Below are 72,089 nucleotides of genomic sequence, written 5' to 3' on the forward strand. Positions count from 1 at the left end.
CAGATGTTGTTGGTAACAGGTAGGGCTGACAAACGTGCGCAGACAAGTTGAACAAGGCACTGGTTCTTCGCTCAGACAGGGTGAAGAGGCCAAACATCCTGGGCATTTCGATCCACAATGCTTGTGTTGCTCTCGATTGTTATAACCACGGTCACATTTCTCACAATAATAAACATATCCCAGTGATACAGGTAATGGTATCGAAATGTTCATCGTGATGATAAAGGTGAATGTATTTTCCATCCTTAAAATCTTGGCCTCGAAACAACAGAGGTCCGCGCACTTCTTGAGGGTGCACTTTCAAGGTGTAGCGTGGAGCTAGGACATCTTGCAATTTTTGCATTTCAGGAATGCCACAGGGTGTGTCTTTGGACAGGCCAGCTTGTTGCAACAGGAGTTCTGCTTCGTTTCGTTGTTTGGCTCGGTCGGATTGTTGAATAGTTTTCCAGGTTCTTTTCCATTCTACCGTGTCGTTCTTGTTGGCATAGGTTCGTCCCACCACGATGGCACGGGCTAAACACATCTGGTCTTGAGGGTTGTGAATTTGGACGAGGCTCTTTTTGGTACTGCGAAGTTCGTTCACCAATAACACCTTATTGCGTTGTCCAGTCCCTTGAGGAAGAGAGACGTGAGCCATTTTCAGTGTGGCTTTACCATCGGTGATGTCAAACTGGTCATTAGATTGTTGTACGTGTTGAATCTTGTCCATGATTTTGGAAGGGGTTAGTTCTGCGGGTCTGCTAAACTCGATCCAAACAGGGGATTTCAAACCGTCGTGATCTATGGATAGTGTCAAGCGATCGTCTTCTTTGGGTTGACATTGTCGCTTGAGTGAAGTGAGCAAAGAATCCCACATCTCGGTGATGAACCCTTCTGCTTTCTCCAACGGTACGTCGGACTTGAAATCTTTAAACTTCACCGTGTAGGTGTAAGCTGTGGTTCTAAATTTTCTAGAGGAGCGCTTTTCCGTCTCTCGAATGGAATAGTATTTTTCAGGGTTGAGTAAGGGTGACGAACTTGGTTTAGAGGGTTCGGATTCTGGTTCACTCATGTCCTCTTCAAAATCACTGGCATGAATTTGTGCCAAGATTTCAGCCCTGGTACGAGGCGATAGATCACGTTTCTGCCTCTTACTTTCTTTTTCTTTCCTCTCAAATGAATAGGATCGTTTCATCTTGAGTGAAAAACGTCAAATGACTCAAGTTCAAACACCATAGACTAATTTATAGTCATGGCAGACTAGCGTATATAAAAGGGTGTGTGTCTTGTTCTTTCACTATTCATTTCACTCTCAAGCCGAGCACAACGATGGAAGAGACTAACCAAATCGAACGTTTCGTCAGAGCTTTGCGAGGGGTCATTAGAAAATTCTCTTCAGACCAGCCTACGGACTACTCTCCTTCCTTTCGAGATAAAAGTCAGGATACTTGCTATATCTGTCAGAAGAAAGGGCATTGGTCTTCAGAATGTCCAGACCGTCAAAAAAGAAAAAAAAACAGGGGATAAAAAAGACAGAAGTCAAGATACCTGTTATTATTGTAAAGAAAAAGGACATTGGTCTCCAGATTGCCCAAAAAAGAAACAAGAGGAGTCAGAAGAAAAGAGGAATTCTTCAGAAGAAGAGAGGGATTCTTCGGAAGAAGAGAGGGATTCTTCAGAGGAAGAAGAGGAAGAAAAAAGACAATTCTATTTACAAGAGGCAAAGAAACAGGAGAAGAAGAAAAGAAGAAGGGAAGAAAATGAGGAAAAGACGGTGAAAAAATTCAAAAAACAGAGAGACTAAACAAGGAGACAGAAGAAGTCAATGAACTTTTTATTAAAGTATTGTTGTGAATTGTGAATTGGATTGTAAAAAAATGGAGAAAAGAATAAATGAATGATATAAGGTAAGTGTCTTTGAGTTTTGATTTTAAAATAAGAACGTACACTCACGCACTCATACACAGACACGTACTATAAGGGTAAAATGGGCTGTTGAATATTTTTTTGAGTTATTGGCAATTTGAAATTGTATATCTTTTCGAGAAATGTGGCTGGCCCTGAAAAGGGCCTTTTATTATTTCGGTGCAGGGGTGAGTTTAACCAATCAACTTTAACTGCCTTATGCCTTTGCCACGGCCAAGGCCTACTTCTGAACTGCGTAATGTTGATGATTGGGTTGAAATCACTAAGGGTGGTACGGTAGGCTTAGTCACAGGGTTGGCGTGTTTAGCTCGGGAAGGTCGTATTCTCTTCGGTCGTGATAAAGAAGTCTGATACATTTGTTTCAGACTTCTTAACTCCGCTAAAATGTCCAACAGTACCGTGACCGTTTGATTTTCACCCTCTTGTTTCTTTGCTGCTACTTCTTCTTGCTGTTGCTGCTGTTGTTTTTTTCTTACCTCTTCTTCTTGCTGCTGTTGCTGTAGGAGAAAAACTTGTTCGGCTTCCTTTTGTCGTTGTATAAATTTCTCCAATTCTTCTTTCTGTCTCTGTCTAAAATTCTCCACTTGCGGTAATGAAGAAGGTAACGAAGGTTCCGGAACAAATTCTTGCGAGGAGAGAAAATCCACAAAATCCCAATTCACCTCTTCTGAAAGTAAGTCCGGGTTCCCTTGGGCGGTCTCCCCTGTTGGTGCACCCCATTGGATCGTTTTCTGAGTTTCCGTCATGTTGAATCACTGTCGCATAGATTGACTGCACACAAGCGCTAGCGAATCTATATTGACTACGTGACGTCACAGACTGCTCTCTTCGGATTGGATGCGGGCTGACTGAATTCTGTAACGCGTGTTCGGATTGGTGAATGAACTCAATCCGTTTCAATCCTTTCTGTCCCTATAAATAAGCGCAGTTCACTGCATTGATTCACCTATTCTCGGAGCCTCAACATGTGGACCGACGTTGAATCTTCAACCCTTGTGTCAACAATGATGTTCAGGACGGACATGCTCATGTATGTCCGATCCAAGTGGACCGTTGTCCACAGGACCAGCAGCAGCCTGTGGATAAGAAGAGTCTATATAGAGAGACAAGGTTGCCTCAAGAGGACTCTGATGTATGGCCCTGCTGTAAGACGAAGTTTGAGGACAAGAAGATGTCGCAAATGCCCTTTATGTTAAGGGCATATTAACATAAACCAAAGGCCCTTTTCAGGGCCAGCCATATATCTCGAAAAGAGATAGCCTTTCAATTGCCTACCCCCATTTTTTTTAAAAAAAAAAAAAAAAATCCCATGTTCAATTTCCCTTGACGCTAATCAGACCCAAGATTTTTTCCCCCATGTTAATTTCCCTTGACGCTAATCCTACCCACGATTTTTCTCCATGTTAAATTTCCCTTGACGCTAAAGTGACCCAAGGGTGTTTTTAATGCTAATTCCCATTGACGCTAATCCTACCCCCCTTACTACTGATGACTGAGCGCTGCGACGATAAAATGCCCATCATACCCTTGGAGATTATGCGCGATCACCGGTAAGGAAGTCTGAATCTTTGAAGTGTAGATTGCAATCAGCATGAGCAACTCCTCGATGCAGACCGGTGATATGACAATGATCTCTGATATTTTTGTCATGCAGCTTAAAGTACTATTCACAGATGTGGCATCGCTATGCTGCTTTGTGTTGTCGCACTTGTTGTGTCGCGAGTGGAATCGTCGTTGATGAATTTTTTCGGAGGTCGTTGATGCATTTTCATTCAGTTACGAGTTGCTCAAAGAACCAGACGACGAAATCCTCACCTCCATGCTGACGATATAGTGAAGACAAACTTTCGTCAGCGGAACAGCATGCTTTATACGCGATCGCGCATGGGACATATTTATGTTGCACATGGGTGAAAGAATGCTCAGTATCAGGCGAGGGTCCTTCCACTTTTTAATGATCGCCTCCGATTCGAAGTCGATATGGAAGGGTTCTGCATATTTATTGTGGTGGCTTTTAAACGGTAGTGTTTCATCGCGTGGCATCTGAACGGGTTTAAGCTCCTGACTGTATCCCGATGAGACATGGTCGTGTAGGTTTTGTGGTTGAGGAAGCAGCGATAACCGAAATACCCATGATTCTTATGTTGCGTGTACTGAGATCGGCATAACCAACTGAAGTCTTTTGATGTACACGAATTGGTTTGGTAATAAAATAACTTAATGCCGTGTTGATCTTTTGGAGATCAGCATGGAATAGACCACGGACCGTTTATCGCCCGCTTTCTTTTCATCGAGTCCAAAAACGTTGATGTAGAGTCCATCGTTGAGAAATTCCAGTTTAGGGACGTCTTTGATCATCGCGGGAAAGGTAATTAAAGGGGTGTTGAGAGTATCAAAATACAGCTTGTAGTTGGAGATGCGATCGACACGATCTTCAGCGGAATGTTTTAAGAAAAGGAATGCTCACACGAGACACAAGTCGTCGCTCTGTTTTTGACGTTGGTGCACGCTATAATTTGCTTGGAAGTGCACGTGCTTGCTTCTACGAAACGGAGTAAATTTGGAAGTTTGAAACTAGACAGAAATGACTCCGGCGAAGACCCATGCTGATCCTGACTCTTGATAATCTTCGACGTAACACTGGATAAATGACCATACGACGTCGACGATGTTACTGAAATCGTCACTGAGATAAACGATTAACGATTTGGATTTTATCCACGCGTTAATCCCCTTTTGATCCGTAGCTCACATAAAAGAAACGTTGATAGCTACTCCGAGTTTGATGGCCGTGCGTGTTCGTAGTTCTGTATCTACGGTAGGTTTTAAAATGCGTTGCAGGAGTTGTTTATTGACTCCTTCCGAAGCACATGGGGATGATCGTAAATATATCAGTTGTCGGCGCCTCCATACGCTTTTTTGGTTAGTCGGGGGGGCGGCAGTGCAGTGGACAACATTGCTGACGCCCGCGTGATATTATCGCGTTTAGGTTCAGTCGCTTGTGGATCTATTTATCTCGATATCGGCTCGTAGTGATCGACTCATGATTTCGTGCTGAAGTCGAAAGAGTTTTGAGGGTTTAGCAGTTTTCCCTATGAAAGCTTTTTACTTGTCACGCAGTTGCCTCATGAACTGCTTCGACGTGATGATTCCTCGTCCCCTCCCAGCCCTTTGTACTCGCTCACGATTTTACGACGTGTAGCACTTTTTGTCAGCTCCTTTAGGGCTCCTCTGACTCGTTCGATCAATTCCTGCAGAGAGACATATGAATATATATATATATATATATATATATATATATATATATATATATATATATATATATAGTCCAGCTGAGTGTTTCTTTAACTGGTTAATTGCTTGTTATTTTTGTCTGGTCAGAGACAAATTATTCTATTATATTGTATTGTATTGTATTGTGTATATATATATATATATATATATATATATATATATATATATATATATATATATATATATATATATATATATATATATATATATATAGTTTAGCTGAGTCTCTAATTCCTTGTTAAAAAATGCCTCTGCAGTGATCAAACAGGTGCCCGTGGTTACATCAGGGCAGTACCAAAGAGTGCAACAAGGCATGCTTGAAAGAGTACGAGGCAGCATGATGCTCCAATCGCGAAGGGAATTAACCCCTGCCTGAGTTGCCAGGAAGGTGTTCGAGGTCAGCTCCAGGTGTGTCAGTGCATTGGTGATCGAAACATCAGAGTGATTAAATAATACTACGAAAAATTGAGAACCACCAGCCGAATAAAACAAATTCAGAGGTGTCTGACGAGTTTCTGGCGAAGATTAAGCATGACGCGTCTGTGCAAGGAAACTACTTGGAGAGTCATCCGGTGCTTAGTCGTTACGAAGTTGACACGAATCTAGATGTGCGTAGCGTACGCACTAAGATGACGCACGTGTTGAGATTCAGCACCACCGGATAGTCCATCGTTCAGTTGTATGTCAATGGGATCAGGGCCACGATGCAACGTCATTGTTTTGTGTTTGAAACTCATCGTGGAGTTGCTCCCACTCCACACACCGTCATACATCTCAACGGGAATAAATCCGATGATCGGTTGAACAAGGTAAGACCTAACGGATAGCAATAAAAGTTTAAGGATTTTTTAAAAGTTTAATGTGAAGGCCGCCTGTGTGACGGCAATGCTGTGGATAGTTAACTACGCATTTAAGATAGTATTCAGATCTTTTTAATAATGTTTTCGCTCATACATCGCATGCAGAGCTGTCTGATCAGATCCACATTGTAAAGGACCTTCATAATGCTGTTTCGTGAGAACGTTTCTCTCGTGTGAGTAATACCAGCTTGCGTTCTGCTCCCCGTGTTTTCTTAAGCGTCTGGATTATGCAGGATCACATCGGTGACAAACACTTCGTCGTTGATAGCATAGATGTTTCAGCTAGACTTTTTGCTGGGATATATGAACAGATTACATTCTTTCAGGCCTCATACTTTTGTCGTAGTATTGTTTCGAATCGGCTCAGCGTCGTCGATTGGTTACCTACCATGTCCAAGATGAGGTCACCGATGGTTCTCATCCCACTGATGCATGTCAAAGGGAGCCGCACGCAGATACAATCGGATCGTGTTGAGCATTTTGTGATACTAAAGCATGGCCTGCTTGTCGCTATATTTTCTTTTGGACTCCAGTTTAGGTTCGATGCGTTTCATCGGTTGTAAAGCCAGTCCAGCCCAGGACATAATCAGTATCATCGGATTGGCTAGCGCTCCCGTGGAGATCACACCAGTGGCACCTCACGTCTTCGTGTACCCCCGAGATTCGTCTTATAATCCTCTTGTATCGTCGGTGCGAGTGCTTGTACAAGTAGGCTCTTTGGTGGTAATAGCGGTAATAAAAGTCTAGCTCGAGACGTCGCTACATCGAGAAATCCTCGTCAATGTGGTTGAAGTGGATGATTGGCTTCGTCGTCTTATGTTTCTGTGTCGACCAAACTCTTCATGAGCGTTTCAAGCTGGGGTAGGTAACCTTTGAGGAATTTGATATGCGTTTGATCCACTTTGATGGTTCTATCGTAGAACTCGTTGGTGAGGTTACGGTCAATCGGCATCCTAAACGCCAGATTCCTTTTTATCTTTGTCATCTGGTTCAAGTCCGCTATCATGCCAGGAGCCACTGGCAGGTTAATGATAATATAATAATGATAATATAATAATATAATTAATAATTTGGTACCACTGCTACACGAAACCTAATAGTGTATCGACCATCACGCTCATATCTGTATAGGTCATTAAAAGAATTAGATCTTTTCTCCACGGTTCAATTTACTCTTTCGTAAGCTAATATTTCTCGAGAAAGACCCACCACATCCAGGAGAGATTCATATTTGTAAATGTCCATTTTCTCAAGTACACCCTGAGAGGCCACCGGTGGATGCGTAAAATGTCCTTTGACGATGGTGTCACCCTCCTTAAGAACATTGGTCAGCTTACTCACGAGTTCCTCCCGCTTAAAACTCTCCAGGTATTGGTACAAGGCCGCGGCCAGATTGGGATCCACCTTTCCATGGTCTCCGTACATGATCACGTACCATAAGACTTCTAAGGCCGGAGGACGTTCATCATGGGAACACGTCCTGGCGGTATTTCAGCAGGTATCTCATTGTCACAAGCAACTCCGCCAGATTTTTCGTCGAGCGCTATCACTTCCTTCATCGTGTTCACGTACTCGTACTCCAAGCTGGCGTACTGGAAAAAATTTAGTTTGTCGATAGCATCGCGCAGTGCTTGATTGCCGCAAAATCGTTTTCGTGACAAAACTTTGTCCATGCAGTCGTGATCGTTTTGTGCGATTCATCTTCTTCCGTTCGACCAAACCGTCGTCGTTTCACGTATCCTATTTTCACAATCGCGTCCACGAGGCTCGGAGGAAACTCGTTAATGATATGGTGCACGATGCCCTCCATGGTTTTGACCAGCCTCGCCGATTCATAATCGTTTCAAAGTTTGAACAAGGCAAAATACATATCGATGGCTTATCTGAGCTGCTAATGGTGCATGCTCCCCACGAAAATGTGAGACAGTTTCACCTCATCGTGCTTCCATCGTTCGTGAGCAGTTTCAAGTGATGACTTACTCGCGTTCCTCACTTGGTTGATATCGGCATGAACTCCCTTAGTATGCTTTAGAACGTGACTGGCATTTCTAGCATACAACGCATCCAGGCTATAAGTATCTCGAAGAACAACTGTTAAAGTTCGATAGGCACTCGGACCGTTTGTGCCACAGTGACTATATCAAGCCGCTGATATGAATTATATTAATTCATCCATCGTAAAAATCTGAAAATAACGTAAGCCTGGAGTGGGTGCTTCTGCTGTAGGCGCTCCAAACTTAAAAGTGGAATACTTTGTGTAAGTGCTGCCGATGTAAAATTCAAAATTGGTTGCTCCGGTCGCTGATGTACCATTGTAAATCACATCCGTGGTGCTGTCAGGTTTAATGCCATGGAGTCTTCACGTGAGAATTCTCTCTGCACCACAGGTTAGTCTACGAATTTGAAATTTCCAGATAGCATGTGCATGCGGTAACTGTATTTGTAGCCAAAACTTGGAATTGGATGTGATTGTGGCAGTCTTCCTCTCGCTTCCAGTGGTCATGGGTGCGATGTGATGAGCTAATCCATTATAAACTTCAAAAAACGTAGAAAATTCCGTTGACGCCGATATGACTACGCCACATCGATTTCCAGAATTTTCTGTTAGCTTTGGAATTATCCTACATTGTTTCTGACGTGTCGAGTGTCCACCTACATTTTCGAAGAAACTTCGCTGTTAGTTCGGCGGATAATTTGATACTGCAGTTTTAGCCCCAGTCGCCACGGTGAGATTTCCTGTGTGTGTTCATGCCGTCGTTGATAATTTTGTGCCACCAAACGAGTTCAACTGCGAGTGCGATATCGACTGGGTGTTATCGGTGATCGGCAACGTCGCTGAAAGTTCACTTAAAGTATTTTCACCCGTGTTAAAGCTGCCAGTGAGAGTTCAAGACGACACAGTCTGCGACGACATCAGAGAATGCCCTCTTGGTGCATGAATTCGTATAAAATCCTTCCACCCATGTTTATATTACCGGTGACAGTTTCGCCGGTCAATGACAATTTAGTTTGCGCGAGTCATCTCACATGAGACCATCGTGCGGCATTGTCGTCCGAGGGTGGATAAATCAGATCGTCGAGATTGATGATACCGTGACCGTTCACGTTGAGGTTACCCTGCATGGAATCTTTGACGTGGTTGATTATTTTTATCCAACTCCTCCTTACCTGTGGAAGAACTACTTCCAGATCTGATAAGGGTACAACAGGACGTGCACGACATTTCACCAGCAGAGGAATCAGAAGCGAAAAAATCACCAAGTGAATTTTATATAGAAAATAATAATTTCCACATGAGAACGAAATAAAACCGCACCAGCATCATATGTTGTTTTCGGATTGCCATTACATGATCTTAGGTCCGACCGGTCGTGTCAAAACCAATCTACTCATGAAAATGCTCCTGAAAAACATGCTGATATACGATTGAGTGATCATTTATACGCTTAATCCTCACCAGGACAAATACAGGATACTGCATGAGTTTGACGACAAGGTCTCCCGAAAATACGTTTCCATGGAAAATGGCGTCGAAGACGATGTTTTCACCATAGCAGACCCGGATCAGGTGCAACCCATAGAAGAACTGGATTCGGACATGCACAAGACCATCGTGTTCTACGATATCAAAATCGAACGCGAAACCATGAACCGGATTTGTTAGTATTTTTCGTTGTCGCGAAACAAGCACTGTAACAGTATTTATCTTACTCAGTATACTACGATGTGCGTAAACACATCCGACGTAACATGCGATGATTTATACTGTTTTCAGGACTCGACAACAAAGACACCGATATGATCGTGAGAGAACAATGCAGCGGCAACACCGCAAAACAATTCAATGACTGCTACTCCACGGCGACATCATCATCCAAACATGATTTTATGACGTTTCATCGTGATGCGGAAACCGTGCCGGAACGTTATCAAAAAGACTTCGATGAATTTTACATACCTGGTTAGTATACCCAAAGCGTGGGCATAAAGGTAGCCAGAAACATCATTTCCTGCAACAAAGCTGCAAGAAGAGAACATGCCGTTTGAAAGGATCACGAATCGTCAAAATGTTTATCGAGCAGAAATCGGCGTTACGTCAACGCGTCCTCGAAGGCAAGATAGGTCAGCAGATGTTTCAGCGCGATATCGCCAATGAATGGTTCAAGCTGATCCTAACTAGGTGAAAACGACGTACAGTGGAAAGGAAGATCAGTTTCTGTATAGGCTCAGAAAGACTCAGCTATCACACAACGAATTCTGGAGGAGTTAATGCCTGCGCCGGAAGAAGCTGCACTAGCCATTGCAGTAAAACCTAAAGCTAAAACGACTAGAAAAGGAGGGCACAGAAAAGAGACATTAAAGACATAAAAATTGTAATCAGAGTTGGAGGAAAAGAGTGAAGTCAAGATGGATCTGATAAAGCTGTATGAGAGGAAATAACTACTTGAGAATTATGAGAAAAACAAATAAGTGATGAAGCTATTCGATTCATAAGCAACATTGTTAATTCAGAACCAGATTCATCCATGAAATGGTTGTCTAAATTTTATAATCAAAAAAAACTCCAACTATTGCAAAATATTTAGGAAGAGAAACTGTACAGGCTAATGATGCTTATTCCGACATAATAGCAGCACGAAGCTTACTGAGTAAACCAAGCAATGCTAATGATAGAGTCACTAGCAGCATCAAGGATAATGCAGATCCTAAAATGACTGAATTAATTGATGATTCAAAACAATTCAACAAGTGTCTTCATGACAATACTGAATGTAGATAAAATAATTATAAAAATTTCTTGAACAAAAATCTCAACAACAACAGCCTGCACAAAAATCACAACAACAGCATCTTGCAGAAAAATCACAACAACAAACGGCAGGCTTAGCTGATAGACTTAAATTGTTGGTTTTAGGACGAAGGCAAGAGGATGAATCTGAAACAGCAACATCATCCGATGCTATAAAACTCAAGCCGAGATCGTCTCACGGTTAAAATTGCTAATCTCTTCTAAACAAGTGGGGAATATTGATGTGAAGAACGAAGAGGAGATCGTGGATTTTCCTCGATCATCTTCTGCGTCACTAGATGATGACGTCGGATCAGTATCAGTTTATGTACGAGGATTTGATCTAAAGTGCTAGCCCACTTTTGTCACATACACTTTGATAGATTTCCAAAAACGATTCCAAATAGCTCACAGCGATGCCACGCTGATGTTTAATTCGCATTTGGTCACATCGATTGTACGGTATAATCCACTGTTGAAATCAGACCAAGAGTCGTCGCTCGAGATCGTGCTGATCTCCGCCGAAAGGTTTCGTACTGGACGGCAGCACCGTCGGGAGGCGCTCTACGACAGACGAACACGATCTCACCAGGCGGGTATAACATCACGACATCGCCACGAAAATCCCCAGGCTGATCCCTGTCAATGGAGACACGTCTACTCTGCGCTCCAGAATCACCCTCTCGGGAGCATACGTGGTGCGATTTGACATCGCCACTCGATCGGATCTATCCTCGGTGTTAACGCAGGTACTGTCTCAAGCGTCAATGGAACGCATGAGAGAGATCTTCCCGTCAGTATCATCGACGTGAGTAGCCTCCATGTTTACTGCTGGATCGCTCAGGGATTTATTCCATAGCGATTGACGTCCCACCGGGATCGCTCTTGCAAATTCGTCATAATCCTTTTATACATTATTACATTTTGAACACGCGATCATGGAAATCACCATGTGGATCACCAATCAGTCCGGAAACGTCGTCGATAATAACCAGGAAATAATTACCTATTATCTGCACCCGCGGAGGAAGATGGAAACGTCGCAAACGTAAACGTATCGAAGCTGTATGACGTAAAGTCTGATAACGATGGAAGATAAAGGCATCGTTAACGTCGAGATGCAGTCACCTTTAAGCAGTATGACGCAAGACGGTTCACCATAAAATATTCTCAAATAAAATAGTAGCTATGAGACGATCATGCGTACATTGGCGTAAAATCGTGGGTGGATTTTTATCCACGCTCTTTTTATCGGTACGAGCAGTTCTTCCTGAGACTGCAGCGAAAGCAGCTTCGATTGCCTTCATCTTGGCAGAAGAGGGTGTCACTGGAATGGCCTATAGATTGGAACGGCCGTGAGACAAAAGTGGCCAGAAAAATCAGGTCTCCATTGACTACTCCGACGACATCGTTCTCGAAAGCGACTTTGCAGGAAACTCAGATGTCCGATTTTTCCAAGCAGGCAAAATGAGCTCTTAAGAAGACTACGCGGGTAGTTAGCGCCATATCATAACGAATTTTACAGGATCTTGAAAGAAAGGTGAGTGGTGCACCAACACCCTCTCGTGGTGCCATCTTGTCTGCTTCTGGATTGAAAAGATAATGGTGAGACATTTTCAAAAGCATTTCCAAGACATTTTCGGAGAAAAATAACGTAATGTGCTTTAATAATTGCGCGATTTTTTGGTAACACTATTATAAAAGAGCGACGTCATGTATTTGAGGCTTACTCCCGATTAAACTGGGCTGAACGATAACACCCCCGTCGACGACTCGACGATCGAATACGAATACGTCGAATACCAGGACACGAACATCACCAATCTCAACGCCAGCACGCATCGACAAATGAAGACGCGAGACGAAGATGTATTCCTGCATCCTCAAAAGGCCTTTCTGGAAGTCTGCAGTAAAATACAAACCTACGTCAGGCGGAAACTATGGAACAGGCACACAAGTCATGCTGAAAATAACGGGTGATCGTTATTCAAGTCGGCACAATATCAACTGAACAATCAGAGCGTGGAAGAAATCGATGGCTAATTACCCCAGGCTAGCTCGATTCTGAACCTGATCATGTTTAGCGATGACCACGTGTGAACGTGTGCCAGCAACATGTGTTAGTTCAGAGACACAGCAACGGCAGATTCCGCGAGTACTAAATTTGCTGCAAACGCAAACATGCTTAAGGTAGCTGCTGTGGTTAATGCGGATGAGGTCAACGGATGAAATTTCAGAGTCAATTTTAGGTTTGCTCGTAATGCACCTTGCAACGTGGGATTTGCAGCTCGACACGCTCTCGCCGATACTGAACATGAGAGCAGCATGATGCTTCCTCTCAACAGCATCTGCGGCGTGTTCAGAGATATCCGACCGGTGTTCAAAGGCAGCAGGTACACACTGGTGTTGGAAACAGATTCTGTCGCAGAATACATGCAAAGAGCAACTTCTGTCGCAGAATACATGCAAAGAGCAGCTTCAGCGGCTCAGTGGATAATTCAACATAACGTGGTTATCGCTGTGGATGTCCATAATCACTCTCTCGACGACTCACATGCTCGAACTGAGCCGACGCCGGTTAGATTCACCAAGAAACTTTACTTTGAGCAACACTGCATTTATAGGCAACAGTCCTCCGCTGATCATTTGACCACGTAGTGGGGAGTCTCCACCAGTACAGGCAGCGAGCTTCCCAGACACGTCTTGGTAGAGTTACATCTGGTATCATAGTGCAGAGATCAGGAGAGAAACAAGCACGTGATTAAATATTTTAATGTCTCGTATTCACGTCAGAGTCAAGTCTCAGCAGTATCCAGAAAGATTACTCTTATTCAACTTCAACGTCGAAACCAGAAAGTATTCTCGCGGAAAATGATTTGATGGAAGCCATGCAAAAGTACCAGGTCGTGGACACAGGCACGAAGGTATCGATAGGAGACTTCGCCGACCTTTATCCCATTTTCCACTTCGATGTCTTACGACATTCTGAGCGTCTTAAAGTTTCTTCGGTGGACCATTACCAATCCTCATACCGATTCATGACGCTGAATGTACTCAATGGAAAAATGAACATCCTTGTATCAAGTTGCTCAGAAAGACGTGTTCCAATAATGTACAGAGAATGCCTCAACGCAGAAGCAACAAAATGTTGTCCCCATGTAGGACAGCCGATGGCGGATCTAATGTCAACGCGATCGTTGCCTTCGTGAAGACCATGGTGCCCAAGCTTTTTGCGTCGGTTCCTGCTCCGCTGATAACTTTCAGCAGCGACTGTAACCATTACCGGAGTTACACACAAATCGGTATTGAGGAAGCTGTGTCGGAAGACATCAAAAACGTGCCATCGTGACAACGCCCATGGGTTATGGCAATCGTAGCTACCGCAAAAGAAAACCCCCAAAATAATGGAATGTAATATAACATCATGTCGTACGTCCAAGTAGATTTAACGCTGTCACCTCAGCAGAATAAACGTATCGCTTCGGCAGCCACACATTTATTCCTACCAAACGTCCGATAGTCAGAGCTGATTGATGGGTGAAAGCTTCAGTATGAAATACGGCCCGGCCTGGTTGGTCTTCTCTACCACTAATGTCGGGGGAAAAAAGCGGAGATCTAATTGTCGGTCTAGTGTATGTCTATAACTGACAAATATAGGTCTGAGCATGAACACTCAGAATTTAAAGTTATTGAATTTTCAATATCATGGTCTTTGCATAGGTTTACTACTGGAACTGAAGTAGTACCGTCAGTCCTCCACCTACGATCTATCTATCTATCTATCTATCTATCTATCTATCTATATATATATATATATATATATATATATATATATATATATATATATATATATATATATATATATATATATATATATATATATATATATATATGTGTGTGTGTGTGTGTGTGTGTGTGTGTGTGTGTGTGTGTAAACTACAGTATGAAGTATGTTCGGTATTAACGTGGGAAAGGAAACTTGTCTTTTTATTATATACCAAACTTGCTTTTGAATCGAAGTTCAAAAGATTAAACTCACTCTTCTGCACAACATGCTAACCCCCACCCCCTTTTCGTAAACTCTCCAAACATTTATTTCCTGATCATATACATATACGTGACTTAAGACAGCGTTAGAATTGGGTTGACCTAATCAATCGCAGTAAATTATATTATTGTCGGTTTTTATGCTATCTGACCTAATCCGATTTTATTCTGACCCATGCCACCCAATTTCTGTTATTTGGACATTTATGTTGTTCGTGAAATGAACCACCTGACGGAAATGGCCGAGTGATGTTCCGAGTGATTGTCAAGCAACATGAGTTATCTTTCTTGTTCTAATATAGAAAGAAGGCAAAAAACCGGTATCAGACTATAATCATACTCAGAGTGAAATCAACATTGACTTTTGAAGAAATAATCCACTTCAGTATGTGGTAAAAATAAGCAAAGATAGTGTTTTTTTTTCTGTCTTTTAAATCTATGAAGCTAAACCATTATAAAGAAATAACAGATTATATTAGCATAAGTCGCTAAGTTTGCAAAGTAAAAAAAAAAAAAAAATGTGTTTTAAAATGCCCGGATGTGAGTTACCTGTTTAACAGAACATTTTGTGTGACGTAATTATCATTCCTGATAACTATACGCCATTTTACAAAAACAGAACTTGGATTTTCTTACAACAAAAAGAGGTATATTTTTATTAGTATTTTACATGATTCATATATAGTTGCATTTGAAAAAGATATTGTTCAAAGTCTTAGTGATAGGCCTAATAACTTACTGTAAGTTATAGTGTAAGTTTTATCAGCCCATTCTCGTTTTAAATACAGTGCGACAGCTAACCTGTGATTGAAGCTAAAATGGCGGAATTACGCAAACCTGTACATGTATTTTCATTAATATATGCTGAAATTCTTTTCTGCATTGTTGTATTTTTCCGTTTTCTCAGAGGGGCTTGCATCGTTGCTTACGATTTAACTGTCAGTCATATATTAGTATAGAATAATACTATTTTCTATTATATGGTTAATTTTTTTTTCTGTCTGTAAAATGTACGTTCAAGATTCCATTTTGACGCATGCTAGTAGTTCTTTCTAAAGTTGATATGCGTGATATTGTTGATAATGGCAATCAGCCATTTCATTATGCATATTTTCATATGTATTACACACATCAGCATTCGACACTGCGTTATTGCATTAACAAGTCTACTCATTGCATTCCGTCAGTTTCTTTTTCATTACATATTAATGACTATAACAGTAAAAATGCATAACATTGTATTACAGTGAAAGCTACAACTGAGAAGTTAACATGATACACCAACACTCGCTCGATAACTTGAGCGCTGATAACTCACAAACCTGCTTATAATATGGTATCTGGCGTGGATCCCGTTTTTTCTCTCAAAGAAAATATATTTTAGAATGTGTTGAACGTGAAAAAATCGCAATAAGAATAGGTAAATGAAACCTTGATACATCGCTTGTTTTATCATTGTAAATGGTGATTAATGCCCGTAAAGATAGAATCCATATCGTGAAGTTTGGAAGATCTAATGAGATAATCATATATTATTAGGTTTTATTGGAGAAATAGTTGTCAGTAAAACTGTAAATAAACAGTCTGGTGAAAACTTCTGGCAACAGAGAATTGCAGTAAACACCAGTTAAATATGTCTTGCTTTGTGAAATTCACGTTCTAATCATTTAATTCCGTTTCATTGTTAACATTATAATTGCAACATAATTTCTCTTCTGTGAAAACATGAAGAGAGTCAATCGACTGTAACATCAAATCCCACGATAATTCATTGAGAACCTAATTGCATGACGGCTTTGTTTTGTTCTACAACTTGGGGACGTGTTTTTTGCATTATAAAATCGATTAAAAGAGACCTGTGTTGTTTTGTCACTTTGAATATATCTTTCATTTCAAATCAAGCAAGGGAGGTAAAATACAATAATTCAAAGGCATGCAGTTCCGATCATGAGTTCTTGTGGTCACTTAGACCATTCTCAGAATCAATTCATTTTATTTGACCAATTAAAAATATTATGTACTGAACATCATTAAAGTTAACATTCTAATCAGTAATGTATCCTAATCATTTGAGAGTAAATGAATCAAGCGAAAGGCGTACTCAGTGACTGAAAAGCTTTTGCATCATAGATAGGGCTTATAATGGTGCAGCAAAATCCAAAGTTTGCAGTGAACTCAAAATTGTTCAGTCGACACTTAGAGGCTGGATCAAGGATGAGCAGAAACTTTGGGATTACTAACTGATGTTGATTCAAATGATGGGTTCAAATGAAAATGAGCACAGACTGCAAACGATTCAGAATTAGATGATGCTGTGTATATGTCATTCACACAGCAATGTGATGAAGTTCATATCTCAAGAACAATTCTCAAGGTCCAAGCAGAGAAAATGGCAAGAGGCAATCAGTCCTGAAAGATACATCCCCAAAAATATGACATTAATAATCCAGCCTCTAGACCAGGGAATAATCAGCACTTTTAAACAGAATTACAGTTGGCTGCTAATACAGTCAATGCTGGATAGTGGAGAAGAATGTTACAACCTTTCTTAAGAGTGAATTTAAAAGGGGCTGCATTCATGGGTGGTCAGGCATGGAAAGCGATCACTCCTTAGATAATAGAGGGGTATGCTGGATTAAGGGTCTCGGAGCTGCTTTTGGTATAAAGCAAGTCAGTGATGATGATAGTGCCTTTGAAGATTTCAGTGAAACTGATGTTATTCATGCAGAGGCTGCACGGTTTAAGGGAGAAATTTGTACAGACTCATGGTGCTGAGATGGGTGTTTCTGACATGATGATGTGAAAGAGTGGATGTGTGCTGACAATGACTGTCCAACAGCCGAATACATGTCAGACGTACAAATTATTAATTCTGAAACAAACAGATCTGCAGCAGAAGATTATTTCAGCTAGATACCACAAGTGTTGAGAGTGGTGGAAATGCAGATGTTGCACCACCTCCCCCATCTGCACAGGAAGCATTATATAATCTTTACATATTGCTATATGGTGGCTGGAGACCCAAAATATTGACTCTGTAAGAATCATGCATTTAAGAAATCTGATGGATTTTGCTTGGCAGCAGAGAAATCAAGGAGTAACTCAAAAAAGTTAACTGGTTTTAGAAAATGCGAAGTGGTATTTTTCAGGCGTGTCACAAACTGCAAGTATTATCATGTTCAAATTTGCCTTGTTTTTAATTTGTAGACCCATTAAATTCTTGTTGGTAAAGATTAAACCTTGTGAATTTATTTTTTTCATTTTACTTTTACTGCAATTAAATCTATCTACCTATTTTTCCATCTCTCATTCGATCAACATTGTTTCTCGAAAAGAGTGTCTTTTTTTGTTTTCATTTTTGAAAAATACACATATACTTTGGAACAAAGAATGAAACTAGAATGTATCCATTTCAACACAATAATCAGTGACGTAGTATACAATGTGTGAAGTGATACATGGGTTAAGCAAACGGAAACCATGTGGAATAATGTTTTTGATGATCTTTTCAGTATACTGTAATTCATCCAGAAATTAAAGCGGCTTTATGTGGAAAAAAACTACACTGTTACAAAGAGATTTATTCACAGTTAATCTCGGGACAATTTTAAATTGAGTATTCAACATTGCAACCTGCCACCCCACCCCCCACCCCTTTTTTGCCTCTGTGTTGATCCCTTTATTTCTTTTGTTTTCTTTTTATATTTCTCTCAATAACTCCCGCTCTCGTTTATAGCGTGGTTGATGTTTTTGGACCTCATTGTGCGCGAGTTATCGAGGGAGAGGTTTACAATGTTGCACAGTGAAAATTACAACTAAGATGTTAGCATAATGCAAGATGGAGTATTGTAATTAATACCGTCTGTTGCCATAATGGAACATTAATGACCTATTATGACAAAACAGATGGAGCTGTTAGATTAATGGTTTAAGGTCAAAATGTATGCAAGCTGAAATGTTACACCCAGACCAAAATGTACCCAAGTCGAAAGTGCACTTAAGTCAAAATATACCCCAGTTGGATTGCACCTATGAATGACAAAATGTACCCAAGGCAAAATGTACTCATAAGTCAGAATGTTTAGAACTGATATTCTTCAATCTACTACAAAACAAGTGGAATATGTTTAGCAGTTAATGAAGAAGATTATAAACAAAATGAGATTATGAGAGGCACAATTAGGTAAATCATGATAATCTGGTCCAGTATCAGGTGTTGACCCAATGATCTATGCAGCTGCCTAGCTTGAATAATCAGTGATGATTTGCTTCAGCATGTGATTTTCTTTTTGTTAAATACCAATGATTGTAAGCAGTAATATAAAGTATTTAGCTGCATTAAACTGTACTTGTTCCTACAAACTCTAAGACTAACTGTAATCATCCATATTATCAAAATGAACTTTCATCAGCTTTTGATTGTGAGCAGCGATTTGATGTTGTCATTATCAAAATTTTCACCAATTTCATTGCTGTGCTCTTTGCGAGGATGTTAATTATCATAGAAATGCTCACTGGCCAACAATTTTCGTGCATTATGTTTTCTTGAATTTTTGTGTTGTAGCCCTTTAATATGCAACTTTAACACTAATCAGATTTATTGCTTACTAACAAGTTAACAAGAAATATGTGCTGACTCTTATGCTGTTGTTATCGGGTTTAACGCCATTTTTTCAGCACACGATAGGCTATATATGGCGGCCAGTATTAATGGTGGAGGAAGAACCCGGGAAAACCCCGGAAAGAACCACCGACCCACGAGAAGCTACTGGCAAGCTTTCTCACATATCCACATTGGCTGAATCTTAGACTCGAACCGCCGCAGGCTGACTCTTATGCAAAATTCCACCTAAATCTAATTATTAATTTATTGTGCTTTTCGTTTTTAGTATTATCAGCATTGTTTGACCGTGAACTCCCGTACAGAAAAATTTCACCAGTTCACATGAGCTGCTCATAAGCTGCACATGAGAACCTTGTTAGAAATGTATGCAAATTGGGTAGATTTTGCAGGCTCATGTGTGCAGTTTGTTAGATCTTGTGAGCCAAGGAAAAACTAACCTGATTCTCACGTGAGCAGATTTTGCTCACGTGAGAACCTAAATTTTCACATGAGAAAGAAGAACTTAGAAAACATTCTTTTCCATTACATACAACCATGTTTGAAAATAAGGCAGAGTTCTAATTTCTCACGTGAGTTATCACGTGAGAAACTTGGACTTTGATTCTGATTAAAGACTTATTTCAAATTTATTCAAAGTTGGATTTTCTCATGTGAGTTATCACATGAACAATTTGGACTTAAATATTCTGTGTAAATGTTGAATGTCAAGCATCTCTGTTATTGTCAAACAGACATCATTTATACTTTGCACTTTCTGTTGCTTTGTTGTATTTTTTAAATTTTAAAACATCTTCAACTTATTTTCTTACAGTGAGTTTTGATCTTATTTTGACCCAACAGGCTCCTTGTATTTGAACATATTAAGGTCCATTTCATTGTTCATAAAACGAAACAATTCAAAATTAAGGTCTCTTATAACCAGACTACCCATTAAACTTTAACAGCTGTCAAAGAATAGAGTTAATAACTTGCATACTGATCGTGGTTGATGTTTAATAAAGTAATCCGTAAAAAGGTAAAATGTTTCTCTCCCCAAAATACACTGTTTACAAAGATAAAAAGGAAATAAAACTTTTGCCCTAAAATGAATCCTATGTTCCATAAACATATGATGCAACTCATTTATTCACAAACTTCTAAAACCCCACTTTAAAATTGTAAAAAAAATAAATAGCCACATATCTGGAAAAAAATAAACACTGATGCACAGTCCTTTTGGCCTAATAAACTCTCGTCATTTTCCAGAAAAATTGGAGAATTACATAAACTACCTCGTTTTCTTCCATGCCTAACGTTCGCACAAAAGTCAATACAATCTTATACTTACTGAATTGTGTAATTCGGCTTAGGGGTCATCCATTTAGTACTTACGCAAAAATCTGGCAAAGCTTGACCCCGCCCCCCCCCCCCCGTACGCATGCATACTTTTTTTTACGCCCCCCCCCCCCCCGCGTACGTACGCTCGACGGCTACCTTCCCCATATTCTATAAAACGGCCTATGTTTAATCCACGCAGAAACCATAAAGGATTAATAATATTAACGTGTTTAATAAAACATTGTCCACCGACGTTGAATGTCTGGCATCAAAGAAATACGCGGGGTAACATTAAACATTTTGTCTAGTGTCCGCCAAAATTCAAACGCCGACTGAACAGTCGAACTGGTTACGTATTAGTCAAATTATTATCGAGGTTTCACCCCAACCCCGTTTCCTATGCATGTGTACATTATCAGTAAAAAAAAAAAAAAAAACATGTACTGTACATAAAATTTAATTAATCCGTAAGAAACTGCCTAATCCAGTCGTGTTTGGTTGTGTAGCTGTTTCGCACTGTTTTACACGTGTATATTCTTGGCAATGGAAACTTTTGCTTATTTGCAGCCTTTTAAATGTTCTAGTCATGTCATTTCAAAGTTTATAAAAGAAGTTTCCTATTGAAATAATCACAAAACAAATCACTGACGTTTCCGTTAACTTTTCTGTGACCCAGGTTATCCGAGTACACGGTGGAAGAATCGGCTTGTTAGAACCATTAGAGTGTCCTATGGGGCATGGCTTAGCACAAGCTAGTGTAAAAACATCAAAATTAACTAGGTCTATATTAATTAACTTATTAATGACATGAATTCACTTATAGCTCAGTTTTTATGAAACATCAGATTATAAAATAGCATTTATTTGATATATAAAATATGACATTAAGAAATACCCGAGTACATGTGTGCAAAGGAGTGTAAAACCAGAAGGGCTCGCATCGTTGCTTACAATTTAAATGTCAGTCATACAGTAGTATAAAATAATACAAGTATTAATTTTATACTACATGTATGACTGATTTTTATATTGTAATCAATGATACAAGCACATATGCGTACAAAAACATGTTTACTAATAATTTACCCTTTATGGCGCCTCAGATGAACTCAACAGATGCTGGATGTTGACCTACAGTGTACATGTAGAATAGCACTTTTAAACCAAACAGACAGAAATTTACGCGCGGGCCATGTTCTCTTAGCAAGGGCCACGCTGTTTATGGAGAAAGTTATTTAATATTCTCCTGCAACATATTTACTCTTAAAACATTCTGACAGCAAGAGTGTGGACATTATTAAAATATAGAAACCAACACCAACATCTAAAGATGTCCACGTCGGTACGGTTGTTAATGTCCAGTACGAAACAGAAGACGTCGACGTGCTGTTAGGCAAGATTCGAGGATTATGAAAGACTGGTTCTTTGCCGAGAAAGAGGTAAGTTACTTTTACTCATTTCTTTTTACAATTTTCGCATATAGAATGATCAAAGTGGATAGCCTGAATCATCGACATTATAAGCATAAGCATAAATTCGCATGGTCGTTTAAAATTGAGCCAAGGGTTTGTTTCAGATTTTACTTAAAGATAATAATTCAACCTCCCGTTTCTAAAAATGATATCTACACCACACTATCATCGAATATTTAAGCCTTCCGCAATTAAACTGTGCAACCATGTCTGGCTCTTACCCCCACCCCCAATAATAATGCGGGCGCCTCAGTGAGGAGCACTTGCGTTACCGATTGAAACAATTTGTACAAACATAAATGTTCTTCGTATTATTTTATTGCTGATTGGGTGGATCAAGATAAGCATACACGATTGAGAACCAAATGCAGTAGCTTAATTCATGATTTTATTCCTAAAGACATTTGGCCTGTCTGTCAAATATTTTGATTGGTAAATTTAAAATGGAGATTTAATTGGATAAGGATTACAGCTTTTCTTAATGCTTATATACACTAGGACTCTTTGTCAACCAAATCGTTTTCTCATTTCAGTGCATTCTTTCTGTTATGCATAGATAAATAAAATGATCAACTATACTAATTTTTATCTTTTTACAGATTAAACTTCATGAAGGTCACAAAATTTAATCAACACAACAAAGTTAGCAATCATTTGAAAGAAGTGCAAAACATTGACAGCAACAGGAAGAAGTCAGACAAAACCCATTGCCATGCTAGAGGAAATTCCGACTCTAGTAAAGGGTATGTATAAGACGCTTCAAATCTTTTGATGTAATACACATGATAACTTATGCATTTCAGACTCAAATTTGACCCCCAATACATTTGTTTTTTTAAATATAAAAGTTGGAAACCAGATTTTGAATATCTTTATATATTGCAAATGTACATATTTTGGAAAAATGTATCCCAAAAGTTTTGGAGAAATCTTTCAGAGGACTGTTCCAGAGGTAGAGATGTCAATCTTTTTGCAAATTTCTAATGTGTACCCATTTTTCCTAACAATTGGTTACCAGAGTATACAATCAAAAGGAAATTGTATTAAATGTGAAGCTGAACTGCTTTGTTGTAGGTTCACATGTTCCAACCCCAAAAAGAGCAGTAAGCATAATTATTACTAATAAGTGGCAAAAATCATAATCTGAGCACAACAAGAGTATAAATTACATGCCATTATTACAGAAAACTGTATGAAAAATGTATATGGAGTTATAATTTTTGTCAAAAATCAGCTGAACTCGTGTGGATTAGTAGTATAGATGAGAATAGACACAAAAGAAATTGATAAATTATTTGTGCATAACAGTCATTTTGACTAGTGTACATGTCTACAGTAACTTTCGCGAATCATCATAAAGTCCATAAATGTTGATTGTTGTATTATCCTCAACCTGCCATGGTTCATCCCTATACGACGTTCCAGTGCAACATGTTTTTAAGTTTAAGAAAATATCTTTTCTCTAACATTTTTCAGTTACGTAACATCCATCAGTTGCATTGATACATCCCGTGTTATTTTTGTTGTTTTTCCTTCTTTTTAAAAAAATGATATCTGGTGCCATTTATTTTCTATTTAAGCTGGACTGCTATGCGTGTAGTATCATAATAGAATGAATCTAGGGCAAATGGTTTTACATTCAAGAACCTGTTTTTTCAAAACTGTTATTAAGTAGCAAACTTGTTTTGATCATTATATTTCAGTCTGTATAGTTGTCTATTTCATTCATTTTTTCTCCTAACATGGTGGTATAAGAAGTGCATGTTACAGTAGCCAAGTTAAACCAGACATTCATATTGTGCTTATTTTTATTTGACCCAGATAATGTCACCAGGTTCTGAAAACAAGAGTGTTTTAAGTCATGAGAAAATTGGCACGTGAACCATGGAGAGGCATGAATTTTAGGATGGTCAGGCTTGAAATATCAGGGTTGATTCTTAAATAGGTCACTTGAGAAAGGATTGTATTGACAAGTAAATTGTAAGCAACCATATGAGCCCCTGTGAACACTTTTTTTTAACGGGTACCCAATTGTTCGTTTTATTACCCAGGTTATTATCAATGGGAGAATACCCGGGTACACATTGGCATCTTTATCCAGTAGTAGTCAAATTCGGAATATGCAATGTGACTTGCAGGTATCTCATCATCAGTGCAGTTTATATGTTTGCTACTGAACTATGGTAATTCTATTGGTAGAGCAATTTGACTCATAGTCCAAAGGTTGAATTTTCAGACTGGGTTGGCTGCGTAAGTGTGTCCTTTGGAAAACAGTTGGCTCCTATTTTCACAGTGTGATAAAGTGCCATCTAATCCAAACTACAATTATGTATTTTGCCTTTACCTTGTAAAACAAATCTTCAAAAATCCACCTTACAGAATGTCTCAAATGCTGTGATCAGAAAAAAAAAACTTCTACCAACTTTATCATTTCCATTTCAGGTTTCATTTTTCAACAGTTCAAAACTGAGCCTGCTAACTTAAATTCAGTGGTCAACAGGAAGTGCATTGATTCAGAGAGAACAATCTCCAAGTGAAAATATTGTTGCAGACTGGCAAATAATTAAATTCAGAAGCAGGAATGTCAATTACATGTTTTGTTTGCTTTGAATTTTCTGGAACAGTGAAGAATGGTCTTCATGTGAAGCAAATTTCCAGCAGTATCTTTCATTATGACCTTAAAGTTTTTAGAATAAATGTGATGTATTAATATAACAGGTACATACATACATACATACGTACATACATGCATACTCTAGTTGTCTTACCTTATTAAAAGATCACTAATCGAACTCAAATTATATGCTTATGATTACTAGATTTGAATATTGATCTTACTCTGTTTAATTCTTGTATTCAATAAAAACTAAATACTATAGTTGTTTTTTGTTGTTTTTGCTCATGTGAGCAAAATCTTGCTCATGTGAGCAAGATGTTGCTCATGTGAGCAGATCTTGCTCACGTGAGCAAGGTGTGGCTCATGTGAGCAGATCTTGCTTACATGAGCGACATGTGGCTCTTGTGAGCAAGGTGTGGCTCACGTGAGCAGATCTTGCTCTCATGAGCAAGATATTGCTCTTGTTAACAATTCCTGCACATGTGATTTTCTTATTAGAATCTGTTTGCTCATGTGAGTTCTAACCTAATTTGCATGTTAAAATGCACAGGAGACTAACCTGAGTTAGATCTCATGTGAGAATCTCATGTGCAGAAAGGTAGGCAGTTTTGGTGTGGGTAATTGTCATAGTAACAAGTTATATATACATGATGTTATCAGTTTCATAACTTCTACACATGCAATACTTTGATCTTTGTGGGGGAGCTAATTATCATAACAAAATGTGCATACTGACAATTGTCTTATTGTTGGGGCACTTGCAAGTGTTTACAAAGTAGCCAATTAGAGGATATATTAGCTAGTGCTAAGAGTCGGTGCTCTTAAAATAAGTAACAGAAAAGAGTGAAAAGCAACAAGCTTTGTAAAATTCAACAAATAATTTATTACCCTAGAATACAAACTGAGAAAGAAATTGTAGGGAAATTCCAATAACCTAGACCCAGACCAAATAAACTTGCAATGTGACCCCGCTTTAACATGATAGTTGGGAGAACCCAACCGTGTTATAGACCGAATAGTGTTATAGGCAAACAGGTCAGTTAGCTGAAGAAAATGATGCATGTACCCCAAATTATTTGCTGGGGGTGGGGATAGGTAATAAATGTGGGCAGTAAAATATGTGCTTCATCAGCACAGTTACCATCTTAAATCGATGAATATTAAATGTGAAATGTATAGCATGAATAAATTATCAACACCATGTACTCACCTGCGAATCTTATCACATACATTGAATCCACAATACAAGTGATTCCGTCAAAAATATGCACACACACACATTTAAAATATTAAATAATTTTGTCACAGGTCATATACTAGGTCTGAATTCAGTGGAAAAACAGCACAATCACGTAACGAATGATGAAGCACATTTACTTTTCAGTACGTCCCAAGTAGGTAAAAGTTAGTTTAAGTTTTAAGCTGCCGTTGGTAGTGTTCATAAGCATAAACATTTTCCCTGCAAAAAGGAAACTTTCACGGCACAGGTGATGTGTCCCAGTCACGTTGGAAAATGCAAAAATCCATCAGATTCCATTGCTATTTTTTAAGTTTGGTACTGACTTCCTTTGAAGAAAGGTTCTTTGTTTTTATTGAAGATTTTTGTCAGCTTTCTTTGATGAAGGGTGCATGCATAATATTGAAATCACCGCTAAAGGACAGCTTTGGAGAACCAAACAAAGGCCCATTTCTTATTGTGGTGGCAACATCAAATAATTGAAAATGATACAAACAGCTGCCTTGCTAGGTGTTCAGCATTAAGAGGTTAGTGTTTGGACTGGTCAGCCAGGTGTCAGCATAATGTGACTGGGTGGGACATCTTGCAACATGATGCCCCAGTGCTAGACATCACTATAAACTGCCACACTGCAGACATCGTAGCGCTATGACTGAAAAATTGTTAAAGCTACATTTAAAAATCCTAAGAAGACAACACAACACGTCAAATAATTGTATTGCATGATTGAGACTGATTTTTGTTTCCTTTTGCTAAGTAGATTTTCATAACACTGTGCTTCAAAGGTAATCTGTTTCCTTTGAAATTTTAGCAAACTATTTTATCTGGGTACATTTTTAAAAAGAAATTGGCCCTCGTTTGGTCTATATTCTAGTTACTGTTCCTCCCTGCCTATTGAACAGACCAACAAGGAAGACTATTTTTTTTTGTTTTTTGTTTTACATTTGTGGTTACGGAGTGATGCTGCCTTCCTTGCATGCATCAGAAATTAAACAAAGGGTCAGCAGAAGATAGAGACACAGTTGTTCTGGTTTGATGATGGTGAGGCTGAGCGATTATTACAGAAAATGTGAGTGTTCCGAAGGTTTTAATTCGAGTGAAGAGAAGAGGAATTTTACTTACAATCCACATACAAATGTCAATCTATATAAATACATGTATATTAATTACTACCAAGTGGCCAAAAATCAGAGGAAAGATAGATTACGCGATAATGCCTCATCCGTTGATCTCTCTTACCAGAAATGTCAACAACAAAAAAAAGCAGATATATCACAACATACAGTACTCATGCTGGCTGTCAAGATAAGTGGATTATGATAAAAGAAGGCACTGTTTGGATTGTTTGTCAATATGGACAAAGAATTTGTGTAACAATAGATAAATTTAAGTGCATTTTATATCAAGTTTGTGGCTTCCTTTCATGGGGCCTCTGAATTTCTCCACTCCAAACAAATGGTTGTATATACAAGTTTAAACAGCAACAATGTTGGCACAAGAAAAATTGCCAGATGGTATATTTGCTGCCAATAAAGGGGGGGGGGGGAAAAACAGAGTTTGGGACATTGACGAAGCCCTATGAAATCCCAGAATAAACTGTTTACACATATTTTTTTTGTTCTTTTAAGAAGAAAAAACTATTTTTTCATGTACAAGACAAATACATATAAAATTTCAGGAGCCTCACCACGATCATCTTGTATTATTCATACATCAGATCTCTTCTCCAAAATGATAATAAACATTTTACGTTTTTTTAATACTTTTAAGAAAGAAATTTTTTGTGTACGAAAAAATACATGTATATGAAATTTTTGGAGCCACACCACGACCGTGTTATATCTGAATTCGTGTGATAATGGAGCGTGCTATAGTGGGGTCACACTGTATTTACTTCTGTTAATAATGATCCTGATATTAAACCCATACACTTAGACTAGAGAATATCTTAGGTATATATTAGTTGTTTACATAATAAAAAGGTCATTAATTCAGGTGCAGTCGAAAGTAAACTTGATTTAGGACAAGGTTATGCCCAAAATACAATGTTACATATAGCATATAATATACCCCCCCCCAACCCCAAACAATGCAGATTAAATGTACCTAACACTGGATATAATTCACGAGTAATATTTTTAAAGTTATCTAATTTTTTCTTATCAATCCATGATCTTTCTATCCATCCATGATCTATCCATCCATCCATCCATCCATTTTTTTTATCCCTTTCAGATGAATTTGATTTGGAAATTTCATCTCTTCAGATACTCTCTGTTATTTCAAATTACATTATTTCAAGGGCTCTTAACATCAAGGGAAATTTCAAGGGCTAATATGTTGCAGCAATCAAGCTAGACTTTAATTTTAGGGAGAAGTGACTTCTTATGAAATTTTAGCTAACTGCAGGTCCAACTAAGTAGCAAATATAAATGTATGTTTTTCTTATGGTTTTCTGTAATTATGCATGTAATGTATAGATTGCTCTCTTTATGCTCAGATTGTGCTTTTTTGCCACTATATTAGAAATAATTACGCCTATACCTCTCTGGTGGTTGGCATGTATGAACTTACAACAAAGCAGTTCAGGTTCACATTTAACCGATCATTAGGACCAGTAGGTTGACTTTTCCTAACATTTTACAGCTTTAAACCTAAGTGCACTCAGTCAGATGTTATGCTCTTGGGTTTGCGAATGGATTGCAACAGTGGGTCCTAGCATTGCCCATTGTGGAGACTGCACAATCTCCTTGTCAACTAGAACATCTCCGACCTCATTCCCTTTCAAGATTTGGTCCACTAGGTCTGGACTGTCTCAGTGTTCAGGTAAAAAGAATGTGTCTCTGGAACGAGAATAGAGTTCATGCAGAGGTATGTTTTATGCCTATTTGGAGCAATTCATCTCAGAGAATTTCATTGCCTGCCAAGTTTTTCTCAGTGCAGTAGTGGATGTCTTATTCTTTGTTTACTTTATTGGTGGAGACAGATCCTGTGACCATTGGGCCAACTCTCACAATTTGCAACAAATGAGATTGCATCTCGAAGGCAGGGAAACCACTTTGGACTTGCATCGGCAATGCCTGTGCAGGCACAGTCATGATTGATTTGGATGTGAACACAGAGGGCTTGTGGAGCAAGCCTCCTACCATTTGGATGACCAAAGGAGTGTGACCCCATCAAGATCATTATTTACATGATTAAGATGGAAACTGTTTTTACAGCTTTCATTGGTAGCTGGAGAATCCACATGAGAGTTCTGTTTCTGCCTGATAACTTAACCATGGTGACTCAGCTCAAACAGCAAAGTGGAACAAATACTCACTTGTTTTCTTGTTTGGGATTTTTAAAGTAATGTCCAAATCGACAATCCATGCTCAAGTTCAACATTTACAAAGCTGGCAAAAATATTGGCAAACTTGTGTTTCTGCAAGAAGGAACTAATACAAATAGAATACTCTCTTCATCCCTCCATATTCACTCAGTAGACGCTTGATGTGATCGACCTATGATGGACCAATTGGTGACAAGGTGGAGTGTGAAAGCCTCTTTGTCTCAACAATCCTGGACATAAAGGCCTGAATATTCTATGCTCTTTCTCTTGATTGGAATGGCCAAATGTATACACTTCTCCAGTACCTCAGATTTGGAAAAGGGCTACAGGAATTAGCAAATCTAATTGTCTCATCTTGATTACTTTACTCAAATGAGAATATGGAAGCAACCTAATCAATTCTGACAGAATCACCAGAATTGAGCTATTTCCTCATCAGAATCAAGAAACCGCTAGGACAGGTGTTTATCCAAAATGAGATTTACTGAACCTGCACATCAGGATCATATTAAATTTGTCTTTAAGAATACACAGTTGTCAGTGGTAAGGTACTATCCACAAGTGAGATAGCAATCCACCTTTGAGGTGTATGAAGGCAATGGAATATAAAATCAGTGGAACACACAAAGCACTACATATATATTTTACCAAGGTAGGCACCCATACCTTGATAGCTAACTTTCTTTCACTCTTCAGTGAGAAACAGTTAGTACCAATCACAATTAAGCCTGCCATTGCATGTTCACTTGCATACTGTGCTATCATGGAAGAGAGGATACCGAACAAACCAAAGACCTATCTGATCATCATTTGGGTTTCACCTGGCCAATGACATTGGACCCTTGCCCAAGTAAAAGTTATTATGGGTATTAACCTGGAGGAATAAGACACAATTGAACTGCTCTCAAGAGCTTACTTAGTTCACGTATCTTATAGGCTCTGCTTCCTTTGGCGGTCAGCAGGCAAAATCAGCAATACATTTCATACTGGTGGACCCATGTACTTGCAGTTTGGTCATGATGAATGAGTATTGCTAATGAAGGCCCCTGCTTTCATTGCCAAGAACAGGCTTCCATTCATGAGGAGTTAAATATTGGACACATCATCTCAAGGTGATCGACTGGACCCTGTTTGTGAGCTCTGAAGTAGTTTTTCAGGAATATCAGACTATATTGAGGTAGATTGTGCCTCATTTTACCTTCAAGGAAGTGAAGGATACTTCAACATAGTCATTTTCATCCTGAATAAGGTGAGCTATCTGTCCTTCATATCGGACTAATATTACCTACATGAATGAATTTGCTATGCATATGGGCTCACAGAGTTAGGATAGTCATCATACTCTTTGCAGTGAAGTGTTCTCTGACTACCTTTATCCATGCTGTGGGTGGAGATCCAAATATATTTCGTCAGCTGTCATCATAAAAGGCTGAAGTTGATCTGGAGGAACTTTTACCTGTGCCACAAAGTAACCCTTCCAGATTGTTTGATAGCTTTTATTCAGATGAGGCTGCACAACTGCTTGGTTTGCTGTTGAGGAGGGAAATTTTTTCCCTTTCAAAGTCGCTCCCTGACCAATGGAGTCTTTTCCAGTTGGGTTATCTAAAAGCATTCTCTAAGGGAACCGGAGATTGTATAGGGTAAGGGTATTTCCCTCCACCAATTCTAAGGTATTATGATTAGGTAATGTATTTAAAAAAGAAACCATCACTTTTTCTCGTAAAATACGTATCTTTTGACAATGCTTACCCAGTCATAATATGGATTCACCCTCCCAATCTTCCCCCATTACATCCATAGAGAACATGCCTTATGCTCCAGTAGTAACTGAGATATTCACAGGATTTGGCTCATATCCCTATACCAAGGGGAGATCACTCTGTCACCTAAGCGGTCAGATAACTTCTAGCTTCCTTAGCTAAATGCGTTATCTGGAAGGGCAGTAGTAGTTTTCCTAACATGTTATGATTGGGTAAGTATTCATGAAGAAACATATTTTACTAGAATAAATTGATTTCTCGTAGGCTGATCAGGAATAGCAGCATTGATTCTTAAATAGGGCTTGCAAGAAAGCAGAGAAGTGCCCATTGTTATTATTTTATTTATAGTTATTTTATATATAGTATGTGAATAGTTAAATTGTAAGCAACTGTACAAGCCCCCTGTGTATACTATAAATATATATAAGAAATGCAAGTCGGACTTCATACAAGTCCAGTAATATTAATTTGTGAACTTGTTGAGGCTTCTACATTGTTGCTGATCCCATACATTCCTATGTGTCTGTCAAGTGTCGTTTGCTCACCTCGTATGTAAGGCTGTTGAATGGCGTGTTGGCTTTTCAGTCATCATGTGTTTCTGTTTCTTTTCAGGAGAAGCATTGGCATTCCTTGCATATTTTTATAGCCTAGATGCTGGTATTTTGTTTTTTCGAAACTTGTAATGTTTTTCATTTTAGGAGAAACATGAAACTTAGGGCTTAAATCAACAAGATGATGTTTTTTAGGTGATGATAACTGAAGACTGAGCCTGGATTCAAATGGCTGAGCCTCCTGACCGAGGCTTGGGAGCGAAGTTTCCCTCGTACACCATAGTTGCTACAAGATTACAAACTTTTGTTAGCTGGCCAAGCAGCAATCATCTGCAGCCCACAGAACTTGCAGAGGCGGGATTTTTCTATCAAGGTCAGTCTTATTTTAGTCTTGTCATTAATATTCAGACTTTTTTTTATAGAGTTCCTCTTATCCATTAGTCATATCTAGTCTTCTTTTCCTACTCTCATGTTCTTTCTTCCATCCATCTTGAAAATTCAGTCAAAACAGAGCTCAGTGGTGCCAGAGTTTAGAGAGTGTTGATAAATTGTCAATGCATCAGATATTCCAAATTCCAGTGGATTCCATGGAAAGTTTTTGTTTGGTACTGTGTTACCCTTTTGCAAAGAATTCATCACAGTGGCACATGAACATGTATAATAAGTAATATTTATGACCAATTAAAGTCTGAAATGCTTTTCACAGCCTCTTTTCAACATATGATAGAATCTGACAGTAGAATGTACACAGTCATACAGTTCTTAAAGAAACAAGCTGGTGGTACCTTTCTTGAAGATACAGACATAATCTATTGAGTTGGTATATTTTATGCAGATTCAGATAGACCCATTATTTGCAAATTCCTGAGGCGATTGTAAAGATGGCAGTCCTGAATTAAGGAAGAAATTGAAAGGTTCATTGCAGCTGTCATCAAAGAAGAAATTACAAAGGAAAATTCTAATTTATGTTTGTGCTATCCAAGCAGCCTAATGTGTTGATTCAGTCTGGGTCTTTGACTGTAAAGTTTATGTGCAGTTCACCAACAGTAAAAGTTGTAGGAACCAGGGATGTGCCAATTTTGTGAGTTTGAGACAAGAAGTACTAAACAGAACAAAACAAGACAATTCATAAGTAAAATGAAAAAAAATGATAACTTGATTAATTTTGTTACCATTGCTAGGGTCTTTTTAGCATGATTTATAGTTTGATATATTAATGTTACTTGAGATTTCACTTGTGAAAATGAATGATACGGTTAGAAAATAATGTTGAAGAATATTGAAGAGGACAGTTTTATTTTTATCATGAGGGTGTCATTGCTTTTAACATTGTGAAAATAATTGTTCCTTATTGTAATATAAATGTAGCAGATGATGAACTTGAGAATAATTTGATAAGTGCTGAAACATGCAATGACCAGAAGGGGTGGCACATATGCTGGTGGTGAATCTTTGGGTTTTTGAAGAGTGATAAATAGGACTTCTTGTACTTGACTTTAACATTAGGTATTTTGGATTAATCTTAAAGATTATATAGGAATGACTTTGAAGAGGTTAAAATTGCTGACAAAATACGAGAACAATGGAGCTAAAGAGTTTGTTTTATTTTTGCTTGTTTGTATGTGTTTACATTTGGGGGGGGCGTGTAATTAGTAATGTGCATATGAACATAGGGTTCAAGTTGTTATGATTCAGAAAGTTAGATTGTTGAATATTTAATTCATGCATAATGTTAATGAACTCTTTGTAGAATTGTCAATTTGATATTGGCCTTTATGAGAATAAGATAGATGTATAATTTCCCTTGATCTTTTGTAATACAGGCTGATAGCTGGTGTACTGATCTAAATCAAGATGTGTTGTCAGTGGATGGCCATATAAGAATATTTTCATGAAACTTTTAAGGGTTCAGCCAATCTTAAGAAATTGAGGGATGTTTTTTGCTATATAAAGAAAAATATGATCTGCTTACAGCATCTTCATATAATTAAGGATCAAGAGTTATATCTGAATGGGGATTAGATGCTGTTTTCAGTTCATGTAAGAATAATTGGGGGGTGTGTGTTTGTGCAGCTTTATTCAGAAATAATTCTGATTATAAAATAAGTCGATACACTAGTGGAGATAAAATTGGGAAGTTATTTCTAGGGGTGAAACAATTCATTGATATATCAATCCATTGATACTTTTGCTGTAATGACACAGATACCGATACAAGAGATGGAGAATCATACAAAATGATACTTACCGTATCTAAGTTATTTTAGTCTTCAGCAGTCATGAATAATCATTATTAGTTTGCTTTGTTATTCTTTGAATATAGAATTCATCTGAAATGGCATTTGCAGTCCTAGGCACTCAATTTTATTAGTAAAAATGAAAGTGACTATTGAGAAGACTCGCTCACTGTCTGCAAATAAAAACAAAGTGACATGGTTTGTAATCTGCCCCCTCCCCCATTCCCTGCTAATTATCTTAACCCATCAGCATGTTCAGCATATAAAGATACATTCCAAACGTGTTCCACTTGCATAATGACCACTTTTACACAAAGTTTTTACATTTAATTTTATCTTGACTACATTCTTTGGTTGATTTGGAAGCTACACTATGGGTGTCACACAGTGAAATATTTTACATTAAAATCTCATTGGTGGCTATTGCTTGTTCTGGTCCAGGCTAAATAATAACCACCAATCAGGAATTAGTGTAGCTTATTCCCTGCGTGACAAACAGGAAGTACTAGCAAAGCAACAGAGAAACTCAACACAGAAATCGCTGATATGTAGTACTTTAATAAACAGAGATGCTATCAGGGTTGCCATTGCGTGAATCGTGCAAAATTTGTACGGATTCACACATTTAGAGAACAGTGATGTGCAAGAACTCATGAAAATGTGCTTGGCTAAGTATACAATATTTATTTACTGGTAACTATTCTTGTTGCAACAAGTGTTTTTTGGGTAGGCAACTGTTGACACATCTGGGTTCTTCAAGCATGACAGGAATGGTTCTTAAACTAAATTGATAGGCACATTGTGCCCTTGAATAAGTATTATGGCATAGTTTAAACCTTCCATGTATGATGTTTTACAAATAATTTTTAAAGTTTTGAAGTATATTGGATTATTGGAGCTGGGAAATTGTTAATAGAGATACCAGTGAGAGAGTTAGAGCCCGAAATTGGTGTTAAATATGATTCAGATGTATATATTGGATGGACAAAAATAGCTTGACAGTCAATCTCCCTTTCAGTGGAATTTTGAAATTAATTTAATTAAGGGCAGAATACTGAGCATATTTAAATACAGACCTTTAAAAAGTAGAATGCAGTTTTCATTTTTTTTAATCAATCTGTTGAGCTCTGTGGATCCTCTGCTACAAAACCATATATCCTTATCAGGGTTAAGATAAACTGAATAAATAAGGATAACAAATTGAAATTAAGAAGAAAATATATTTATTTGAATACTTCTGTCTGCACAAGCAGACTATGGCATTGATGAACTAAAAGCCATAATAAAGCATTATGGAACAGATATGAAATCTGGCATGGTAGTCAGTAAATACTGTTTCAAGAAAGTAAGGTTATGTTCATGAAAAATCCTATTTTGGAACAGACGTATTCAAAAGATAATATCTGTGAGCTCTGGAAAATTGTAAATAACATCTACAAAGATCAGTTTTCCAACATCTTCAAGCTGACAGAGCTAGCTATGCATATGCCCTTTCAGAAGGAAGCAAAGAAAAATATTCATACAATGATAAGGAACAGAGTATGATCAGAAATAATCAACAGATTAATACTTGCACAATTAGAGGTGACATCTTTTAAAGATTCTGATTTCAGTAGAGCTCTAAAAAAAGTGAAGCAGGAAGAAAGACAGATATTGAAGTGTTATGTAAATATTGAAGTACGACTGTTTCCTCCTCCCCCTTCTTCTTTTATACTCCCCCTTCTGTCAGTGACAGATGGTGATGTCTCCCTTAAGATAAAATCCTGGCAGCGTCAAAATTGTACCTGGGGAACAAATTTTGGATTTCCTTTTTATGCAGAGATATTTAACCAGTGAATGAAGGTGCTGATGGAATAAATAAAATTAGCTCAGAGTTAGCAAGGGGACATTTTAAACCACTCAAATTCATAACCTTGTGTAAAATTTTTAAATAAAAATATAGGAGAGTTTGTTGTCAGTAGATTTTTTTCTTCACTAATAAATACAAGTGCCTGTGGCTGTGGTAGTCTCTTGCATCAGCAGTAAGTAAAATGTTTAGATTTTTGGGTATTCATTCTCATTCCCATGCCTGGATTTGTTCCAGATGAGATTTTCTTTGCACAGAAATTGCTTTATTTCTTAATCTTTTTTGGAGGTAACATCATAAGGTCTTCCAAGTTTAAGTGAGACTTGAAAATGGTTCAAAGTATTCATGCAGTGCAAAAACAAAGGGCCTGTTGGCTAAAGTGAGTTAAATTGAGCCACCACTAAATAGCCTAAAATGCAGAATAAAACTCACTGATGACCAACAGGTAGTCTGATTGAAAGTATTGTTTTATTGTCATTGATGAGAATTGTTATGTAAATATGATAACTGTATCTCTATCAGTAATCTGCATACTAGAAATACAACCAGTATGTAAACATACATAAAGGGGTACCACCTATCTTCTAAAGTGGGAAAGACTATCAAGTTCATATGTGTATCGATATGTATTGTATCACAGGCTCCTATCATGACTAAAATTGATACGTGTTACATGTGTATCGTTTCACCCCTAGTTATTTCATAGTAGACTTGACAATTCAAGTTAAGAGGATTATATTAATTCAATATGGGCCAAATAATGATCAGCCACAATTTTGTGAAAATTTGAAGAAAAATACAAGATTTTTAGAAATATTTTATTGTTTGCTGTGGTGATTGGGATTTAATATTGGACAAGAAAAATGATACAGAAAATTACAGGGTTCTCGATTAATTTCAAAACTGAATAATCATTTTACCCATGATAGTAGAATCTCCGGAGTCCAGTTGAAGGTCTCGGGAGTCAAAACTGAAATATCTCAGGTAATTTGTTTTGGAGGCAGGAGTTCATAGATGTTTGTTACTCATGATGCAAACCGATCCTAATGACTTTCTTTAGAAATTTATTAGATTTATTTTTCTCCATAGGATTAATACTAATTTCTGGTTTCCTTGGAGGAATGATTATCACTGGAACGTTATTTCTGAAACTTAGAGCAGAAAGGAAAATATACTTCTTTGTAGTGATGGAATCTGTCAGAATTTCATAATCAACAGCTGGTTCCACTTGACCAGATGATGATTGATTATAACTAGTTGCTAAGAGCAAATTTTACTTTTTGCTTGTTATACAGTTATATCTTTGCTATGGACTTCAAAATATTAATAAATGTACAAAAGTAATATCTTTTAATGACATGTATCCTTTAATCTCATAGAAATATTACATTATTTTCTATTGTGTTGTGTTATTTTTGAGCTACACATTTTGTTAAATGAAAGCAGCTTTCTAGGCTGATCAGTTTTATGTAACTGATAAACTGGTGCAGTCCCCAAACACCTTTTCATTCACATGTGATATGTCTATCATTTAAAGTATAGAAGGACATGTTTTATTCATTCATCATTATTTACTAATGCAACAGTCAAAGGATTTTACATTCAAAATGTAACAAATCATAGAATTTGTTTAAATTTAATAAGTTAACAATTTAACAGTAAAATCCTGTAATCATAACTGGTTTTTTTTCCAAATTATAAAAGTTTGCATCTGCGGAATATGGTATGGTTTTATATTGGTAAATTTTGAAGGTAATAAATAATTCAGCTTGACTAGTGGTTCAAAGTCCCATAGCTTACCATTAGTAACACAGGACTTTTACTAACCTTTGTATTTTGCATGCAGCTAAAAAGAAGAAACGAAATTAAGATACTGGTCTTTTGAGGGTACATAGTAGAGTACTTGTTTACCGAAAATATAAAAAATAAAATGTATCCCATCATTGATAGCTGGACCCACTGTTGTTTGCAATTTCTCCTTTCTGCAGTGATTGAATACAACCTTTGTCATGTAAATTCTGGTTCATGGGTTTTCTTGCCTTTACTTTGTATTGTACAAATTGAAAATTAAACGAGAGAACAAGCTCTTCCACCAAAATAGGATTAGAAATCAACCTATGTCCACGATTCATGATTTGTCACAAATTCGTCAGTGCTTGGATATTGTACCACATGTAATGTGATTTATCTTCTCACCTGCACTAAAATATGTAGGTGAAATCAAAAGGGAATTCCAAGTGAGAATAAATGAACACTTGAGGATATCTGTAATCATAATCTAAGCGTTTTCATTATCTAACCACAACATAGATTGTGTTAAAAGTCAGATAATATAAATTATTAAATCTGATTCAGAGCTCTCCATTAGCACTATTTTAAGGAAAGAGAGAAATTTATAGGATATACCAATTATATTTTCTACTGCCAGTAGGGATAATCATCTCTGTTTAAATGCGAGTCCAGGCATTTTTAACTATATTAGCATTGATAGTTTTAAAACATCAAAATGCACTGAAGGAGAAAGCAGCACTAAAGAAAAAGATCCCTTTTATTAGACGGTACCAAGTATAGGTTTGTCCTATTATTTTGGAGCACTAACTTTGTTGAATATTACTGCTATAGCATGAGCCTAGAGAATTTGTCTGCATACGTCGTTACAAAAGTCCCTCGCATAAATATGTCTCATGATACCATTCACTCTTAAAAGTGACATATCCTCATGGATCTCATTAAGTTTGTGAAATATTGTTTTTTTTTTTTACTCCTTAATTTAACTGATGACATTAATTATTGGTTGTTCTTAACCTGTTACAGTCACTGCAATTTCATGTCATTAAATGCAGTCTAATCCCTGTTATGTTGTAGCCACATATTGGAAAAAGCCAGATGTGAAGGTTACTATGCTATCATTTTAAATGATCCTGAATTCAGAAGTCATCTAACTTAAAGAGGCTATTTTTTTGTCATTCCAAGAGGTTTGAATGTACAATTTGACTCCATGTAATCTGAATGGGGACAAGTTTCTTGAAAGACATTTGTTACATGAAAATTTGATGAATGGAAATGAATTTCCTATTAATTTAATGGTAATAGTTGGAGATAGATGATCTGAGATAATACAAATAGTATATAAATCATGGTAAAGGAAGGTAAACATATAGTACACATATCTGTAATTATTAATTACATGTATGATGAACATTAAATTTAAATGAACAGTAATAATTAAAACATATTGCATAAAGGAACAAAGATGAAAAAATGAAATGAAACAGCCCTATTCAACATCGACAGGCATTGATTTGCTGGTATTGTGTGCGCAACAAACAATAGAGTACAATTGTTTGAAGACAGTCACTGGATGCATGAGAGATGGTGAGCTGGAGGGCAGTTTATGCGTAACCAGCTTGGCATGCTTTCATTGTCATGAAAATTCATTATGCATACTGAAAATGGGGTGATAAGTTTTCATGTGCATTAATGTGAACATTTTTTAAATGAACGTTAATAGAACGAAGAGTCTTTGTACCATATTCTGTTTGTTGGTATTTTGAGATCTTTTATGGTATGATCTTGTCTGAACATACTTGAATATAAAGTGGCTTCACTCACAGAATAAGTTACTTTAAATAACAAATGGTGTATTAACATAAATATCATTGTAGATAAGGAGCATCGTATACTTGTTCACTCATCCATCAATTATTGTATCCATTTCTTAAGGCAGTTTGATAAAAAAAAAGTTCAATTCTTGATAAAGTCAATAGTTTCATATATTATAGCTGTGAGAAAACCATGATACAATTAAAATGTGCAAAGCTAACTTGACTCGTCTATTAATCTCTCAGTCCACAGCCTCTAAGCGATCCATGAACAATATGTATTCATCCATTCACAGTGCATTATTTCATTAATCTGTGCATCCATCTGTTATCTGTTGATGCCTCTCTCATTTGTGTATCTGTTAGTCTTCCAACTGATGTTATAACACACAAATACATATATTCCAGGAACTGGTGACAGGGTGATATGTTACAGCTGTGGGGAAGAACTGTCTGGGTGGACACCTGAGGATAAGGCTTGGGCAGAGCATGAAAGGTTTCAGCCCACGTGTGAACATGTTGTGCAGCACAGAATGGGTGGCAATAGTGATGTGGATGAGGTTTGTAGAAGTTTGTGGATTAGTTGATAAAAAAAATTTCTTAGTAGTAAAACGTAACAAAATAACAGCTTTGTGCAAAAGCATTCTTGTATGAATTTTTATTCTCGGGGGAATTTTTTTTAAAAACATTTTTTATTGCATAATTAAGAAAAGCAGAAAGGTTAGGCACAAGTTCTTCGAACTTATAATAACTTTTCCTGCAGCAAATACAAAACACATATTGCATGCTTCAGGTGAAACTTTAAGAAACTTTAAATGATACTTGATTGAATGTAAAATGACCTAAATCAATTATTGTTTTGAGATACAGGATTATAAAGAAATAAAAAGGTATCACCATGGAAGAATGGGTCATACACTAATTCATATGTGTGTTTGTGTGTATATATATATATATATATATATATATACACACACCAATGTATGAACAGTTCTTGTGTTATTGAACTTCTCGTTGGCATTCTTGGCAGAATACATTTAATCATATTTGAATTGTAATATAGCTTCAAATACATATTAGCATGGATACATTCAGATATAGACACATTCACACACATTTTATATACATACATACATACATGCAGACATATTGCACTTACTTGCACACATGTATATTGAGTTGTCAGATGATGATTGGTGGATGGGGGGGGGGGATTTTTTGCAGAAAATAATGACAATAACTTTCCTGAACTCCATCCTTTTATGCACAGGCTCAGAATTGGTTAGTACATCTGAGATCAAGATGAACCTGCATGAACACTTTACTATTAATTGTATCATGCAGAGTAGACTCACCATCCAAAAGCAAGCCTAGGTTAACCTAAACTGCAAGTTTGAGTAGGCTTTTCATCAGGATATTAATTTCGGGATTATTATACAGTTTACTTTCAAAGAAACTGTGGTATCCTGTGTCATTTGATTCAGAGCAACTAAGTAAATTGGCAGCAGTTTGATTCACATATAGATCTGCCTTAGCATTGAACAGTTAGTTATTCCTTGTCTGTTTTTATTTCCTTGCTTTTTGAAGGCACGATATGGAATTTGGAGTTGTTTGTTCTATGGGGTAGATTGTTCCATAATTTGATAGTCAAGTGTAAAAGAAAGCCTCATTTCTTAGCGCTATACAACAAAGTGGTACTTCAAACTTAAACTGGTCCTTAAATAATACCTTCTGGTCCTATGTTGATCAGCTATTGGTGGAATAATTTCATTTAAAAAAAGTCTGGATCATATGATAACCATTTTACAAAATCTAATGTTTGTCAAATTTTGGGAGATCTTTTAATGGAAACCAGTGACCTTCTCAGTATAAAAATTCAGAGTTTACACTTCTGATAAGGCCTGTTAAAATTCTTGCTGATTCATTTTGTAATAGGAGCCAGTGACTCGACAGTACTTAATGTGCTGAACTTGCAATATCAAGTGTGAGGGTTAAAATCCTACCAGCCTGGATCAGCTAATTTGGTGTGGGCTTGTGTGCAAGGCACTTACTCAAATTTGCCATGGTGCTTAATAGCCTACTTGTATTGCAGTGTAGTAGAACAAGAAATCATACCAATCCCTACTTTATATTTTCAAGTTGGTTTGAATCAGTTTTGCCCAAAACATCCCACCCTACATTCACATACTCTAATATTGGTCTGATGAATGCTGTATATAGGCATCTACAGTGAACTATGACTATTTAAAAGATATTCCATTTTGAAAGACGTTCATGTGATCACTTTATTTTGCAAAATAGCAAACATATCAGTAGCATTTTTCTCCTTCATTAGTCTGTTTGCATGCTAAAATTGTATTGAATTTAAGCCAGTCATTGTGGAAATGACTTGTAAAATAGAAAATCATGCAATCACAGTGGTTGTGTTGTACGTCTTACAAAATAGTTATGGTTGAATTTTTTTCTATTATTAGTGGCATCTTTTAGAATTTGATTTACACATACATTTAAAGAGCAATTATTCACCTTATTTGGATCATCATCCATCCATATTCTTTTGGAAAGTCATTATTAACATACCCCAACAAACACATGCAGCAAAAATATGTTAAAGTATACACATGTGGACAGTTTTGGTTGAGGTTAACCTAAAGGTGTGATACAGTACTAACCAGATTGAACATCGCTTAGGTGTCACAATGAAAGCTGTATGTGTTGAAAAACTGTTGCCCTATCCTTTATTGTGATGATTAGACCCAATGTGCTCTTTTCTTGACCCAGTTTACTACCTGGCCACCATTGTAAAAGTTCATAGTCAGGGATCGTGCTGGGCTTTGCCACAGTCGCAAATTGTGATTTTTTTCCTTATTGGCGACAACATATACCATCTGGCTATCTTTTTGGCAACAACAATTTTGGCTGTTAAAAATTGTATATACAATCTTGGGTTTGGAGTTGAGAAATTCAAAGGCTCCACGACAGGAAACTGCAAACTTGGATATAAAATTGCACTGGAATCTATTGTTACATAAACAAACAATTTGTTCATATTGACTATCCACCCTAACACGGCATTAACTGTCCCTAGTTTTTTGAAAAAGGGAATCATTTGTTATGAATTAGCAATAACTAAAATCAGTCACATAATAAGCAAATGTTTTCAAAAACACTTGATGGTTGGTGAAACCTCTTGGAAAAAAATTTCAGAGGTAGGGTCTCTTGAAAATAAAGGTAATTTACAGAGAAAAGTAAACAACTTCAGTAACAAAAGCTCTTTACTGGCAATTATTCCCAATGTGATTATAAAATGAACATTTAGCCAGTAATATACATGCCAACCATTATGTTTTTGGCATAATCATTACCCTTTTTTAACCTAATTATGTCATAAGCTTGCCTGTATATGGATTACACTTCTCTTATAAATTCAAACAATAAATCCATTGTTATTATAATCTCATTGAGAATATTCTGAAAAGAAAGAGTGAGAGTAAGAATAGTATAAAAGAGTTAGTTTATAAACTACATGTTCTTTACTAACTTTCTGTTTATAGCAACTGTATATGACCAATTTCCAAGAAGACAGATGAGTGTCTTTAATATTTTTACTTTGGCCCATTGATTCATTATACAGTAGTCCCCCTCTTATAAGGCCACCCCTAATGCAGCAGGGAAGTGGCCTTATAATGCGGGTGGCCTTTCTAGAGGGGGATGACAAATGCGAATAGTAAATACATATGAAAAAAGTCACAAGCAAATTTAATTTTAAATATTTAATAGTTTAATTAAAAAATCACATGCATGATGTGAAATAAATGTAAAACAAACTTTGTCATCATTTGCAAAAGAATGCTATGAATAACCATTGATACAGTTTTAAAACTGTCTTTATAATTAGGTTACAGTTCACATCACGTCACTTTGTTGGTAACAGTCTAAAAAACAAACCAGTCTCATCACATTAAAAATATCTTTGCTGTCATATCCCCTGCATATATCGTTTAGTCTTTTGTTTCCAATCTTGGACAACTTCATTATTAACATCAGCTGATTCGCCGCTAATGACAGAACACTTGATATTGTGTTGCACTTGAAATCAGTGCAACCATCCATTACTTGCGGTAAAGTCGTCATATCCCAGTTCAACTGACAAAATTTTTGCTTTTTCTTGTCTTTCAAATCAGGATACAAACGTCTCCTGGCTCAAACAATCTTTCTTTATCCGTCCATTTCACCTTTCCACTTCTGCAGAATTGTTTCAGTATCTTTCACGATATTGTTTATCTGAGTCCTTCCCGACGTTAGTTTTCTGCAAGGATCCTCGACGACCCCCCCCCCCCAAGTCAGTTGAATTACTTTCACGTTCTCCGCTAAACTGAGAATTTTTATTTTCCTTGATGACATGCTGATCTTTTTGCAGTAAGTTATTCATGTTGCCAACTACAATACTGATAAAACAATTTTGTATGCATCTAAACAAATTGCCATGTGTTTTTAAAGGAAGTGATCTTGTCACGTGATTCGTTAGTCGCAGTTTGTTACCCTATTGTTTTTATACATTTCTTGAAACTAGGTGAGAGAAGCCAAAACGGCCTTCGATATGTACCATTAACATCACGCAGATTTGAACTCGTGGCCGCTAGGATTCGTAATTTTGACAATTATTGTCAGTAGTAATAGCCATTGATTACCAAAGTGAACAAGCTCAACATCTTACTAAGGGAAGCTGTAAAGGCAATTAAACCATTTTCCTGCTGACTTGGGTATTGTACATCGATACTGCCACTTCTCAGCTGTTACTACTGTTCGATAATTGTATTCTTAACAATTATCAGAGTGACTAAACCAGACATCTTATGATAACACAGCAGTAAGGCTAATTGGATTACATGTACGTACCCTTTTGTATGGATTAAAATTTGAGTCTTTCTCGGTTTTTATGGAATAAATTTGGCTCCTCGTGAGGCATAAATGATATAATATTAACCTTAGTGGTAAATGTACTTTACTCAACACTTCTTTCAGTAACGAAAACCTGACATCGGGAAACAGAAATCAGATTACTTAACACACATTATGAATACAATACTGGTTCTGGATACATATTCAAATAAAATGCGGCCGCTTGTGAGGGGTAAATTTTATGATTTTGCACTAATATGCTGGCACCTGGTCACGTTAGCCGGGTGGCCTTTCGCGAGGGGTACTTTTGAATACAAACTCGTCAGTGCCAAACGATTCTGGCCGTAAGGAGCGGGTGGCCGCTGGTCAGGGTGGCCGTTCAAGAGGGGGACTACTGTATTGATAATCCAGTTAGTGGTCCAGTCTATACTTTTAAAGAAAATAGCACCAGATTTTAAGCGAAAGTGGCTTTTGTGGTTTGACTTGTAGATGAAAATTCATAGAGCAGATGGGTCTCTTTGAACTTCAAAACATGTCCAATAATAAAAAAGCACAAATCAACACCACTTTATAAATTTGTACAGCCAACCAAATTGCAGAAGTTTTGGACTTAAAGATTATTTATTGAAAATTAGACTTGTAGACTAGTTAAAGGGAGTGTTGAATATAAATCAGTATGTTTTGTGTTTGTATTCTGGTTCTAGTCCATATTTCGTTTACCAAGTATTTTGACCTGCTGCTAATCAGGTTATAAGCAAAAATGTTCATTTTTCATATGATATACTGTAATTATGGCATGTAATATATATTTACACTTTTTTGCTCAGATTATGCTTTCCTTTCCACTTGTATTATTAGTAAATAGTGTGCTCATACCTCTCTTGGGCTGGTATGTATGCAGTAAATAACTTTGTGAACCCCCTTCCCTAGTGTTCTCAGTGTCCAAAAGGGATGGGATCCTCTTAACATTTTTTAGATCCCTTTGTGCATGAGTTATTGAGGTTGACACGTAAATCAGTTTCCGTTTTCAGCTCTTGGCCTCAGAATGATTGTCTCTCTTGCTATCATTATAGCCATGTAGGTGCATATATTTAAATATGGCATGACACGACAGTAAGTCATAGATTTTTACTTGTGAAAAAGTAAGATATTTTTAAGATTTTGAAAACAGAAGTGATAAAAATAAACAAATAAAATATTAAGAATATTTTACAAATTATTTTTTTTTTCACTCTCAAATATATAATGAAATGATTAACAATGTTAAACTTTACAGGTTGTTCAAGGACACCCAGTAGAGGCTAGCAGTGATGATGCTTCCCATCAGGCACTCCAGCATCAAGAAGATTCCATTCAGGAAGAACGGAATGCTTCAGCAAAAAGAGGTAAAAAAAAATGGATCAAAGAAGAACAAAATGAACAAAGAACAACAAAGAAGAACATTGATACTCACTTAAATGTCAAGTCCAACTGCAGACACCATAGTCCTAGATCTTCCATCACATAATGTGCTTGCAGATTAGGATTTGTATTCTACTGGTTAGTCTTATAAAACTGTATATACTCAGATTTGTTGGTACATTATGTGGCAGCTGAACTGCATCAGAGCTTTTTGCAGTAGGACTCGCATATATAATTATATATATACATATCCCAGTAGGACTCAACTTGTAGGTGCATAGAGGTTAATAGATTAAGTTCACTTGGAAAAGAGGTTCACAAATGTGTGCCTTTATGAGCGGACCCCATATTATCAAAACGTTTGACAAAGAAACTCTTGCTCAAATTAAAAGTCCTATAACTTTGAAAGTTTAAAACTTACATTCAGATAAAAGTAGAATCATGGAACTTTCACATTTTGACTTGGATGTAATATGATGGACTTGAATTTTGATTTTGTGCATCCTTAGTATCATACATGATTTTAGAGTTTTAAGCTTGCGCTTGAGTTTTGTGCTCAGAAAGTTTTAGGAATACAGGACCCAATGTTCTTTTTATTGAAGTGTCTGCCAAGACTGATTTTACAGTGCATTTTGAAAAAAAGCGTTTATCCAGACACTTGTTCCCACTGTTTAGATATCGGGGAATCATTATGATTACTGATATCCCTCAAACGTTCTTTTATTCTCACTTGGAATTCCCATTTAGTGTCTCCTGTGTATAGTGCAGGTGAGTAAATAGATGAAATTACGTGTGGTACAATGTCCTTGTAGTTTTGATTTTTATTTGAGGTTCATAAATGTGCTTCTAAAGATTTTAGATTTATACAGAAACTGCAAATAATGGTCTTGCAATCTAGTACTTTGTTTGCGAATGTTTATCCTGGTTAGTTTCTTTGAGGCTTCTTGAAGAATGTTGTTCTAAGAACTGACAAATTTGGGATAATTTGTGAATCTCTGGCATAGGTTGATTTTTAATCCTCAAGCAATTTTTCCTTCAAGGCCACACTTAGAGGTAGTCACCCACCTTTTTTTTTAAATTTCACAAATTTGGAAAGAAGTTTTCCTGTTTTTTTTTTTTTTTTTTTGTTTGATTGGGAATTTTGAAGCAGACAATTCGCTTTTGGGTGTCTGTAAACTGGTTCTTCCAGTTTTCTCTTTTTGCTCGAAATCTCGATTCTACTAACACTTCCAATTGAATATAAGCATAAGAATCAACCTGAATTATTCCCACTAATGATATTAACAAAACCGGTCAGGGACCGGGGGTGACTAGAACACCCCCAGAAGATGGGAGGGAACGCCTCCACATCCAACCAGTCATCGTCTTCCATAAATCAAAGAGGATCATTAGTTAAAATGCTGGATTTGCAACAAAGAGGGTGGAGGTTAAAATTAAGACAATTGATCAGTTCCAGTCTGCTGCTATAGTGTGTCCTTGGGCAAGGCATGTTATTCTGATTGCCTCAGTACCAGATAGTGGACTCGTGTTGCTGTGCCATAAAATACTAAACTAAACCATGACCATACCAGCCCTAAGAAAGGTATTATCTGATTCTTAAGTGCAGTATAGTGAGTGAGTAGTGTGCTTCTGTTCATTCCACTGCTGTCATATTCAGCCCAATTAATGTACCGCCCCAGTAGGTACATCCCAGGTGAAGTTCATTTTTGGAGTAAATCCTTGCATTTGATGTTATACTCTGATTGTGGGGACTAAAGTTAAGGCCAGGCATGTGGCATGTGCCAGATTAGGGATTTTTAAAACCATACTCTGTGCTATAATAACTGGATAAACCAGGTCACCAGTGATAAGTTTCACATGCCTGGTTTAGATCTTGACATTTATTTTCAAGGAATTTACAAGGGGATCCTGTACATGAAATTAAACATCTTCAGATTTCAGTAAAAATTGAAGAATGTATAGGAGCAGATGTGTGAACATTTAATTCCTGTACGAAAACTTCTGCCCTGACTTTAACCAGATTCCAGGTGGAATTTAAAGCGGATTTCACTTAAAGCCTAGATTCCACTTATTATAAATTTTAGGTGGGTTCAGGGTGGAATACAGCCCGAAATATGCAAATTAGTCAGTCTATTACTAGGTAGAATTTGTTTATTCCGCCTACTAGGCGGAATTAGTTTATTGTGCCTACTAGGTGGAATTTGTTTATTCCGTCTACTAGGCGGAATCTGTTTATTCCGCTTATTTAGCCTAGATTCCCCTTGTTATCACTTTTAGGCAGATTCAGGGTGGAATATTGCTTGAAATTACTGTTACTAGGCGGAATCTTTATTTCTGCCTAATTACATGGAAACACCTGCAGCAACCCCATCCAATGATGAAAATGTCAAGGCAGATTTCAGACGGGTTTTTTAAGCATTTTCTGCCTAAACCATAAAAAATATCCTTCAGATTTCTATTGTGTATTAAACTGCCTAATGATTTTTAGATATTATTGGGAATCAATGATAAATATTCACAGTAATATTTAAAATGGATCATAAATTTTATTTTAACAGACATTATCAAATAAGATTTAGGTTTTACTTGTCCTAAGGGGCAATGCCATTTTCTTTCTTGCATACAAAATTTAATCCAACATGGCATCACTTAGTAATATTCATTTCACTTTAAAGTTTGGTGAGATTTCACACATATTTTGACCAAAACTTTCAATGAAATTATGTTGAGGTCTCACTCAAATTTCTTTGAAATATTTGTGAGGTTTCACAAAAGAATTGACTAAAACTTTTGTAAGATTTCACTAAAATTTTGATCATTATATAGTATTTTACTGACGTTTTTTTTTAGTGTTTCAGACATTTCAGCAGGTTTCAAAGAAATAACGGATATGAATTAAACATGACTTTATTAATCAAGGTGATATTTAAGTGTGCATGAAAACAATTATACTGATGTTGTAATTATATGACATCCAAGGCAAGAGAAATGGGAGTTAATACTAATAATAACAATAATAATAATAATGACTTTATTTAGAGAAGGTAATTCAATTAGTTACATAACTAATCTACCTTGAGGCCTTCTATCTGTGATGTACAACATATACAGTATATACAACATGATATGAAGTGTCTGACACTAAATAATTAAGTGGTTTTAAAAGTCAAAGTATCAAGCCTGGAAGATATGCACAGGCATCTGTGAACACATTTAACATATATAAAATATAAAATATTAATCTGCATAAAAAAATTCAGCCATGAAAATAATGCAAAATTACAGAAAAGCATCCATTTGAGACAATTTGATTATGAGAAGAAGAAAAGCTAGGAGCCTGCCTTATGTCACTTGTACTGTAGACTGGATTTTTGATTGCACAAACTATGATGCTGTTGTGGTCTCTCGAATTAGTCCTTGTTCCAAAAGCAGCCGCGACAAACGTTTATCATGATATAATAACTCTTATTTTACACTGAATTCCAACTGACCAAGAATATTTTGATAATATACACAATAATGCCTCACGAGATTGAAAGTAGATTCTACTTTTCGGCTAGGAAACTTCCGCAAAGATATGACTATCTTTGATAGACATGGATATCTGGCAACAATTCCTACAAGTGATCTACACGTTGTCCCTCCTTAAATTCTGAAGTTAATCATTTTGGAGTTGTATATTACTTCGAAATCGTCCCGATTCAATTCCTTGTCCTATTTAGCACGTTAGCCGCTACTATAAAGCTCTTTATGGCACAAAAAGCAAAATGCTTGTCCTGGCGTTTAGTTTTCATACAGATTGACCAATTATGTTTCCATCAAATTTGCGTTCAGGGTTTTCTCATTGCCACACATTTTTCAAATGGTTATTCAATCTCTCGTCCCGCTCGAAAATTCAAATCGCCATGTTTAGTAAACATGCTTTTTCCCATCAGTTTATGTTACACAACGATTCATTGGGCAATTGCAAAATGTTGACCAATCAGAAAGCTTTATACAACAATCCTCTGTTAAACAATAAACGGAACAAATACTTATTTGAAAGCTCGTTGTGGAATGGGACCGGATAGAGCATTATTTAAAAAAAGAGTTTCGGAGACGATATTAAAAAATGGGTCCATATCGAGGAAATTCAGATCAGGAGTAAAGCGAAATTATGTTTTAAAACGTAAAACAAGATGCAAACTTGTTCGAGGGCAGTTAAATCCAATTGAAGTTAAATAAAAATACAACAACAACAACAAATTTGAAAAAGAAATTTAACAAGGAAAGCTGTGGAAAGAAGTTATAAATTGTGCCCAAAATAAACAATAAAAATTTACAGCAATCAGAAACAGGAAATATAAAATCATTCAAATTGTACCAGAAACAATAAATGTTATTATATCTTATTGATATTTTTATTGAACTGTCAGTGATATTACAATCACAAAATATCACTATATTTTCCGTCATTTAACTTTACAGACACACAAAAGTCCTAATTATGCCTTCTTTAACTGATGTAAATGACTAAGTTCTTCATTCCGCCTAGATGTTGGTTAGAAAATAAACTAAGTCCAGATTCCTCCTTTCATATAATAGATGCTAGTGACTAAGTTCCTAATTCCACCTAGATGGTGGGTGGAAATTCAACCAAGTCCAAAATTATGCCTAAAGATGTATTTATAGCAGGAATTTGACAAAAGTCCATCTTAGAGTTAGACGGACTCTTAGATGGATTCATCTTTGACTTTTCACATTTTCCATATCCGCCTTTGTATTAACCAGATTTTTAACATTTTAGGCAGATTCCGCCTGGAGTCTGCTTAAGTTCCAGGTGGAATCTGCCTAATTATTTCGTACGGGTAGTCACAAAAATATGAAATTATTAGATGCAGATAAAAGTTGATTTACAGTTGACAACGATGATCTTAATTATATGAAGATCACATAAAGTGAAGAAATTAAAAATTCCATAAAATTAAAATTTGGCTGATGTGAAATTTATTTGTGTGCTACTCCTTTTAAATTGAAAAAGAAGAATTTGTACGGAATCTGCTTATTTCTAAATGAAAATGACAAACCCTCAATATGGCTACCATGGTGGCTATCTTGAAAATAGTGTTATGTGTACTCCTCCCAGTTAGTTGGCTATATCATCATGGATTTTCACCGACAGACTTATTAAGATACCAGTGGGTCCTAAGCGAAAGTGGTGCCTGTCGTGTATACATTATCGTAACCACAATGAAAATATTTTGTCACTACATCCCATGAATGGATGATTATTATGACATGGAGTTTTCATCAGAAGACTTCTAATGATGTCGTGATGTCTGCTGTGTCCTAAATGATAATGGTGCCAATCTAACATCGAATATGTCCACCATAACAGCTAATTTGAAAATCTTGTCGCCAAAGAATATCAGATATGGTTTCAGCACTTGACAGGTAAAAGGAAGACAAGATCTTATCTTTGATTCCAGGAATAGGGTTCCCACGCTACCGGGAAATCGGGGGAAAAGTCAGGAGAAATGATAATTTTTTTCCTGACCGTAAAAAGTCCTTGAATTTTGCAGATATTGATGTAAGTCGGGAAAAAGCTGGAAATTTTCTGCCACCACTTGATGCCCAAAATAATTATGTAATTGAGTCGTTACTGAACTGATCGTGAGTTAAATTTAATGAGTTTTGACCAGAATATTCGGAGATTGCAGTACATATCATTTGGGTGCTTGCCATAAACACATTTGTTGAGTCAGTCCAAATGTTCAGTGGATTAGATTCGTCTAGTAGACATTTTTCCCCCCCCCCCCCCGACAGCTCGATATCCATATCTTTTCCTACAATATGAAAACCAGTCTAGCATCACAAAAGGCCAACAAGGTGGCAGCAAAGCGTAGCCGCTTATCAGATGGCCTAGCAAACTTAAACATTGTTAAATCTAGTCAAACCCGCATTAAATCGATATGAAAATTATCTATTTTCTCATAAATTGCGATCATTAAAATCATGTCTTTAATCTGCTGAAAGACAAAATAAAACTAGGATGTTGATGAAATTTGACCTGGTACTTGGTAGTCGCACAAGTACTCAAATCTCACAACCCACATGTTCATAACCTCAGAGATACCATAGTCACACGATATCAATAATATCGCATTTCAAATGTTGTAGAAAAAAATATTAAATGAAAGTTGTATGCTGGTTGTAATAAAAATACAAAATCGAAAGAACCCCAAATTATGTATATTTATTCCTAGAACAACAGCCGGAGTTTTGTTGTATCACGTGACTACCACGTTACTTTGTGCTCTCTGCTTGATGAATCTGACTGGCCAGATTACAGCGACAGCAGCAGGTTTATTGTCGCTGCTTTACAAATAAATATGTTGAGAATTATGTTTTTTCTGGTTTTTACAAAAGGTATCTGACTTTCATTTAATATAATTGAATTTTGTACAACAACATTAAAAAGGAGTGTGCTTTCGATATCATGTGACTATGGAGACTTGTGAAGTCATGTGACTAGTAATGCCAATGGCAAGTACCGGATCAGGTTTCATATATGCTGTACTTTTGTCTAGACTCTCAGCGGATTAAAGACACAGAGATTACAATACTTGCCATTTCTGAGAAAATAAATCATTTTCCTATTGATTTTGTGCAGGTATGAGTCGATATAATGTCATTTAAATTTGCTAGGCCCTCTAGTAAGTGACTACCATATGCCGCTACCACACGGTGATGGCAAATTCCAAATTTTCAGTATGCAATTTCTCTGACCCCACATCCCAACCTAAATGTCCATGGGGTTGGAATATGTGGAAGAAATCCGGATTAGAAAACGGACTGCTATTCGTTTTAAGACAAATTTGTTGTCCAAAATGTCGAATCTGAGCTGAAATTTGGTGAGAAACTATTACAGTGACATGTGGCTTGAAGCATTGGTTTCAGATCTTAAATGAAACACTGGAGAAGTGGGTAAATTGTCATCCCTTGTATTAAATTAAAAGATGATATGAACCAGTATCAATACAAGTTTGGGGACTGTTTTATCAAATTACAAGAAGACTAGTTGATTTTACAAAAGTTCAGTCCTTTTTAATACAACAGTTATAAATTTGAAGGTCTTCTGTCAAAATTTAAATCAACCCTTTGTTTTTGAAATTATGTAGTTTTGACCAAAATCATCTTAAGGAGTTGAGTTGTTTAAAAAATCTTGTTTGGGATTTTATTGGCACAGATAAATTCAGGGTTAAACTTTCTTCCTTACAAGATAAGATTCTAATATTTTGTGGGGGGGTTTTTTTCATACTGTGATAGGAAATGTTACTTTGTAAAACATGCATATACATTGTTATATAGTTATTTAGAATTAAAGGTTTGAAAGGAAACAAAACCAATTTATGTTCATTATGTTATTTCCACATAGCAACATAACACATGTCAGCAAAATTAGAATTTGTATTTTGTACATTGTAATGATGTTACATGCCAGTTGCTAGGAATATAATGAAACTTGTTTTGTGTGATACATTTTGTGGTTTTGTACATGATCATCTTTTTGACTTAGATGTTTTGGAGAGTCTTGAAATAGAAACATCTTTAGATTTAGAACATGCATATTTTATAATCTAAAATGTTCTTTAATTCCATTCAGTAATGGTCATATGTGAACCTTGAAAAACATAATTTCTTCCTGGAAAAGCCTTGAAATTGACCTGGAAATTTATCTTCAGAAAGGTGTGGGAACCATGCAGGAAATTCTCTTTGCAGTGTAGAGCATCAGTCTCTTCAGGGAGGTCTTGTTGTTATAAAACATTATATAATCAAAACTCCCTCTATTTAAAAAGAAAGTTTGTTCTAAGAACGAGATATCAGAATTTTTTCTTTGAGTTTTGTTATAAATGAATTCCTGCTGAATATAACACTGGAATTCCAAAGTCTCAAAGAATTTTTAAAGCATAGTAGGCTTTAGTATCCTTGTCGTGATGATGCACATGTGTTTTAAGTCCCCATATTAAGCTGTGAAAATTGAAAATATGGTGTTAATCATGAAGAGCAATTTTTGTTTTGCTTCTGTAAATTTCTAATACCTGATCCAATTTTACTCTCCCAGTCATTTGTATTACTAATATATTATATTATTATAAAGATTTTGTTACAGCCATTTGTGAGAAACGGGGGACACCTGTATTTCCATTTGCCTAACCATCTTTCCATCCAACCACCATTTCTCTTGTCACATTTTTGTTTCTGATCTATAACTTTAAAGACATTTGAGAGTAAGGGATAATACTTATCATACACATGCATTGTCATTAGAAAGTTTGTTGGGTATCGAATATTAGGTCCTATTTTAAGGTCATGACCTTATGTTTTATTTTTCTGTCATCTTTTCTTTCTTCTTGAGAATAAGGATTGAATACTTGTAACCCATCATTAGAAAGTGTTCATGCTTCAGGTTCATTAGAAAGTGTCCTTATTTCAGGTACATTAGAAAGTGGTCTTACTTTATGTTCCTGAAAAGGTGTCTATACTTCAACTTCATTGTCACAGACCAGTAATTTCAGATTTTCATCACACTTTTCTCCCTGCTAAAGGTATTTGAAATTAGGACACAGTTCATGGTGTACATGTACTTGTATCTCATTACTAGAAAGTATCATGTGCGGCATTTAATCAGGTGCCTGAAAATATTAACCACTTACTGGGACCTTGAAGGTTTCTTGGTCAGGGTCTGGGTTTAATATTTAAAATTTTAAATTATACTTGTCTTTCTGCTCTTTAATCTTAGAGGTCTTTGAAGTATCTCAGTGAAAATTGGTTTACTTACATGTCATCACTTGAACTGCATTGCATGGCATCTTTGTGGTCCTTAGGGTCAAGGGTCCATATCTTTCACCCTTTTGTTTTTTTTTCTCTAGAGCTATATCTCTTTTATAGTAACACATGAAACTTGGTATAGTTATATTCATCACTAGAAGGTTTGTTGGATATCAGTGTGTGAATCCTTTCTTCAGGGTCAAGGTCCCAGTTCAGTATTTTAGGCGTCAATCACGTTTCCCTTATGCCTTTCATATTAAGAGCTATGAGAGATAAATCTGTGAAATTTGGTTGACTTGTATTATAATATAAATCAAGGGCTTAAGAAATTCTTGATCCATTAGTTCCCAGATTTTAAATCACATGTATTCTTGATCTTGTCCTGTGGATCATAAAAGCCATTATTTAAGTCAAATGACACCAAGTATGTAATACAGTATACATTATTCTCTGAAGAACTTGGTTATAATGTTAAATTTATTTTCCTGTTCAATCACACAGTTTAATTTCACAGATCTGCCACAGTTTTGGGGTTAAAATTGTCTGGGTTGAAAAGTCCCAGATTTCGGAATTAAGAAATTTTCAGCCAGTGTTGAAGACTTGTCACATGCCATGAATCTTCTTATTAAGCTCAGTTTAAAAATTTTCCTGCTTTATAGCTTGAAATCTGTTTGAAATATAAGACTATAGTATGGTACACTTCATTTCTCAGTTTGAAGGCACCCCACCCACCTACCACACACACATCTGAGCTTGTACTATAAAGGCCTTTGAAACCATTATGTGAAACTGTTACTTTCGATGTCTGCATAGTAGCTTTATAATTCCAGCACTCTAAGAATGCAGATTTTTTCACTGTACACTGACTTTTTGTTTACATTGGTATGGTGTTTCAATGATTTGATTGTACATCTCTATTTTTATCTAGTTTTGAATTATCTGTCTCTTACTCTCTAATTCAGCTAGCCATTAGCTGTCACTATCCATCTATTTTATCTATCATTCTTTTCATATATAAATGAACCTTAAATTGTATGTGTTTTACATTTATGATATTTCAAAATGACAGGTTGATTAGAATGATAAAAGAGAAGAGAACAGCAAAAAATTAATGATTTTTGTTCATTTGTTTTAGATCATGAGACGATAGATGAAGAGATCCAGAGATTACGCCATCAGTTTGCATGCAAAACATGCTTCAAAGAAAAATCCTGCATGGTCATTTTACCCTGTAGTCACCTTTCTGCTTGTCCAGCATGTGTAGAACAACTAAAGAATTGCAATGTTTGCCAGCAACCTATCAAAGCCACAGTCAAGGCATATTGCGCTTGAAAAAGGACTATCCTCTGACCCTGTTTTTATTCTAACATATAGAGCGGTCAGTATGTAAGTCAATCACAGTATGCAAACATTTACTTTTATATGACCTGTTTTATAATTTACAGTAAATTTTTCATGGAAATTTACCTGGAAAATCATTGCGTCTGTACAGAACTGTTTTCACCATTACAACTGATACTTCTGTTCATCAAGTTATAATTACTATTAAGTTATAATTTGTTCAAATTATTGTAATGTGAGAAGGCAAGAAATACAAATCCTGAAACATTTAAGTACCCCAAGAATGTATTTAAAATGCATTTCAAATTCATTTGAAGTGTATTTGTTTTGAATTAGAATTTGAATTAAATGTCTCATTGTTTAAACAGAGTCTGCATATTTTACTGGTTAACTTTTCCAGTATTTTTTATGATAGATAAAAAAATATTAAATTGATCCCGTTGTCTGTCTTTTTGTAGTGCAGATTAATAAATATTGTCCTTCCACAAACCATCATTTTTAATCATAAAAATGGTGGACAGTTTTCATTGGAAATTTAGTTTGACTATAGTTTAAGGGTTTTATTTTTTGAAAAAAAATTGAGAGATAACTTGGAAACAACAAGAATACTTAACTACTTCAGACAGGCAATACATTTTTGAAGAAACTTCTCAATGTTTCAGGGCCTGTAGTAGGTTCATTACTTTGTAGTTTTATCATTGATCATCAGCGTCATTGGTGTACAAAACTGTAAAGTTTCATATGGTTTGCAGTTAATGTTTGGTTTATAACATAAAATTCTTTAATGAGTCTGGCAGATAAATTGACCCATGCATGCATCATTTAAAATCATGTGGAAAAAAAATCATAATTTATAAATGGGTTACATGTATACATTAACCCTTTACCTCATGCAAGCGTCTTTGGACGCCTCTACACCATTCACATGGAAGCGCCTTTTGATGCCTCTACTCCAGTCACATGGATGCACCTTTTGACGTCAGCTGTAAACATCAGCCATTTTAAGCCAGTTTTCGTAGCGCCACCTTTGGGGAAAACCCCCTTTTAGATACTACATTCATTTCTGCGAATGACAATTACGTCAGATCACATGGTCACTGTTTATGCACTGGTCGATATCTGCTATTTAAAGTAACTGGGTCGTAATCTCCACTCTCCAAAATGGCGGTCGCAGATTTCATTCAGTACTTAAAAAAGTTTTCACGATTAGAATTACAACTATGAAAGATTCAATAACTTGGGTAAAGGCTCTGATATTGATGTAGGCAGCAATTAGTTTTTATAAATTATCAAATTCAGATGACTTAGTGATGTAGACGCAGAAGAAAAACTTGTAAATTTCGAGTATGAGAAGTGGCAGCTATGGTTGGTTATGCGGCCTCACTAACATGACGGTGAACAAGTTCTCTCAAGATTTTAAAGCACAAAAAAATTCTTCCATGAAAAATAATTACACAGCTATAACAATCGGACTTTACTCTTAAATTTTTCCAATATAATAGATGTGTACCAAAAATGTAAAATGGTTAAAATTGCTGTTAAACATAACATACACTACATTGCTTAACAGTTCACAGGCAGGCCTATGCATATGGGGTCGAATAGGTAACAGGTGTTCTATTTATAGCTCGCTGCACTTTGTAACTATGCTGTGTGAGGTAAAGGGTTAACATCGAAGGCATGCCAGCCAGCTGCACTACTGCTGTAGACCAAAATTTACCCAGCACCACTTATTTCATTTTCTTTATGTCCTTCTTTATTGCCTCTATCACCACAGATGTGTTGTCTCTATCACCACAGTATGTAAAGTTTAAATCTTTGGTGCTACCTTGCCTTAGGAACCTACAAAAGTCCATTTTTATGTGGTACAGCTGTGGGACAACCATGTGGTTAATCAAGAAGTATCCTGAAGTGATATGGTCAGTTTTCTTTCCAATACTCAAAAATTAGTCAACCACTTTCTAAATCCAAGAATGAAAGGGATTTGATTTGACAGATTTTAACAAGCTAGCATGTTTTAAAATGAACACTTGTATGATGCTGTAATTCACAGTTTATTTTGGCAAAATATTTGTTTTTACAGAGTCAGTATTTACATTTTTTATTTTGTTGATCCAGTTATAAATAGTCATGTTTTTTTTTTGTTGTTGTTACTATTTATAAAGGAATAAATATTGTGTATATAGAGTTAATGTGGTTTGTAATATATTATTTGGCTCTTTAAGTTAGAGAGGATTCAAAATTTCAAAAGTTTTTATTGTTATTCTTTTGTTTCCATGATCTATTCTCGCTCCCAATAGAGAAATAAATAGACAAGTATTACAGTCAAATGTTGCAAATGGATCTGACACTTGGGATAATTTTGATTTGTTGTTCAGCTATAATCTGTGTCTGGATCCAGACTTGGTATATGACCATCAATAACATTCGTATACGTTAAGCAAAAAAAAAAAAAAGACATTTTTAAGTACAGGAACCTGAAAAATTAATTCCTGTATACGAGAATAATAATTCCTCTTGTATCAAATCGGACTTCAAATGTGTAGACTGTAGCCATATGGTTCAGCTTGATTAAACTCTGTTGCCACAATGACATGTGAGCCTTAATATATTTCATAATACTTTTTACAGCTTATTTCTAGTAATATTACCAAAGAGAGAATAATACTTTGATTTATAATTGATCTGGTATACTTGTATGTTGTACAGTAAATCCTGTTATGAGTGACCTCTGCTATGAGTGACCACCTGTCATTTCCAATCACAATGGTAATGCATGGAACAATTGTATTATATAAACACTCTGAGCAGCCACCTGCTGAATGTGACCAGTGACCATGATATCTTTGCAAAATATTCATTTTTAAACTTACTTTTAATCCTTGTAAGAATGACCTCTTATACCGTTCTAAAAAAAAGAAAGTAGGCTGGCTACCAATATCTGAAATTTTGTAGGTGTGATTATAATGTAAACCAGACTAAAGTACATGTAGATTATTCCAGTACTTAGCCTGGATCCTGGCCTTAGCATAGCTACCGCCCATATGTACGAGTAGGAGCCAGTAAGCAGATCTATGAATGACCATATTGCGAGAACAGAGACAGACACCACTTTCCTTGATGTAATCATTTGTAACAATGACCGCTTGAATAGTAAAAATTATTCTAATCAAAAACAAAGACAGAAAGAACCACAAAAAAATAAAACAAAAATGGTGTCTGGCTACCTGTTTGTATATAGTGACAGATGGTATAGTCTTTAATCCAGACTAATGTAGATATCATGAATTGCCATTGTAGTGCCAAAATTAAGATAGTGGCCAAGTATAATGTTTTGTCATTAGAGTTAATCTTTATTGCCTGGGGGTGAATAAGATCTTTGCCTATTAAGCCAGCAAGTGAGAATTGTTTGATGGATTTGATTGATAGTGTTAAAGGATTGTTGTGTTTGTTGGGTTTTTATTCCCCAGTGTTAAAGTGATTACATCTCAATCACCAAGCTGTCATCTATTCAAATTACATACATTACTATAGAGTTAATCCCTGTATGTCTTCTTTGAATTAAATCATTCCTTTTTGTCTCTGAGTAAATGATTTTTTTTTCTGCAAGAGATAACTCTTTCTTTTTATTTCATTGTTAGATATGTAATGCAGATGTCTGGATTTGTCATATTTTCCTGAGGCCTAGTAAAAACCATCTTTGCAGTCAATATTACAACTGAGCACTAATAATGTTAACACCTAATACCTTAATAACAGTGGAAGAGCCTCCAACTTCAAACATATTTTAATGCTGGAGAAAATAATTATTGTAACTGAAAGAAGTGAAGAAAGAGCAGATGACTAACAAAAAAGTGCTTTAAACGTTAGTAAAACAAATTTAGGGTGTTATAAAGGAAAAGGAGTAAATCGGAAATGATTTCATATGCTAATACATGTACGTGGGATCTTCAAATGTAAATATGATTTCATGTTTAATGATAAGAATTATATCTTTGCTATATAATTTTGTTTTCAGATGAATGCGTGTAATATTTTATCAATAACTATTAATAAAGAATAGAATATATGTACAGTGGTTGTGTTGTTTTTTTCTTCTTTAAAATGTTCTGAAACTGACCTTGGAAATGTCTTTGTACAAACCTGTAATGAAAGACCACCTGTCTTGAACGACCAATTTTTGTTGACAGAAAGGGCGGTCTCACAACAGGTTTTTCTGTATAGTTATATTAAGGGAGAAAAAGAGAGAGTGTTGTTGTGGATGTATAATCAACCTAGTATACTCTGAACAGAATTGTTACATGAAGCAGGGTTTGCAAAATATCATCGAAAGTCACTGAGAATTGAACACCTCAGTTCAAGGCCTTGAAAGTCATTGATATTTTGCCTAGGTCATTGACAATCATTGCATTTTATAGATTTTGCTTAAAAAATAAAGAGTGATTGAAAATTTTACTTTCAAGTCATTTGTTTTATGTTGTGTGATGATTGGAAAGTACAGTTTGATTTTCTGTCATTATGCAAGCAATTCAACTATTATCGGAACCCACACAAAGTAATCGGATAGCACCCCTTTCACACAATATCATTAACACTGTTTGACTCTACTAAGTTTAGTTGTCACATTGGGTCCTGGAAGTTTTACAAAATCCAGGTTTTAAAAAATTGCTGAATTCCAGTACGGTTAAAGTCTTAAATGACTCATTCAGCAAATACAAATTAGGTCTACTGGCTTATGATATTGATGGTAATTTATTTTAAAACTATGAATTACATCAGATTATTGGAACTAGAAAAGTGTTAAAAGTGATAATTTTGGCTGATGTGCCTTGACTGAAATTGAGCTTTGAATTGAGTGAGTCACGTGTGTGATCAGAGCTGGAACTGAGATCATTGTGAAAGCTTGAAAACGTTACACTGCAAATGAATGTCAGATTTTTGACCAAATTTGACACACCATTAAACAAATTCATAACTTTTCAAACACTAGATAATATGTAATTTTAATAAGTCTGATCATCAGCGTAAGATTAGTAAATTTCTGGACTATTCATTTGACGGTTGTTAGTACCAATCTGTGGACTTACAAACGTTGATTAACTCCTTAATCTTGAGGAGTGTTTTAAAATATTGTCTGGATATTTTATTTACTACTCAGTCTACAGGTACAAGAATGAGTGCACTTAAAACAATTGATAGTAACACAGATTTATGTTCTTTGATTCATCTGTTTTCTTTTCAGTGGAAGGTGAATTCTAATGTACAATCTGGGATGATTTATTGCCAAATTATCCTAGATAGGAAAAAAATGGGATGTATGTTTTCACTATCTTCTTAATTCACTTGAATAAATGTAGGGATATCACACATTTATTTAATTTAGGGTACTATACAAAGTGTTTATATTTTTGACATGTTTGGAAATTTCAGAAGTCCAGAAAATTGTGACTATATGCTATTGTTAGATTTCAATTTTTAATCAGCTTTTGGCGTAATATCTTAAGGTTTATGAGTGGGGGGGGAACATACCCTCCCAAAAGAAAACAAAACAAAACAAAAATATGTAATAATGAGGGTAAATCCCGAAAAGTTAACAGTTTTTCTTAAAAATAAGTTCAAAATACCTTGAGCATAGCTACATATAGCCTGATGAGGGTTCAGATAAATTTAATAAATGTTCTAAAAATAAAATTAGGAAGGTAATATATTTTTTGATCAAAATACCATGGTGTTCAGCTGAACAAGCAGACTGGCATTGATGGACGTAAAATCTTAATGCAACATTATTGAACAGATAGAAAATCTGGCATGATAGTAAGTCAGTAAAGCACCAATTCAAAAATGTGAAATTTAAGCAGAGCTTATTTTTTTTGTAAATCTTATTTTGGAGCCAAGGTATCCAAAAGTCATTAGCCATGAGCAGTGTAAAAATGTACATAATAAACTTTAGGAACAAACTTGTTCTAGCTGGCCAAGCTAGTTTTATATATGCCCCATCAGCAAGGGCTTCTCCGCACAACAATATTCATACACTGGTAAGGAACAGATTAAACTTAAAAAATAATCAATAGATTAATGTGTATACAACTAGAGGCATCATCTTTTAAAGATGAATGTTAAGTATATAGAGACCTACAGCCATTTCCTCCTCCCCCCTCCATTTTGTTCTGTTCCCCACATATTTTCGTAACAAGTGAAATCCTGGTAGCCTCTCATAAGTCAAAGTACTGGATTTGCATCTGGAAAAGAAAGTATAGAAGCCAAAGGGCAGTGGTTAACATCTGGGTTACAATGGCTTTCCTTTTCAATATAATTTCCTTTTCATATTAAATTTATTTATTTCAGTATTGTTTTTGCATTTGTTTCTTGTATTTAAATTAGTAACTGACACAGAACAATTTATACCATATGTAGTCATTGAAAACGGAAAAGTCATCACTGGTAATTCATTGAAAAGTCATTGAATTTCAGTTCTCCTGATCTGCATGAACCATTTTAAGATGGATAGAGTGATGTTCTGGATGTATGATTGACGTATAGTTCTATGTGGAAAAGTCGCATTAAGGGAGAGAGAGGTGTTCTCGATATATATTTTACCTGGTATACTTGTATGCAGCATAATTTTATCCAAGTTGAAGTACATTTTTGTTTATTTGAGACAAATATTGTCTAATAGACATCAAGATTTACATTCAAAGTATTGTGAAGAGAATTAAATAATTTTGTAGACTTTCTTCATGCATGGCATTAATAATTATAAAACAAAGGAAAATTATTTTATGACACACTTGAATGCTCACCAAGACCACAGAAAACTTTTGTTGTGGTTTTCTTTAAAGTGTTTATTTGCTTGAGTTCCTAAACTTTCTAATGGATTTTCTTATTACTTCAGTTTCATCAATTAGAACACAAGACAGTTCATTGTGCCACATGGTCACTAGATCCTTTGGCCTATTGGTCATGGAAATCATGAAAATTTACTTTTAAGGTTTTGGTTTTTCCTTTGCTTTTATTTTCTATCTTCTTGATGGATTATCTTATACATTGCATAACTCATCATAAAACTAAGATAATTTATGTTTTGATTTGCTGGCTTAACCTTTTGACCTTTGGGTCAAACGCAGTCTATAGCAATACCTTGATCTTGTGCTCAATAAGCATGTCTTAGCATTCTTTGATGATTTTATGGGGTAGGAGTGGGATTCTTAAGAGATGCTTTATTTACATGAGAAAATTGCTCCTCTAGTTAGTAGTTTATTCCCTGTTGAGAGGCTACCCTTTTTTTAAGGTCAAATTTAATTGCAGAAGGGGTGTTAACAATGTGAAGGACCAATGGACAGTGAAACAATTATATGGATGCAATTTGTCTGACATTTTTTATAATACCAATGGAATATCCTCGTGATGCACAGTTAATTTCTTATAAATTATTGGTTATCTACAGAACCATTTACATGATAAATAAGTGGAGTGAAAGGCTTGAATAAAATGCAGTGGAAATTTCACAACCTTTTAAATTCTGATGATACAAAAATCATCAATAGATTGATTTACTGGTCATAAACTAGAAGAGCTTTTCGGGAAGTCTATTTGTCATCTGTCCTTTAGCACAAGTTTGTTATCACTAGTCCTAAATTACTTGGAGGATTGCCTTGAAACTTAACACACAAATTCATCCCATGGTCTACTTGGTCCTAAATGAAATCCAATATCCAGTATGGCTGCCACATTATCCATCTTGAAATTCCTGTTATCATAACTCATTCTGAATAGATAGTCATGTCAGCATATGGTTTTCACTGAAAGATTTCTTATGTTTAGTTGGTCCTAAATGAAAATGGGGCTGATATAATCCCATTAGGGTAGTCACACTGGCCATCTTGTACATCTTGTTATCACAAATCCTCCAGAATGGATGGTCACATCAACATGAAGCTTCTACCAAAAGACTCCCTATTATATCTAGTTGGTCCTAAAAGAATAAAACTGGTGCTGATTGGATATACATTATCACCACCACAGCAGTTAACTGGAAATTCATGTTATTGTTGCCCTTATTGAATGGATGATTGTAACAACATAGGGTTTTCACTGAAATATTACTTATAATCCCTATCTGGTTATAAATAAAAATGGAGCTAATCTGACATCCAATATGGCCACAAAGGTAGCCATCTTAGATGTGAAGTTTTCACAAAGAGACGTCCAGTTGGTCTTAAGTGAAAATGATGTAGATCTGATGTCCAGAATGGTTGCCACAGCAGCCATTTTGAAAATCATATTATTTCTGCTACTATTGAATGGAAAGTCTTGAAACTATTGTTGGTTCAACTCTTCCAAAATGGATGGCAGTATCAACATGGTTTTTCCAATATACTTTTTATAATACCTAGTTAAATAGAAATGGTACCAGACATATTTTCAGTATGGCTGCAACAACTGCCTTAGCAATCATGTTACTACTCCCTATGATGGATGATAATAATGACAAGGTTGTCACCAAGTCCTACATGAGCACGTCTGTAACGATGACTGTCTTCACAATCTTGTTGTCACTTCTCCACCTGAATGGATTATCATTATGACACGGGGTAATTTCACAAAATATGTAAATGATGTCAAGCTGACAGCCAGTATGTGTATCACAGCAACTAATTTGTTAATCTTGTTATTGCTGGTAAATAGGGATGGTTTCAACACTCTACAACTAAAAGAAGGAAATGGTGTTATTTTGAATCCCAGGAAATTCTTTTTGCACAGTAGATTTTCTCGAGGGACTCTTGTTTCGTTATCATTAGTTTATTTGTCAACTTGTCAAATATCTGTATTAATTTGATCACGTTTCTGTATGCCATGATTCCTATTGTATGTTAATATTCTCACATCATTCGTATACAAGAGTCCCAATAGTTGTGTTTTCATCAACTTTGTAATTTGTTAGTAGGGTAATGTCTCCCTTATGCAAGCTGCATGTGCAGATCCCTCGCTGTCTGCTCTGTGTACACTGAGAACATGATATAGCAAAAGATAGATCACGCAACAATGAAAATAATTGAACACAAATAATAAAATTATAACACTTTAAGTATATAAATAATTTTATATTAGATACATTTAAGACTACAGACTGATATTACTGAGAAATTTCATGCAAAAGCGGATGAAAATCTTTGGAAAGAAAAGTGAAGTGCCTTGCCTGAGGACACGATAGCCCACTTACTAGGCTGAGTTGATGGTAGGATTTGAACCTGCACCACTTTCAGTTGCTAGCTAAGTACTCTAACCTCAGGGCTACTGAGGCTTCTCTATAATGCTGAGAAAGGCAAACATTTTGATAACTTGTAAAAGGATAATAACAGAATACATGGCTCAAAATAAACACATTTCTTGCAGTCCAAAGCTTGTAAATTGACTACAGAGTAGTCAGTTTCATTATTTTCATAGTCCTCCTTGCTTATACACATTTATATTCTCCACATTAAATACTGCTTTGAAACTACACCTTGATCTTTTTAAGTGGAACAATTAATTCACAGTATAGTAGGATCCCTCTAGTGGTCGATTAATATTAGGCATTCACCTTTATAGATCAATCACAACTCTTCTATGTTCATGTGAGTTCGAGTCTCGGTTCTACCAATGCGGTTATGTGAGAAACCTTGCCAGTGACTTTTTGTAGGTCCATCGATCATTCTGGAGTTTTCCTGTGATCTTCATCACCAATTCACACTGGCTTCCATGTATAGTGTATTATGTGCTGAAAAATGGTGTTAAAGCATACAAAACCAAAAACTAATCTTTTTATGTGCATGAATATGTGCTCTAATGGTTATTATCTTATGTCTTATATTATGTACATCTTCCCTTTCAATATTCCAATATTGTATACAATTTCTCTTACAGTATTCATTATATTCTGCTATAAGTATTAACATTTGAAAAAGCATGACTAAGGCAATCGGGTTCAGAATTATGGTAGAAAAGAAAGTAAAGTTAAATTCTGCATGAATACTGTTTGAATTGGGATTCTACTGATTTTATCTTTCTGGGTATATAAATTTTATCAGACTTAGAAGTACAATCTTAACAACCTACCCTAAGTAGGCAAAATCAAATAATCCTACTAATTTACTGGTCAAAATTACTTACAAATTTTATAATATAAAAATAAATAATATTACAAATAAAAAGTAAAGAAATTAACTAACATAATCATATTTTCCTAAAACAAAAGATTTCAAATATTATCAATTTAGCATACAGTAGGGCTAATATGGAAACACAGATTAAAAATATAAACATTTAATACACACGTCAGCAGCAGGGAGGGCGAATCCTAAAAACTTTAGATGGTTCCAAATGCCAAAATAAACCCTCAAAAAAAAGGGTTTCAACCGGAAATAACGTCGACTACGTTTCAAGAGGAACCCTTGGAGATAAACCTCCTTGGGAGGTCCTCCTGAGTTAGTCCAAATGTGGTTCCTGGTTGAAAAACCCATTAATGGCGCTTCGATTACAAAAAATGAACCAATTCGTTGTCGTCGCCCTCCCTGCTGCTCAGTTAAATGTTTTTATCAAGACCAACTCGATATCGTGTTCGAGGATCATGTAAATTTATTGTTATAAATCCGTGTGGGGTTATTTTAGCACGACTAAAGACATTTTTAAATTTATTTATATCCATATCGCCGGTACACCAGGTCTGATGAATATTTCGTAACGTGTGAGTATCAACTCCGTTAAAGACAGTAAGAATATTACAGTTATGTCTGATCACTTTAGGAATTTGTGTATACCGCTGGGTTACATAAATCACATCTGTGCTTTTGTGTCTACCTCTGGAAAATATCCTAGCTGGATTTGGTTGTTTATCCAACATTACATCATCGTAAACAACTAAATTGTTAATTGACCCATCAATATCATCAATACTTGGCGCTTCATTGATGTCAGTTATAAATTCAACAACATCGTCTCTTCTTAATGATTTTGCGCTTTCATTATAATCTTTTAACACTCCGTAGCATCGTTGATCGTCTACAGATGGTGCTACCAAATACAACTTGTCCCATTTCATCCACTTCATTATTAAATTAAGTAACAACTGTGTCTTACCACTCCCATATGGACCAATGATAATCATTCGAATAGAATTTGGTAGCGCTGCGTGATGCTTAACTGGTTCTCGTCGTTTTGTAGCAGAAAAGTCAGTGATTTCCATTAGATATAATATAAAATAATATGGATTTATATTGTGTGAAATGCAGGGCGCGTACACCAACAAGTGATTTAACAACCATTACAACAAAAAATAAAAGATCTGCGGTTACGGGCAAGTGTGAACGATGCGGTACAAAAAAAAATTAAATTTATTTCCACTGGCAAGTCAGGTGAAAAACCAAAACCAAAGTCAAAACCAAAATCAAAGCCAAAGCCAAAGTCAAGTAAAAAAAAAAAGCAACACGGAGGTGATATTGCAGCAAAATTAACAAAACTACCCGGTACTCCGTGGGCTAAATGCCCAGGAGAAAAACACCTCCCATGATATAATTACTGCGACCCTGGAACCCGACTTGATATCAGACTTGATGACTAAGATCAACCAAAATCAGGTGAGTATCCGATAAATGCTATTGATAAGGCGTGTCATGCTCATGATGTAGCTTATAAAAGTAAAGATCTGCAGCATAGACATCTCGCGGATGTGAAATTAATTCACGCGCTAAATTCCATCAGTGATAAATCTCTCAAGGAAAAATTAGCTAGTTGGTTAATAAAATCCGCAATGAAAGGTAAATTAGCGTTAGGTGCTGGTAATTAATTATAATGGAGTCGATTTATTATTCCCCAAAAGGATATTGGAGGGGTAGCGCAACAATTAGTAAACTCCCCGAAGCAGCAAAAGTTACGCGCGTTACTGCTAAAAATTGGTTATCCAAACAGGCAATATGGCAAATTTACCAACCACTTCCTAAACAAATTCACTTTGCACATTTTGATGTTAGTGTTCCTAATGAAGTTCATCAGGCTAACATATTATTTCTGCCACATGATACTATTAAAATCCGAAGACGTCAAATAACATATAAATACGCGTTAACTGTAGTTGATGTTGCAAGTAGATACAAAGATGCAGAACCGTTAACGACTAAAACAGCATCTGAGGTTGCTTCTGCGTTTGAACGAATTTATCAACGAGGACCTCTACAATGGCCACATCTATTACAAGTTGATCCTGGCAAAGAATTTCAGGGTGCAGTATCATATCTGATGAAGCAACATAACGTCAACATCAGACGAGGGCATACTGCAATTCACCGTGATCAGGCAATTGTTGAGCGATTTAATCGAACTCTTGCTAAGCGGTTATTTGGATATCAATACGCGAAGGAATTCATTCAGGACAAGAGATCACGCGAATGGGTTGCAAGATTACCAAATGTGATAGCTGCATTAAATAACGAGATTACCAACATGAAACCTATTAACGCAATTACCAAAAAACATATACCACAACGACGTGATTTTTCAGCACAACCAATACTGGGTGATGTCACTGTGAGATATTTATATGAACCAGGTGAACTTGAAGGTGGTAAAAAAAGAGCGACTGATCCTATTTGGAGCATCACTACACACAAGGTATCTAACATAACTAGATCTACTGGATTCAACTGCTCCTCAACGTGGATTCACACGTGAACAATTACAAGTAATTCCCGAGGACACACAATTACCGCCCAAATCACTTAACTAGCACCCCTACGCCGGTTGCACTCGAGACAGGTCAGCATCACATTTTGTCGTGCATGACCGAGACTGTTATCCTTTCTATCTACGGTGAATTGTCTTGGATTATTACTCGAATACTGCCACATCATTATACAATGACAACTCGCACAATGATTATTCTGCTGTTGTTTCAGTGTCATGATAAATTCAACATCAAGGTCAAATTCTCGATTATTCTTTTTGTCACTCTGTTTGTAACCAGTTATTTTTTTTCTTATTATATCACTGTTGTTTTCATTATTAATTTCATCAGCCTTTGACTCATACAAGACAATCCTTCGCAGTTGAGATATTCTTCTGACTCTGGACACAGCTAAGTAAACTAAGTTTGACCACTCGAAACGATCATCAATAATCCAAACTACTGTATCAGAGATAGTTAGTCCTTGAGATGAATGAATCGTCATTGCGTATCCTCGCGTCCACGGGGATTTATCAGCGCGCAGTGCATCTTCAACAACATTGATATCAACTGCAACAACATCATTTAATACGAGATTTTGTTTCCTCCCTGACTGTCCTGGTATATCAACGTCGATATTCTGTAACCGCGTATCAGCTGGTCTATAACACAATGGCACTGGCAGTGTTGGAAATTTTTTCTTGTGTAATTGAAATAACTGTTGTTGAAATGTGTCTCTGACTATCTTTCTACTTGCCACTATCAAATCGTTTGGTCTCCACGTTTTCCAAAAGTCTCTCATTGAAGTCTCTGAAATCACCTTGCGCATTATTTCACATTGAATTTTATTCGGTTGTAGTCTGATTAATTTCTTAAACTCGTGTAATTCTGCATCAAGCGCTCTATAATCATCAGTTATCTCCTCGTAATAATCAACAAAATATTTTAACCACAAATGTGGGGATGGACCAACAAACGCAGGTGGCTGACCGTGATCGCCGCACTTTATCACAGCTGTATTTTTTGTTAATAACCAATCAAGAAATATTTTTAATGTTTCTAACGGTACCGTACATATTTCGTCCCAAACGATAATCCTCGGAATATATTTCTCTCCCATTCGATCAGTGGTCCATGTGTTGCCCTTTCATCTGGAAAAGCTGTGATAAGTGCATGAGTTAACCCCACGTTGTTTCATCTCCCGCGCGAGTCTGTGTGTAGGTGTTAACACTATCATATCTGAATTCCGAAATAATTCAATCGCTCGAGTCGTCTTACCAGACCCTCCTGGCCAATTGAGATAAACAGTCTTGTGTCTTGACACTGGATCGTACACAGATGGTGCACTCGACATTTCTGATAATTCTGATTTATAATAATTATCTTTAATCTCAACGTCTGCGGACTCACAATAATCATATACCATTTCTTCTTTCATTCTCCATGAACCCCATGATTCATCATAAGTTGTAAAATGAGTTACCGAATTCAGGTATTTCTTGTTGATGTAAAATGAGTCCGTTACAACTCTAACTGCAGTGTCAGGGAATCTATTTATCATCGATAGCAAATTTATAGAAACATAAGCTAGCACTGAAGATCTTCAATGAGTATACTGAGGTGACTCGCCATCAGTATAACTTACAATTGTACCCAGTCGAGCTCCATCAGATAAATAAGCTTTTTCTCGACTTACAAATATACCTCTCGCTGTTGCATCAGCGACCACAAATTTATACTTGGCGGGATCCATAATCAGTCTTGCATAATGTCGTTTATGATCATATGCACCACCCTGAGTAAATTTACCAATTATTCTTCTACCGAGATACTTCGCGTTTCTTTTCTCTTCGAGGTTGGCGATTAATGTATCGTAATCATCACTTTCGCAATCAGCCAGTTCAGGTGTTGGTAACCAAACTTCAGTCTGTGCCCGATATGATATAATTACCTCAATAACCGTCAACGATACCAGTATTTTACAATCAAGCATATATCGTAACAACACTATTAGTGCCCAGCGCTTTTCACTAAAATGCCGACCAAACCAAACATAACAAATAACATGAAGACTCATGGCCGTTTCGAATGACAGTACACGAGCGAATCCTGTTAGGTCAAAATCGGGTAATGGTCCATTAATGGCCATCCGAGTCATCGAGTTTGTGCAGTGTCCAAATCTTTTAAAGTATCCAGAACACTCTCCCATCCCAAGAAAGCTTCCTGGATAACACGCAACCATATCAACTGATATCATTTCCTTGTAATTATACTTGGTATTCCATAATCCGCAGTGTCCGTATTCGCAACAACTTAATTGTACATCTTCAATAAACTCACTTCGGGTTGGCTTCCATGATTTTTTTCTCTGGCACCATGGGCTACAACTGATGGAACAGTGAAACAATTAGTAATCGGTCAGTTTCTTTTGAATATCTCTGAGCAAGTTTTCTCATTGCTTCATGTAGAGATTCTTTACGGTATATTTCACCGTTAACGCGTACAAACTGATCATATATTTCATTATCTGAACTCGAAAATAACCACACTGACACAGAATCGTTTTCACCTATCTGTTTAATAAAATCAAACATGACTCTCTCAGAGTTCCTTCCTTCGGAATTTTCCGAAGACGAGTAAAATCTCACAGTTCGATTTCGTGGAAATATTGTGACTGCACTGCTCCAAGCGTGAGCGTTATGATCAATAATATTTACTGGAGCTCCGTTCCGATTATATTTTGATTTGTATAATACTTACCCTGTTATCGATGCTACGGTTATGGGGAATCTTAATGCTTTTTCTAACTCGGCAACATCGTTTATTGTAGCTCCTGTATCATTGACCCGTTCAACCCATTTGTTTATTTTTTCACGTCGTAACGCCGTTAGACCGTTTCCGCGCATCGCATTTGTAAAATGTTCTGTTACTCGTTCAGCTACAAAATTCAGTTTTGAAAATTTCATTGGGGCAAGATCATTAATGTTGTTTTTTTTTATCGGATCAATTGAATAAATGATCGCGGTCACAGGATACGCTCGAGCGTAGTATGGTTTATCAATCCCAGTCAGCATCCCTGGTTTGGAATCTTTACTTAACAGAGCAGTTTTTCCATTAGCAAGGACAGGGTCACGCTTGTCACGGATAATCCACGTATCGGAATCTACCAGCACAATAAACTTTATTCTGAAATGATATTTCTGATTGAGGTAATCGATGATTGTTTTCGCTCGGCATCACTCATTGTAGCGTCCTTGACATCATCGTCGTGTATAATTTTGAATGTAGACCACACGTGAGATGCTCCATCATTATGAAATTCGTCTTTGGCATCTCTGATAATATCAAACAGACCAGTCAGGGCTTGCCTCCGCGAATCAGGGGTTATTCTGTCAAGATCAAATCTAGAAGCTTTCCGGGGTTTGATTGCAGATAAACTCTCAAACTCCTC

The 72,089-nt window shown here is 36.4% G+C and overlaps 1 protein-coding gene across 1 annotated transcript; it reads left to right on the forward strand.

The window, feature by feature from the left end:
* The first annotated feature begins 15,454 nt into the window (after positions 1-15,454).
* On the forward strand, positions 15,455-60,013 carry LOC149775815 (baculoviral IAP repeat-containing protein 7-B-like). The gene is made up of 5 exons (XM_089943197.1): positions 15,455-15,542; positions 32,000-32,177; positions 39,898-40,049; positions 45,668-45,776; positions 55,739-60,013. Exons 2-5 carry the CDS (start codon positions 32,033-32,035, stop codon positions 55,933-55,935), a joined length of 603 nt encoding a protein of 200 aa, XP_089799323.1. The 5' UTR covers positions 15,455-15,542; positions 32,000-32,032; the 3' UTR covers positions 55,936-60,013.
* The last annotated feature ends 12,076 nt before the right edge of the window (positions 60,014-72,089 follow it).

Source organism: Sinohyriopsis cumingii, chromosome 19 (genome assembly GCF_028554795.1).
Source record: "Sinohyriopsis cumingii isolate HCF-2022 chromosome 19, ASM2855479v2, whole genome shotgun sequence".
Taxonomy (NCBI): domain Eukaryota; kingdom Metazoa; phylum Mollusca; class Bivalvia; order Unionida; family Unionidae; genus Sinohyriopsis; species Sinohyriopsis cumingii.

Bases quoted from the DNA above. Each gene is read 5' to 3' on its own strand.
- LOC149775815 (XM_089943197.1), top strand. From the start codon at position 32,033: ATGGCTGAGCCTCCTGACCGAGGCTTGGGAGCGAAGTTTCCCTCGTAC. The intron at 40,050-45,667 runs GTTTGTAGAAGT...TAAACTTTACAG, and splicing joins GCAATAGTGATGTGGATGAG to GTTGTTCAAGGACACCCAGT. The intron at 45,777-55,738 runs GTAAAAAAAAAT...CATTTGTTTTAG, and splicing joins GAATGCTTCAGCAAAAAGAG to ATCATGAGACGATAGATGAA.